Here is a 72,089-nt window from a genome sequence, read left to right as displayed (position 1 = left end):
CCGGAAAATTTAAATAAAATAAATATTGCTCTTATCCCGAAAATTAAAGAACCCAAAATGCCGCAGGTTCTGTCCCATAAGCCTTTGTAATGTCTTATACAAGCTCGTCTCAAAATGTCTAGTGATCCGCATAAAAAATACATTAAATGAAATGATTTCTGAGAATCAAAGTGATTTTATGCCGGGAAGATTAATTACAGATAATGCTTTGATTGCTTTGGAATTGTTTCACACGATGAAGAAAAGGAGTAGGGGTCGCAAGGGTCATATAGTCTTGAAATTAGACATGAGCAAAGCCTATGACAGAGTAGAGTGGGGCAATCTGAGACAGTTACTTTTGAAAATGGGGTTCGATGGCAGATGGGTAAATTTGGTGATAACGCTTGCTTGTCTCTTTCGATGGCAGATGGGTAAATTTTGGGTTAAGGGTTGGTTTCGGTGGACGGCGTGGTGGTGATGGGTAGAGGTTTTTAGGGTAGGTGGGTGGTGGTAGGTAGAGGTTTTTTAGGGTGAAAGGGCGGTGGGGCATAGAGGTGGGTTTCTAGTGGGAAATGGTAGTGGGGCAGGGCTGGGCGGTATAGGAATGAGGTGCATTCGTTCTGTTTTTTTTTTTCTTCTTTAAAACCTTTAGCGACCGCTTTAGGCCGTCATAATTTATCATATTTGCGACCGCTCCTAATGCAGTCGCAATTATTAAATTTTACGACCATTTTACAACCGGTCGTTGAAAATAAATAAAACGGTCGCAATAAACTCTGCGACTGTCATTCAGTCGTAATTATGTTTTTTTTGCGACCATGTATTTACGACCACCATGTTACGAACGTCGATGGTCGCAAATATTTTCAGTGATCGTTTTTGCTATTTTCAGCAACCGTTTGTGGCGATCGCAAAAACTTTTATTTTTAGTTGTGGTTGTCTCTACCGTTAAATACTCTTTTGTCATTAATAGTGATGTTAGTGGTGCGGTTGTTCCCTCTAGAGGTTTACGTCAAGGTGAGCCGCTATCTCTTTATTTATTTATTATTGTGGCTTATGCTTTCTTTCACATGCTACAGAGTAAGGTTGATACGGGAGATATTCATGGTGCAAAGGCAAGCTGAAAGGGTCCACCAATCTCTCATCTTCTTTTTGCAGATGACAGTCTCCTCTTTACTAGAGCGAACTGAAAGGAATGCTCCAACATTGTTGATATTCTCAACCAGTACGAAGCAGCACCGGGACAGAAAATTAACTATGAAAAATCGGAAGTATCTTTTAGTAGAGCGGTTCGAACTGAGCAAAAGGATGATATTTTGGATATTCTCAAAATGAAGCAGGTGGAACGACATGAAAAATACCTTGACATCCCGAAAATTTTGGGAGATCAAAACGGGGGGTATATGAGGCTCTACTTGACAGAATTTGGAAAAAATTGCAAGGTTGGAAGAAAAAACTTCTATCCCAAGCCGAAAAAGAAATTCTTCTAAAATCTGTGATTCAAGCTATTCCAACCTATCTCATGGGAGTTTACAAATTTCCTAGTGAGGTAATTCGGAAAATTCACTCGGGCATGGCAAACTTTTGGTGGGGTCGGAATGAGGAGAGGAAGCGCATTCATTGGCAAAGCTGGAACTCTCAAGTGTTTAGGGGGAATGGGCTTCCGTGACTTAGCGGTTTTCAATGAGGTTCTTCTTGGTAGGCAGGCGTGGAGACTTATTAGAAATACAAACTCGCTACTTAGTCGGGTGATGAAGGCAAACTATTACCCAAAGTCATATTTTATGGGGTCTTTTCTTGGTTATGGTGGGATTTTCTCGTGGCGGGGTATTTAGGGCTCGAAGGCTTTGGTGAAAGAGGGTGTCTTATGGAGAGTGGGCAACGGGGAAAGCATCAATATTTGGACGGATCCGTGGCTCAGTGATGAGGAAGGGACGGTTTGTCACAAGTACTCCATCTTCTGATTTTTCGAAGGTAAGTGATTTGATCTTTTTCGATAAATGGAATGGGATTACGAAACTTTACAAGAGCTTTTCAATGAACGTGATCTGAGAAGTATACTCTCAATTCCTCTGAGCTCGAGAGTCCCAAGTGACGAATTAACTTGGGCTTTCTCAAATATCTGGAGAGTATACTGTGAAAACAGCCTATATGATTGGTAAAGGCTATAATCTAGACGGCTTACATGGCGCTTGGGTGGACGTATGGAAGCTTAATGTAATCACAAAAGCCCGGAATTTTCTTTGGCGTTTCTGCACAGAGACGCTTCCTGTTCGTGGGCTGCTGAAATACCGTCATCTTACTGAGAATGACCTCTGTCCATGGTGTGAGAGCGAGCCCGAGTCTTGGCAGCATACTTTTTTTGAATGTGTGAGAGTGAAGGACCTCTGATATAAATTGGACTGTGATGATTTAAAGCAGAACGTGAGTGCAGCTTCAGCTTGTGATCTGATTGAAAGCTGGAGAGAGGTGGGGACTGAGGCAAGAATCCGTGGCATTTATCTTATGGAGGGAGCCCCATTTCCTCATTATGAGAAACAAAATTGTTTCTCATAATGGCATTTTGGAAAATAATGTGATGTTTTTCACTGGTGGGGACCGCGTATGTGTCATGAGTGGAAGTCCCAAATCTTGACATATACCCCATAATCACAATGAGAAACAGAGAATTACCCTATCTTATGTGGGGAATCTGGCAAGACAGAAATCTGAAGGTTTTCCAAGAGAAGGACTCACCAATTGATGCTTTGGTTGCTCGTGTTCTGCGGTGGGTTGATGAAACCACAAGAATGGTAATAGTTACCTAACGTTTTAATGCTGCCCCCCCCCCCCCCCGGTCAGAGTCCGGAACAGTGGATCCCTCCCCCAAATGGAACCATCAAAAGTAACAGTGATGCTTCGCTTTCAGACGAAGGCTGGGTAGGCTTGGGTATTGTTGCTCAAGATTCGAATGGTGAAGTTCTGTTTGCTGCTACAAGAAAGGTCCGAGCGTGGTGGCTAGCTGAAGTTGCAGAGGCAAAAGCAACTTAGTGGGCAATCAGATTGGGGTGTAGATTTAATTGTGAGAATGTCATAATTGAAACAGATTGCCAGGTAGCTGTAAACAGACTCTCGAAGGGTGCCTCTTACCTTACTAATTTAGATGCTGTATTATATGATGCTATTGCGCAGGGAGCTCGATTTACTAGTCTGCAATGGAGTCATGTGAGGCCAAAAGGAAATGAAGTGGCACACAACCTTGCTTGTTTTATTCCTTTTAATGTTGAGCAAATTTGGGATCATTGTGTTCCTGGTAATGTAGTCCCTTATGTACTTATGGATGCTATTGCTATTAATACATAAGTTTGCTCCCCTTCAAAAAAAAAAAAACAAAAAAAGCTAAGTTGTTACTTCAGGATTAATGTAAATATAAGATTGATTGCATTGTATAAAACTGATTAGAAACGAGATAAGGCTTGAAATTAAGATAAAAACGGAGGATTTAATAAGATAAACTGTTAGGAATATAGGAAAATATACTATTGTGATATATTTTCCATATTGATCTTATGATGTTATTTAGGATAATAACATGTCTTAGTGATATTCTAAGATAGATTTATGGTAATTTGATATTGTCTATGATTAGGAAAGTTTACACATAGTAGAGTTTTATATTGTTTAAGTTATCTTTTGTAGGCTATTAATACTGGTCAATGCAAGATCATCAATACAATTCAAGCATTTATCTCATAAATAATTTAATTTGGTATCAAGAGCAGGTTAAATCTTGAGAGCCGAGTGATTCTAGATTTTTAAAAAAATAGTTTGGTAAGTGAATAGCATTTGAGGATCATTTGTTATTGTTTGCATGCATGGCTTTTGTCACTATTGGATTAAAATTAAGTTGCTAGTGTGTCATGGTGTGTTTTTGATTCACAAAGATGAAGATAAGGGACGTCATACACCGTCAAGACCTTAAATTTTTGTTTTTTAAAAGAAAAATAGATTGTGGCTCTCTAGTGTCGTGAGACATGACATATTGGTTAACTTGATATTGTGAAATAGGGTTTGTTGGTTCTCCTTGTGTCGTGAGACAGGGTTTTTGATATGATTCGAGCATCACTTTTTCTCATTTAGATATGAGTTTGATTTTGCTCTAAAATAAAACCAATAAGAGATTTGAGCTTGATTTTTACTTCGAAAAACTAATATTTTGCTAGGTTTCGCTCAGGAAAACCAAAAGATGATGAGTTTGAGAAGAAGAAATGTTCTTATTGTAATGATATATTTGCAGGTTCGAAAAGAATGAAGAAACTACTTGATTGATGATTGATGAGTTCGAAGAAGATGAATGTTCTCATCACTAATAATATATATATATAAATAAAAAATAAATAAAAAAAAGGAGAGAATTTGACATCACAAGAGTAGTGCTTGTTCTTTTTGTTTGTTATGTTTATTTTAAATACATACAAAGTATATAGATTTGCTAAAACTCAAGTTATTTGTCGGAGTTTGAATTACTTGAACTATACTTGAAATTAAAAGTTTTTAGTTAAAAATCCTAACATATTTGTCTTACTATAAAATTACTAACTGAAATGATCTATTTTATTTAAGAAAGTGGAACAGAATTGATGGCAATAAACATGAATATGATCAAAGTCAAATTTGACTTGAGCTAAATGCGTTTTGGGGTTTTCTGAGATGTCTTGCAAGAGAGTTATGTCACCAAGACTGGATCCTCGACGCCTGTACCTGCAAACAAACAGAAGCTCCGATTGTTTGAAGTTCCGCCTCCAACGCTCAAGTTAGTATCGGGTGGAGTGTAATAAATGCGGAAAAGTAAATAAAGAAGTTCTTCTCGGATCCCGAGATCTGGTGAATCACTGTAGAGAGTGAATGTTGTAAGAAAAAAGGAGTGAAGTAAGAATTGAATGTCCCTCCCAAGGTAATATATTTCCCAATTTATAGGGCATGGGAGTTAGTGCCCTTATCCTTGGTTATCTAACCTAAATAATTGGGCTACGCCGTTTTTACAGTGCCTCGGGATTTGGGCCCTTGAAGGACGCCATTTCCCTTATGATGGGGGATACCACGTGTCAGCCGTTGATTGGTCCCATTGGGACAACTCTTGGGGTGGCACGTGTCACCTTATAATTTGACCACATAACTAGGGTATTTTTACCCTAATCATTTGCTCCTTGCCTGTGACACTTGTCACTCTTACATTGGTGACGGTTTTTTAACTGTTCACCTTCTGGGGAAATTACAAGGATACCATGAATTTACCCCTTTACAAATAGAAGTTCCCCCCCCCCCTCTCATTTTTGACATTTTCATCAAATATCTAGAGAGAGAGAACTTCTGATCACCGTCTGGCATCGCCATTTGATACAGCTGGTCAACGCTTTTCACAAATCTTTCAAAAATTTCTTTGAGGTAACCATCTCTCATTCTACTCTTTATCTTGTCCCTTTTTTACCATATGTGCTTGCTTTCTTAAATAAATGGCTTCACCAACACACACGGCACAGTCTAGGATAGTTGTCAGCCGGTCACCTGGTACGGCTAAGTCTAGGACTGCGGGTGCCGTCTTTAGGTGCTTGAACTTCCCCTATTCTTCCCCGAATCCGACCGTCTCTATGTCTGTGTAGGACACTATGGCTCACACAAAACAGACGGCTACCGACACAAATTATAGGGAAGACGACACGTTAGAGGTGTTGGCTGATGAGGTCTTTGACCATTCCCCAGGTCCAACGAGTACTCCAGGGGACTCAATATTAGAGGAGTCTGAGGAGAGAGCCGGCAAAGAGTCTAGCTTTGATTCGAACAGTGAAGAAGCTAGCATCTCACCTCAGGCGGCTGCCGAGAGTAAGGAGGATGATGAGGCAACCTCCTACCCTGAACAGACGGACCCGTTTAGGAACCATGTGTCTGCTAGAAATAGAGCGACCATGGAGAAAAATTTGGCCTCCTATATTAGAAAACGTCCCCTACGTGGGGATTACCTCATCCGGGTGCCTCTTGAGAACGGCACTGTTGTATGGGATAAGGATCAGCCAAATGTCGACTGCTTTTTTGGCTGTTATGAGGCGGCGATCAATGCCGGTTTGCGCTTCCCCCTCCACGATGTCGTGAAGGCTATTTTGAGGGGATACAGCTTGGGTGTATGGCAACTCACCCCCAATTTCTGGGTAAACATCCTAGGATACATTGCTGCTTACAAAATGCAGGATATAAAGCCCGGCTGGGAGGCATTTGCAAGAGTACATTATTTAAACCATGCCCCAGGCGGCTGGCGGGCGTGGTATACTCTGATAACTTATCCGGAGTACTTGATGACGCTTGATAAAAGCTCCAAGTGGACTAATTGGCGGAATAAGTTTTATCTCATCTCTTCCCCCAACCAGTAAGATAACCATGACTTTGGCTGGTGGAATAAGAAACTGAACTTTTGGGTAAGCAGTGTGCTCTGCCGCATGTCCTAGAAGAGGGCTGGGACCAGATATTGGAGCCGGAATTTTTCGAACTCATCACTATGCCATTGTCAAACGGCTAGCAAATAATAGTGCCTAAGAATTGGGTGCCCAAACATGAGTCGTTGAAAGACGAGTGCTTCCTGTCCGCCTGTGGTCTTAGTACCATGTTTGACAGAAGTGCGTAGTATAGCCATCCGACATTGTTTTACACCGTGTCTGTTGTTTACTTGTTTCATGTTTCTTGTTTTATCTATTTTTGTCTAACAGACGGTCTTTTAGCTGAAACGACCAAGAAAATGCTTTCTCCGAACAAGGCGCCTGCAAAATCTGCTGCCCAAATCCGCAAGGAGAATTTAGAGAAAAAGAAGGCACAACACGCGGCATCTCAAAAAGTGCATTTAAGCATAGTGTTTTTTTTTTTGTTTTTTTTGGAGACGGCAAGTGCCGACTGTAATTGACATGGTGTCTTTCTTTCAGAATGGGAACAAGGGGCCTCCCAGATCTCTTCAAAAGAAGATCAAGCGGAAGCCGAGGATGAGGCCAAGGGCTCTTCCAAGTCAAGGAAGGTGTCCTCTTCTCAAACGGTCCCTAATCTTCCTTCTGGCAAAAAGGACTGTCCCTCCACGGCGGAAAGGGTCTAAAGAGCTTTGGCCTTGGGATTGACCTTTCCAACAAAGAGCCGAGCCCTAATTTGCGGTAAAGAGTGGCAAACCACTAGATGTTTCATCCGATTCTGCAGTGGCTGGTGGCGATCTGAGCCATTAGCAAAGAGCCCAAGGTACAGCCGCCTCACTTAACCTACCTTGGCCCATGCGGGTCAAGTCTCAGTCTTATCCACAGTCAAAAGATTCTTCAGGCAGCATCCGGCAATCTATTGGAGCCACTTATGCTTCCTTATGCTGCAAATCTCTCCCCCAAATGGCCGGATGTCCAGCAGTTCTCCAAGAGGATGTTGAAGTCAATCACCAAGTCTAAGAAATAGGCCATCCCTAGGGTGCACTCGGCCAATTTCGAACTTATCACCGCCTAGCTAAGGTAACTTAGCTTAATTCAGACTTAAGCTTATCTTACATTTGAGAACCGGCTGAGTGCTTAACTTGCCGTTTATGTTATGCAGGTAATGCTAAGGGTTGACAGGCTCAAAGCATCGTTTGCCAAAAAGTCAGAGGAGGTAAGGGATGCGAAAGTCCGGGCGGCTGAGGCTCTAAATACTCCTCAATTTCAACTAATGACTCATGAAATTGAAACTAAGGCAGGGTCAATTTCTCAGGCGGATACCATCAAGAAGCTGACGGAGGAGCTGGTGAAAGCTACAAAACGGACCTCTGACATGGAACTTGAGCTCAAAAATGCGCAGTCGTATCACAAAGCTCTCCAGGGAGCTGATATTGAGAACACCCAGCTCCGAGAAGACATCAACAAATATAGGAACGAGTTAGCCTAGGGGGTGAGGAAGCAAAAGGAGGCTATTGAGGCAGAGCAAAGCCAACTCATTGAGGCAAATGAGAAGGATTGCGAAACATGCATGAAAATTGCGTGGGAACTCTGCCACCCGGAGTCCAACTTGGGGTTCTTTATCTTGTAGTATAAGTATGCTGACCTGATATTCAATGCCCAAACTCTAGGGGAAGATGCGGGCCGCCTCCGTTTGATGAATGGGCTAACTAGGAGGATCCGTCTAAGGGAGAGCATGAGGAAGATGGGGACGAGGAAAAAGAAGAGGAGCACCGGGTTGAGGATACACCGGTTGACTCAACTTTACCCCTGCCTGGCAGGACTCAACTATGCTCCTTCCTGGGCAAGACTCGTCTATGCCTCCACCCCAGCAAAGTTAAAGCTTTTGTTGTTGTACTCGGCTTTGTGCCGCTTGTCTTTCCGGCCTGTGTACCGAGTATTTATGATGTATTTTTATAACAATCTTGTTTATGTCGGTTGTTTAACCGGTATAGCAGTTTCTATTTTGCCGGCCATGGGGCCGGTTTCTAATTTATGAAATCACCGACTGTATCAGTTTTGCTCAATTCTTCAATGTTTAAAATTTTCGCATTTTCTAATCACTCGCACAATCAAGCCTGCCTTTTTTCTTCTCTTTACCTTGCTAATCACTCGCACAATCGGACCCGGTTTTTTCTTAGCCCAGTTTCTCTTCTCTTTTTCTTTTTCCCGATTGGGCCCGGTCTTTTTCTTAGCCGAGTTTCGCTTCTCTTTTTCTTTGGGATTCAATAACTCTTGGCCCAAACTCTTCTTCCTCTTGCTTGGTCCATTACTTGGACCAATTCCACGAACCAAGCCCTTAGTCACCGAAATCCTCGGTCTTGGGCTACGAAAGACGGTCATGAATGTGAGCATAGACTCCGATATCTCGTAGTGGCCAAAAAACCATAGTAATCACCAAAAATTGGGAAATTCCTACAAAATAAATGCCAACTCTATAAAACACTCAAAACCACACATTAGTACTAAAAATAGCCTCGAAGAGCTCAAATATGAATAAAAATGACAGTGGGACGGAGAATAAAATAGCATATAAATACACATATCAATAGCAGTCCTTGTTAAACTCGTACTTTGGAACGTACGGCTTAACCTCTTTCTTCTTCTTTTTGGACGGCTAACTGGAGTCGTCGACCGCCCATACATCTTTTCTCTTTTTGCGCTCTTCATTTTTCTAAGCCGGCTGATCTTGTCGACTCCCCTTCTGTTTGTCATACCTCTTTGAGTCCGACTGCTTGCTTGAGGAGCAGAGTTTAGCCGCCTATATGTAGGGTTCTGCCTCCCTGAACGCCACTGGAAGAGTGAAGATCCTCTTCCGGACGAGCTTAAATTTAAAAGATGACCCATCCTTCAGACCCTTGAAGAAGTCTGTGAAAGCTACTTCATCAGGCAACCCTTGGATCTGGATTCTCTCCAGATTGAATAGCCTGACATAAGAGCGGAGTCCCTCACGGTCTCCCTGAACAACCGCCCCCAAATCAATGCTTGTCTTTTTGGCCGGTATGTTCATTGAGAAGTTTGAGGCGAATAGGAATCCAAGCATCCTGAAATTGTTGATGCACCCAGACGACGGATTGCTGAACCACTACTAGGCAATGCCCTTTAGTGTAGCTGGGAAGCATCTGCACCATGTGGCGTCATCCAACCCCTATAGCTACATAAGGTTGGTGTATGCCATTGGGTGGTCTTCTAGGTTGGTGGTGCTATCATAGGCACCAACCAAAACATTTTTAACCTTGGCCGGCTGTGCCGCCTCGATTATCTCTTTGGAGAACACAGAGGGTTGTTCTCCAAGTTTGAGCAGACGGAGCTGCCAGTCCAAGGGTTGGACTTGATATGCCGCTTAACCCCTAAAAAGGGCAGGTTGCTGGTGAAGTTGGGCAAACGGCCCGTATGTTTAGTGGGGAAAATTCAACGCCGAGCCTATCATTTGAGGACCTGTTCGGACGAAATGACCACCTGACAAGTGCTCCTGCTCCGAATGGGAATACCTCATCGAGGTATTCCTGAAGCTGTCTAGCATTGTTGGCGTTGATGGCCTGTTAGACAGCTGATTCCTCCTATGCTCGATGATCTTTCGAGCATTAGTGTAGGTCTTGTTGCTGCCATCCGGCTCTATGTGCCGGATGGGCTTCCTCTTCGATGTCTTTAGGAGACGAAATTTTGTCCAGTGAATCAAGGCCTGGTCCCCCTCCTTCTGCTTGGGGTGTGGAGTAGCTGCCTGTCCTTAACCTCTTGGTCCTCCTAGAAGGAGAAGGCTTCTTGGCTTGCTGCTCTTTACTTAGACCAACCGCCTGACTTTTGATTAGGTCTTTCATCTCGCCCTTGACGTTTTTCATAAACTTCAAGAACTCTGAACGGGTGATGTGAGTAGTCGGCCCTTCAGCCTGGGGCTTACTTGGTCCCACCAGCCTGGTTAGCATCTCGCTCCTTGTTATCTTTGGAACGGATGCGCCTTGTGATGAGGGAACCATCTTCGGCCGTATGTACTTCAACCTCTGATCCCGAGTTAGTATTATGGTCTGAATGGACCTCTGTTTCTGGACGTTTGTCCTCAGGAGGCGGTATAGGTTGCTGAGAAACCATCTTAGAGGCATTCTCCCCACAGACGGCGCCAAATGTTTTGGGGTTTTCTGAGATGTCCTGCGGGAGAGTTACGTCACCAAGACTGGATCCTCAACGCCTATACTTGTAAGCAAATGGAAGCTCCGGTTGTTCAAAGTTCCGCCTCTAACGCTTAAGTTAGTACCGGGTGGAGTGTAATAAATGCGGAAAAGTAAATATAGAAGATCTTCTCAGATCCCGAGATATGGTGAATCACTGTAGAGAGTGAGTGCTGTAAGAAAAAGGAGTGAAGTAAGAATTGAATGTCCCTCCCAAGGTAATATATTTCCCTATTTATAGGGCATGGGAGTTAGTGCCCTTACCCTAGGCTATTTAACTTAGGTAATTGGGTTGCGCCGTTTTTACGCCGTCTCGGGATTTGGGCCCTTGAAGGCCGTCATTTCCCTAATGATGGGGGGGATGCCACGTGTCAGTCGCTAATTGGTCCCATTGAGACAACTCTTGGGGTGACACGTGTCACTTTTTGATTTGACCACGTGACTAGAGTATTTTTATCCTAATCAAAATGGAATAGCTATAAAATATGTAGTAAACTTCATTTATTGATTAAGTTTTATAGGAAATATGGTAAGGGTCGTCTATAAGCATTAATGACTCCCAATATACTCTTATAATTGAAAATTTGTCAAAAAAAACCCTTTTAAAAGCACCATTTAGTGAAAAAAAAAAAACCTTTTTAAAAGCTAGCTTTTTGACAAAAGAAAACTTGATTGTAATTTTATTTTTTTTCTTGAAGACATCAATTTATAAGAGTAAGAAGAATTGATGTTCATTTTTATAAAACTGAATAAATTAATTAATATGAAGTAACCAATCAACAAAAATATAAATATTTGTCAAAAATCGTCATAATCATGATTTTATTAGTGAAATATATTGGGTCAAAATTGATTATTCAAGGGAACCTTTCGTAGATAATTTGAGTGGAGCTAGAGTGTCTTTTATAAAGTGGTACCTTATTTTAATCTAGAAATATTCTTCAAAGTCAAAAAAAATATTGACAGCCATTGACTCACATGAATGACAATGTCAACATTTGCGTTGAAAATTCAAAGAGGGTATGCTTGGCTTCTTCAATTCCACAAGTCCAAAGTTGACCGCTCTCAAAAGCCCATGAAGACTTTCTTTTGAATCTGTTGGATGATCCACCTAAATGAGAAGAAATCATTCATATGATTATTTTTGTTTTTTCATTGATGAAAAGCGAGGGACAATGTTTTCAATTGTTGGATTTTTACATTGTAGATAAAAAAATTTATACCAATATGACAATAAAATTTTACAGCAATGTTGCTAACTAGTCGAATGATTAGTTTGCTAGCTAATTAATTAAAGATAAGTCAAAGAATCACAACAAACCACATTTTAAGCGATTGTACACATTGTACTTTCCATTATAGGTTTTAAGGAACCTACAAGTTACTTAATAGGCTTTAATTTAAATAAGAAGACAGAAATTTATAGAAGTATGTTCTACTTATAATTGATTACTAGATTTGGAAATGATTTGTGGAAGATCGATGAGAGATTAAAAAAAAATTGATGATGCGTTTGACATTAGAGTGGATTGAATGAAAAATTTGATGCATATATTAGTTACGTACATATTGTGAAAAACTGAAAGTAATGTGTATTAATATAATTGTGGGGTTTCAATCATTGGCTTAACTTCTAGATTGATCAGTTAGTCCTCTAACGTAATTTCATATCAAGTGTGACAGAAGATTACGAGTTTAAATCTTATTCACACTTTTTTTTTTTTTTTTTGGTGAACACGAGGAACAAGCCCTAAAGCAAAAGGCGAAAGCTAATACAAACTAAAAAAAAGAAACAAAAGGAAACGAAAACAAAACACACCAAACCAACAGAAAACTATGCTTGGAGCATAACTAATGTCAATAGTTAAAGTAGTCTAACTCTTCATAAAAAGGTGGCTCATGTAGTCATGTTATGTCACGACTAGAGTGAATTTATTTACCAAATTTATGTGAATAACTATGCTTAGAGCATAAATAATGTCAACAATTGTAATAATCTTGCAATTTATTACGTCATCCCTTATCTCTTTTTATTTTATTTTACTTTTTTTTTTGTTTACATATATAACTATCCAATTGCATATGAATATTGACTATAGGAGAATGCGTAGTATATGTCTTCATGATCCAGAAGTTAGATTGCCACTATTACGTACCACGTAGTAATTAGTCTAGAAGATGATGACTTTTTTTTTTTTTTCCTACCTTTCTACATCATTGAAGACATCAACCTGCAACAACAGATACCATCTTAAATTGATTTTATTAATTTATTTTGGGAACCTTATACATATGTATCAGTATGTGGGCAGTGTGGCTATCTCGGTCTCCTATAATAACATAGCATATCATGCATAAACAATTGGTTAACATTGCCTCAAATAAAAAAAAAAACAATTGGTTAACACAAAAACTGATTAATTAAGATGCTTTACAGAAAATTAATTTGATTTATCTTATTCTCAAGATTGCTGGATAGAAATCAAGAAAAGTAGAAATAATTATGTAAATCTCTAGGGCTTTGGGCCGGGATCTTGGGGACATACTAGCTTGGTGGATTAAGGTTGATTTTTAGCATACCACGACTCATGTTTAAAAATCGCTACATGTAAGAGACTATCCTCTCTATTGCCTCATATGCGTTGAACTAATTTCAGACTCGTGCAATGCATAATAATAACTAGAAAGTACTACGTATTAATTAATAGTAACTAGTATAGCAACCAAGTGATGTGCGTTTCACAAAGTTTAAAATAAATAATATTGCGCGAAACCTAAAATATATCTATTGAGTAATAGTTGATTATTCCTTAATAACAAATCAATCGTCAATTATTTAAAATATATATCTGTTAGAATTCTGGAAAACTCCTCAATTTGGAGTGTGTATCATTGATCAATATATATAGAGTTTACAATACTAGTCCTCATCACGTTTGGAAACCTAGTACGATAAGGATACAAATATGGAAGGCCTTTTGTGAAAATGTCTGCAAACTGATATCTGGAAGGAACATGTAGAACCCGTACTTGACCCAATGTAATCTTTTCTCGAACAAAATGAATATCCATCTCCACATGCTTGGTGCGTTGGTGTTGTATCGGGTTGCTAGAAAGGTATAATTATGGAATTGGGGTATGATCGCACGTCCTTCTTAATAATCTCGCCATTGTTTTAGTGGTGGGGAAGGAGAGGAGAGTGGTTGTTGATGGTAGGAGAGGGAAGTGGGAAGGTTTTGGTGGTGGGGGAGAGATGGGGAAGAGTTTAATTTTTGTGGTGGGGGGAGGAAGGGGGTAGGGGAAGGGAAGCGGCTTGGTCGGTGGTGGGGGTTGTTGTGAGGAGGGTGGCCAACGGTGGTGATTGAAGGGGGGTGGTTGTGGGGAGGCGGTGGGTGGTTGAGGAAAAGTTTTAATCAATTTATTTTTGTACTATTGGGTGTTGATATGAGCGTGTCCGGACAATTTGTTGTAACAGGTTGGTGATCTGTTGGGTCTAATAAAAGATAATACCTTTAAACTCGGATTATTAAGAAATAACTCAAGAATTAATTAAAAGTAATTCAGTAAAATTGAGATTAATAAAGATAAAATTGTCTTTGATAATGGCACTCCCGGGGCATCAGATAAGAAAACTAAAACTGGAAATATTAAAGTACGTATAATAAACATTAATTATATTGATCGACGCGTGATTTTAACATGTATTCCAAACTTAATACCTTTTAAGTTATACTCATATTAATCAGTTATCCAACATTCCGAAACGCTCTAGCATAATCCATTATAAAATACTTTAAACTGATATTATTGAATGAAGAATAATCCTATGTTGTAATTGAGTAATAAGCCGTCAAATTTTGCCTTGTAAATTGTAATTGAGGAATTTTTTGTATTTTTTATGTTCATATACTAACATTTTCCAAACACATCATCATCAAAAATTGTGTTAGATCTGTCCTTATTAGAAGTTGTAATTGGATGACTAAAAACAGACGAACTCATAATGTTTGTTTTATCAACTTGTTTTTATTGTTCTTAATATAATAATAATCCAAATTCCAATATATGTTCTAGATAACAGGAAAATTCATTCATACTCATTGAGATAAGGAACTTCTATAGACTTTCAAAAACTAGAATGGTCTATATTTAGTCTCAATATTCCTTCAAGTTATACTTCGTGTAATGTGCATATACAGTCATACAGATGACACTGATTAGGGACAATCTGAGCCACAACATAGTCTAACATGAAAAAAATATGACATGAACGCTATGTAAGCACGACACAACATTGTGGGTGTCTGCCTGTCGGGCCATAGCCCGAAGTGAGGTGGCCCATATTTGTGAGAAGCACAACAAAGCATGGCACATATAGTAGCTTATGAAATCGCATAGGTTTGACACAAGTCACAAGACATGCCTCATCCCATCTCAGACACTCATATAAGATGAACTAGGTAAAAATGTAAATCTGACTTGACTTGACAATATCAAATATAACTACCTTGAACTTACCTCCAACTTCAATTTAATCAACTTAACTTGAATGCAAGTCAAATAATTCATCACCTAAATATTTTTTAATTTTTTTTTTTTTTTTTTTTTTTGTGTTTTTACCCGATTCACACTTTGGGCTAATTCGAATACGGGGCTCAATTCTGGGTGATTAGGTTTCAATCCCCTCCCAATTGTTATTGTGAGAGATCGAACACGTGACCCTCTCTACCAAATGCAGTCTCAATCACCACTGCACCAAAAAAGACAACAACCAATTGGTTTTTCATCACGTAAACATGACTTGAATTAAAGTGGGGGGATGATTAGTCCCTCCATCTTCCCCCGATGTGACCGGGGTTCGATCCTCAACCCCAACACCTCTCCTGCAATAGGAGGGGGACCCCATATCTTACCATAAAAATAAAAAAAATTCATGTCATATTTTAAGATACACCACACATAGGATCTACTCCACTTGGCATCCAAAATTGTCACCACGTGTATGGACTTTAATGGCCAACCAGGTAACACAAGGCCCCAATTTAAAATTTTGTGACGCGTAGAAAACAAAAGACAAGGCAGCAGAAAAGAAAAATAAAAACAAACAAATAAATCTCCCGGCTTAACACACACTTCTTTCAGGTCAGATAACTACCAAAGCACACACGTCACTGTTCAAGAAGAGAAAAAAATCAAGGTTGAAACTTTTATTTCATGAGAAGCAAATTTAGTTTTATTCATTTTTAAGTAATTACTAGGTCAAATCCCGTGCAATGCACAGTTGTTAAATATTTTTGATAAAAATAATATTATAAAATATAAAGTATATAAAAGATATTTAGAAATATTTCATTTAAGTATATATGGAATATGATTGTCAAATTGGAAAGAAAATATCATAAGTCATAAATAGTTTACTTAAAGATTTTGCAAAAAAAAAAAAAAAACGAAAAAGGCGGGGAAAACTTTTTACAAGGTAATGACAAGTGTCATGAAAGAATTTGCTTTTAGTATAGGTTAATTAATAGATTTGTTGAAATACTCGTAGAAAATAAATTCTATGGCAACTCTACAACCATTCAAACAAAATAAAGTTTATATACAAATTAAATACATTCAAACAAAATACAATAATTAAATGTTTTCTTAGATAACTTATAAGTTTGACAAAATAATACTTCCTCCGTTTTAATAATATTGCAATAATTAGACTTTACACAATTCATCAACCTTGTTTGATCACATATTATGATTTATACGTAAAGTAAAATATAATCAGGTGCGGTCTTGTTAGATTCGTCTCGTAAAATACTTTTATAATATCAACTTTTTATAATTTTTACCCTTATAAAATATAGATATTTAGCATATAAAATGTGTTTTGAGATGCATAATGTGTTGCAATATTTGTGGAACATAAGAAGTATACATTATGTATAGTTCTATAATATTTACTCCCTCCGTTCCTATTTGATTTGTCCATTTGTACTGTACAAGTTTGCCAATACAACACTCTGACCAAAATATCGTTAGTTGCTTATTAGTGAAAAATACAACAATAATTGAGTATTAATAATATATTCATTGAGACGAATCAAATAAGACTCAACATGACTATGTTATATCTTATATATTAAGAGAAATTTAGAAAATTTTCTCACTTTATGAATAGTGTCAAAATTACAAATGGGAAAAATCAAATGTGGACGGAGAGAGTATGCAAATATGAATGTTTAATATAAAGTCTAAAAATATCACTCTGTACTTGTATTTGAGGAGTAAAGCTAAAATATGGTGTGCTCCCAATCAAATCCCAAAACCCCCACCCGAAACCACCCAAACCCCAACGAGAAAGCAACCTTAATAGGGTTTGGGTGATTTCGGGTGGGGGTTTTGGGATTGGGGGCGGATTTTGGGAGGGGGAAAGGGAAAGGGAAGGAGTTTGATTCACGGGAAAAGGAGGGGTAGTGTAGCTGGAGGTGCGTCGCTTGCGGGAGGAGGAAACGTCGGCGAGGAAGCATGAGCTGGGGCCGATGGGGAGGTGGTTGGCAGTGAATGGGGTAGTTTTTTTTAAAAAAATAATTATTTATTAAAATAATTTAATACTTAAAAAAAACTTAATTATAATTAAACATTTAATAAAAATAATTATCATTAATGTTATAAGTAACTTATTATAATAAGTCATGACTATTAAAGATAATAATTTTTTTTATTAGTTCACCAAGAAAAATAAAAAATTGGGTGTTATCACAAAGAAATTTCTCTTTTATAAAATAAGAAAATGAATTTTAATTATTGTTTACATTTAAAAATAAATCAAAATAAATTGATTGCATGCAATATTATTATTATTATTATTATTATTATTATTATTATTATTATTATACAATTTTCAGTTGAATATGATATAATTTTTAAAAAATTCTCAATTAATTTCTTGCCTAATTAATCTTTAATATCAAATTATCAACATTGGTCTAGTCATCATAGCATTCATTAAAATTTGGCAAGGTCCCTAAACTTTGGTCCAGTCATCACCTAAAGTCCTTAAACTTTGGTCCAGTTAGCCACTCAAGTTCCTAAACTTTGATGAGTCACTTTACTAACCACCAAAAATGGTGGTTGATGGATTAAATTCAGCCACTTGAAAGTTTAGCGACCAAATCCAAACTTTTGGCAAAGTTTAGGGACCGTATTTTAGCTTTACTATGTATTTGAGGGATAAATCAAGTACCAGTAGAGAATAGCACAATATTTGAGGAGTAGAAGTAACAATAATCTAAGACAAGGCTAAAAGACTATCAATGCTAAGAACAAGACACTTACCAAATGCGGCCATGTTTTAATGAGTGTTACACTTGTTTCGGGGTTTTTTATGTGTCCTACGAGAGAGTTACAATTCCGAGACTGAGCTTGCTGACTGGCTGTACCTGCAAAACAACGAAACTCCGGTTGGGTGGAGTTCCGCCTCCAACGATCTCAAGTTAAAACGTGTGAAAGGAGTTTGTACAGAAGTAAAAGTGTTTCTCTCTGATTCAGAGAGGGAATCTGCAATTTAATGCTCTAGTGTTTGTGTTTTCTGTGTTTAGAAATTTGTGCATACCCCATAAATGAGGATTTTTCCTCTATTTATAGGGCAAGGGGATCAATTCTCCTGCCAAATATTAACGTGCCACGTGTCAGCCCGGGATTGGATCCCACTGGACCTTTCAGGGGCTGACACGTGTCAGCTTCTGATTGGGCCACGTGGCTAAGGTGATTTCACCCTAAACATTTGCCCCTCACAGATGACACGTGGCTTGCCACGTGTTATCTGTGACATGGCATGCCACGTCACCTTATGTGACGGTTGTCACGATCTGGGAAGGAGGACGGTTGGTCTCCTTCCCTCCATTTTTTTTTTTGAATTCAAATTTTTGAATTTGAGCCAAGGGGTATGACGGTTCGTCTACCCAGGCTCCTTTATAAAAGGAGCCCTTCCCCAATCATTTGAAACATTTTGCAAACTTCAAACTTTTCTGAGAGAAAGAGCTCTGACCCCGGCTGCTTTTTTAAACAACCGTCTCTTTCCTTTTCACTCATCCGGTTTTCCGCCTGATTAGTCTTTGATCACCTTCTTTCACCAACGTCTGAGTCAACCGGCATTTTTACACAACACTGACATCCGGTCTTCGCCGTTTGAGGTAAAAATGTGCTCACCCATCTTGAGACTTCACTTGTTTGTTTTTTTTTAAAACACACCCATCCGGTAGTCCACCGCCTGGGGTGTTTCTGAACTGTTTTCCTGAAAACCACCTGATTAACCGGTTTTTGCCTTTAGCTTTCAAACATCCCCCATCCGGTTTAAACCCCTTGGGGTACCTTTGGACAACCTGATTTGATTTTTTCCAAAGCTTTCAATAGACCCCCATCCGGACATCACCGTCTGGGGTGCCTTTGGGCAATTTTTCTGTTTTTACCAAAGCTCTCAATAGACCCTCATCCGGGCATCACTGTCTGGGGGGTCTTTGGGCAATTTTCTGATTTTTCCAAAAGAATACAATAGAACCCCATCCGGAAATAACCGTCTGGGGTGCTTTTGGGCAATTTTCTGATTTTTCCCAAAGCATTCAATAGAACCCCATTCCGAAATATCCGTCTGGGGTGCTTTTGGGCAATTTTCTGATTTTTCCCAAAGCATTCAATGAACCCCATTCGGAAATATTCGTCTGGGGTGCTTTTGGGTAATTTTTAAATTTTTTGGGTGTTCATTTGCAGGGATATCATCCGGCGACCGTTTGTGCTATCTTCAAGCAACTCAGGCTTCTCAAATCTTCAAGTACAAAGGTACCGCGTCTGCCCCTTTTAAATCGTTTGTCATTTTCCCGGTTGCATAGGTTGCTAGTGATAAATGGATTCACCCAGCACACACGCGGCACAGCCTAGGACAGATGTCAACCGGTCACCAAGTACGGCTGAGTCTAGGACTGGGGATGCTGCCTGGGAGTGTGTGGTCCACTCTTATTCTAAGAATCCGCCCGTCTTTGTTCATGTGCAGGATAGAATGGCCCGGACTAGATGGACGGCTGTTGATCCCGATTATCAGTCCGAAGGCTCAGCCGGACCTCTAGTTGAAGATGCCCCTTTTGACCAACCGGGTGCCCCTAGCACACCCAGTGATAACATTCTTGAAGAGTCCGAATCAGGCGGTGAAGAGATCGTCCAAAGATCTGGGCCCTCCTCCTCTGGTGAATCATCCGGGGAGCCGGATGCCCCTGAAGAGGACAAAGAGGCCTACAAATGGCCTGCCATGAACAACCCTACCGAGGCGTCTATGAGCGCCCGGGACATAGTGACCCTCAACGCGACGCTGCCGACATTCTTGGCAAAAAAGACGGTTGGGGACGGTTGGGAAATTGTGGTGTTGCCTGGGGAGACAACCGTCATCTGGGATGACGATCGGGACCACGCGGATGACTATTTCGGCTGCTATGAGGCGGCCTTCAAAGCCAGGCTCCGGTTTCCTCTCCACAGAGCCATCAGGGCCATACTAAGGGGGTATGACCTTGGCATTTGGCAGCTAACACCCAATTCGTGGGTGAACATCCTTGGCTACATTGCCGCCTGCGAAATGCAGGACGTGACGCCTAGCTGGGAGGCGTTCGCACACATGCACTACTTGAGCCGTGCCCCAGGCGGCTGGAACGCGTGGTACACCCTTACCACCCATCCGGAATTTATGATGACCCTAGACAAGCCGTCTAAGTGGTCAAGTTGGAAGAGTAAATTCTATATGGTTTCATCTCCTTATCTCCAACTAAAACGCCGGCTGCGTCTCTACAACAAACAGCCGGCTCTGCTAGGCAAGAAGTGTGCCCTTCCCAAGATACCGGATGTGGCTTGGGATTAGATCATGGAGCCGGGTCTGTTCAAGAAGACGACCATGCCGCTTGATGATGGGACACTGGTCATTGTCCCTAAGTATTGGGTCCCTCATCCGAAGTGGCTGAAAGACGAGGCGTTCCTTTCCGCCTGCGGTCTGAGCACTATGTTCACCAAATGTATGTTAGAGTCATCCGGCATTTCAAACCGCCTGTGCTATGCTTGAATAATATCTGATCATTTCTTCTGTTTGTTTTGCAGAGAAAGGACGAGAGATGGTTTTGCTGAGATCTGCAAAGAACAGCTCGAAAAGAAGCGGGCCCAAGTTGCGGCCAGAAACAAAGGGGTAAGTGCCGGATGCTTCTGTTTACACCAGTTGATTAATAAGAATTTTGTTTTAGTTATTACCGGATGTATGAGTTGTGACTCATACTCATGAAAGCTGGATGTATGAGTTGTAACTCAACTCTTGAAAGCCGGATGTATGGGTTGTAACTCATACTCTTGAAAGCCGGATGTATGGGTTGTGACTCATACTTTTGAAAAGCGGATGTATGAGTTGTAACTCACACTCTTGAAAGCCGGATGTATGAGTTGTGACTCATACTCTTGAAAGCCGGATGTATGAGTTGTGACTCATACTCTTGAAATTCGGATGTCCTGTAATTTTTTGATACTGACCATTTTACTCGTTTCTTTTGCAGTCGGAGAGCAGGAATGTTCCTCGCTCCCTTCGCCAAATGCTCAAGAGGCCCGGCGAAGAGACTTCTCAGCCAGCCTCTACAAGGCAAAGAACATCAGCTCCTCCTCCTCCCGCCTCTGCCACAAGGCCACCGGCTCCTCCTGCGAGGCTAACACCAGCTGGCAAAAGCCTTCGAGGCTTGGTTCCGGAGTTAGAGACGGCTGAGACTGGAGACGGGGAGAGCCCTGCTCCTACTGGCCAGGTGCTTGCTGTTGCACCCGGAGTAGGTGCGGCTGGGGGTGGTTCAACCCCTCAGCCACAAACTCAAGGTACGGCTCTTGCCTTTGAACACCCCTGGCCGCTTGGACCTGTTAGAGTCAAGTCCCAGGCTACTCAGTCGGGATATTCTTCAGCCAGCCGACAAAATATAGGCGGTGCTTATGCCTGATACTTAACTGGTAAATCTGTTGATGTAGAAACTACTTCTCTTTGGTCGGACCTACAGAAATACGCCAAGAGAATAATCTGGACCCTAACCCGGTCCGAGAAGGAGGCGGTGCCAGGTATGGGTCAGGTCAACATTGACCGAATCAACTCACTGCTTGCTGAGGTAAGTTTCGGTTGTGGTGCTTTCTTGCCAGTTTAGACTTTGCCGGTTGTTTTCTAACCATTATCTTTTGACCGGCTGCGTTGTAGTTGATGTTGAGAGTAGACGGGCTGAAGGCCCCTCTAAGGAAGAAGCACGAGGGGTAAGGGATGCCCAACGAAGGGCAGCCGATCTTATAGACGTTCATCAATATAACTCCTTAATGTTTGAAATACAAGCTAAAAGCCGGGAGATGAAACAGGAGGAGCTTCTCAAAGAGGCTACGGCTGCTGCTGACGCTGCTACCCAGAAAGCAGCAGATTTTGAGCAACAAATGAAGGGACTCCAGGCAGACGTCGAGAGATTGACGGGTGCTGATAAGGAGAATGTTGCGCTCAAAGAAGAGGTTGCCCGGATGAAGAACGAGCTTGCTCAGGCTCATGCTGAGTTCAAGGAGAAAATGGCGGCTGAGAAGGGCCAGCTAGTCACCGAGAATGAGCGCGATTGTGAGGCGCGCATGAAAATGGCCTGGTCTTTGGTCCACCCGGACACTGACTACGCCTGCTTCGACCTGCGGTACAGGTACGCTACTGAAGTGTACGATGCCCAGGTTCTCGGGTTGGACATGCCGGCTCCTTTTGAAGAGTGGGCAACGGCGGAGTATGAGCAGATGGAAGAGGAAGAAGCGCCGGCTGAGGGTACTGAAGCCCAAGGCCAGGCAGACCAAGAAGCTCCCCCAGCCGGTGAAAGCCAGCCGCCTCCGGAGCAGCCACAACAGCAGCAACAGCAAGCACCTCAGCAGTAGCTTCTCTTGTTTTTTATCTTCCCTATCCGGCCTGCGTGCCGTGTATTTTTGTATCTCTTCCCCGGAAAAGGGTCCGATTAACAATTACTCTAATCAGCAATGTTAATATATTTACCGGTTGTGCCGATTTACTTTTGATATCTTTGTTTTACTTTTTGCAATTTTCAATATTATTGCCGGTTTGCAATTTTTTTTACATTGAATCAAATTTTTGCACAAGTATGGTGCCGGATGGATTGGGTCCATCTACCCCTGGGCGGTTGCTTGCTTCAAGTTAATCCAACTTAAAGCAGGCAACCGTCCATATTACCATCCGGTTAACATACAGCTGGTTATTAGCCACATTAGAATAAAGGTGACGCGCAGACGGCCAGGAGCTAGACAAACGCGTCACTTGCTGGAGCCGGATGCTATAGCATTTGGGTATATAGTAAAATACCGTCTGTATGGCCTTTATGTGAAGACCGGCTACATAGGTTTTTAGATTAGGGCACCGGTGTGTTGCCTTGGACAATAACCAGACGTCTTTAGACGCCGCCTATATGGTCTTTATGTAAACACGGCTAATTAAGCTACAAGATTGGAGCACTGTTTATGTTTCCTTTGGGCATACACCGGGTGTCCAATGCGCCGCCTATAGGGCTTTTTTGTAAAAAGCCGGCTACGGGGGCTCTAAGATGTAGACGCCGCCTGTATTATCTTTGGGTAATGGGCGTTTGTATCTTGAATTCGAAGGATCATTCAACGTCTGTGGTTGAGTTATGATCGCTAGAACAATGTGCCACCCGGAAGGGAGATGTTCTCTTCGACAATTTCAGCCAAATGAAAGTCGCCGGATGTCTACCTTGTTTGAAGCAGACTGTTAATTTTTACAAAATCTAAGTGTTACTTAGACGGGCGCCCGAATACGTATTACGCATGAGACTTGATTTACAAATTTAATGAAGGGATGAAAATCCGGTTGTGCTTTGCACAATTTAAAAAGGTAGTCCGAATGTATGATTCATACATGGACCTTAAGTGCAATATATGTATAAAGCAAGTAAAATATGTCGGTTCATTTTGAGAGAAGCCGACAACCCGGATGTGCATTGCGCAACTGGGACTTGATACAAAATAATTACAATAAAGTATCTTTATTAATATACTCTATTACAAAGCCTTAGAAGTAGTACTTTTTCAAGTTATCTACATTCCAGGTTCTGGCTAGTTGCCTACTGTCTGGGGTTTCCAGCCGGTAAAGGCCACCTCTAACTTCCTCTGTTATCCGGTAGGGTCCTTCCCAATTTGGGGTCAGTTTCCCTTGTTCATTTGCCCTACCGGTTGCCTCCATCTTCCTTAGCACAAAATCCCCTACTTTCAGAGGCCGCTTGTGCACTCGTTTGTTGTAGGCTCTCGTCATTCTCAGACCGTATATCTCATGAAGCAAGGCAGCATTGACCCTGCGCTCCGGGAGTGAGTCTAATGTTAGCCGCATGGCCTCCCAGTTTGCTTCTTCGTCATAAAGCATGACTCGAAGTGTTAGCTCGTAGAGCTCAATTGGCAGGACGGCTTCAGTGTCGTATGTCATGAGGAACGGGGTTTCTCCGGTTGCCCCATTTTCAATTGTTCTGATAGACCATAGGACATGCGACAATTCGTCTTCTCATAGACCATCAGCCCTTTCTATTTTCTTTTTTATGCCGTCTGAGATGAGTTTGTTGAAGGCTTCAACTTGGCCGTTTGCTTGGGGACGACCAACGGATGAAAAACAATGCGAGATCCCTTGATCCCCCAACCAATTCTTGAGTGTAGGCGTTTCGAACTGAGGACCGTTATCAAAGTCCATGGACATAGGCACCCCAAACCGGGTGGTAACATTTCTCCAGATGAAGGAGATGACGTCCTTTGTCTTAATGCCCTTGACCGCCTCTGCCTCTACCCACTTGGTGAAGTACTCTACAGCCACTAGAATGTATCTCCAATCGCCTGTGGCAGGCGTCTATGGACCCAGGATGTCCATGCTCCATTTTGCAAATGGGACCGGGCTGTAGATAGCCGTGAGATCAATTGTCGGACGGTGTATGAGCGAGCCAAATTTTTGGCACTTGTCACACCTCTTCACCATTTCCAGGGCGTCTGCCTCAAGAGTTGGCCAAAAGTACCCTTGCCGCCTGGCTTTTTTGGCTAGAGACCTGCCGCCTATGTGCGACGCACAAAATCCTGAGTGCAGATCCTCCAAGACCCCTTTTCCCTTTTCAGGAGTTACACGTTTTAGCAGCGGTTGCAGGTAACCCTTCCGGAAGAGTTCCCCTTGATACATTTCAAAACTTGCGGGCCGCTTTTTCAACACAGCCGCCTCAGTAGGGGCATCCGGCAGAGTGTCGTTTGTCAAGTATTCCCGGATGGCATCCATCTAGGTAGAGCTTCGGTCCAGAATTTCAATGGGATCATGCTCAATACTTCTCTTTTCCATGACTTCCCAGAAGACTGACCTAGGCGTATCACAGGTGGCGGAGGATGCCAGTTTGGACAACGCATCCGCCTGATTGTTCTCTGACCTGGGCACTTGAGTTAGTTTGAATTCCTCGAGTGTCCCGGCATCTTCTTTGACCGCCTGCAGGTATTTGAACATTACCGGATGGGTGGCCTCATAGTCACCATGGTATTGGCTAACGATCAACTGAGAATCTGAGCAGGCATCTACTTTCCTTGCCCCTGCCGCCTTACACATGCGGATACCAGCTAGCAGGACCTCGTATTCCGCCTCGTTATTCGAGGCTTGGAATTTGAACCGTAGTGCATATTCATAACTATCCCCTTCCAGAGATTTGAAGATTATGCCTGCACCACACCCGTTCATCGTAGAGCTCCCGTCTACATACACCTTCCAGACCTGATCTAGGTTGCCTGGCTGAGCCGGCCTTGTCATTTCCACAATGAAGTCGGCAAGCGCCTGACCCTTCACTGCCTTTCTAGGTTCGAAGGTGAATTCTAAGCTTTGAATGGCAATATCCCATTTCAGAAGCCTGCCGGATGAGTCCAAGATTGTCATTGGCCGCTTGAGGGGTTGGTCGGTATAGACCACCACCGGATGTTCCAAGAAGTATGGTTTTAACTTCTTGACAGCCATGAATAGTGCGAGACCAAATTTCTCAACCATGGGGTACCGGAGCTCTGCATTCCGGAGGACATTACTTATGAAGTATACCGAAAGCTGCGTGCCGTCTCGCTCGGCTAGGAGGACGGCACTGAGGGCATGATCGGAGGCGGCTAAGTACATGTAGAGCACTTCCCCGGATAACGGGCTCACCAGCCGCGGCAGTGAGTGAAAGTGTTCTTTTAATTTTGGAACGCCGCCTCAGCGTTCTCCCCCCATTCAAATCTAGTCTTCTTCTTGATTGCTTGGAAGAAGTAAAGGAATTTGTCACCTAACCGGCTGAGGAACCTACCCAAGGCGGCCAGGCAACCGGTAAGCTTTTGGACCTCTTTGACAGTACGGGGAGACTTCATGTCAATTACCGCCTGTACTTTGTCCGGATTAGCCTCTATACCACGTTGATCAATCAAGAAGCCGAGGAACTTTCAAGAATCAACACCAAAGACGCATTTTTTGGGATTTAGCATGACTTTATGCCGTCTGAGGGTTGAGAAAGTCTCTTGGAGGTCAGCGAGGTGATCCGCCTACTGCTTGGATTTGACTATCATGTCATCAATATATGCCTCTACGTTCCTCCCAATCTGATTAACGAAGACCGTATTAATCATCCGTTGGAAGGTAGCAGGCGCATTCTTCAGCCCAAACGGCATCACCGTATAACAATACAACCCTTGATCAGTGACGAAAGCCGTCTTTTCTTGATCTTTTTTCCACAAGGGAATCTGATGGAAGCCGAAGTAGGCATCCATGAAACTCATCAAGGCATGCCCGGATGTAGAGTCGACGAGGCTGTCTATCTTTGGGAGTGGATAGCTATCCTTCGGACATGCCTTATTGAGATCTGTGTAATCAACACACATCCGCCAGGTACCATTCGACTTTTTAACAAGGACAAGGTTTGCTACCCGATCCGGGTAGTAGCATTGCCGAATGAACCCGGCGTCTAGGAGCTTCTTGACCTCGGCGGCTCCGCCTGAGACCTTTCTTCACCGTGGCTCCTCTTCTTTTGCCTAACCGACTTTTTCTTAGGATCCACGGCAAGTTTGTGAACAGCAAGATCCGGAAGTATACCCGGCATCTCGTCCACTTCAAAGGCAAAGATGTCTTTGAACTCTTTCAGAAGTTGGTGCAGTTCCACACCCAACTTCTTGAAGGCAACCGTCCCCACTTTGACGGTCCTCTCTGGACGGCTGTCATCCAGAATAAGATCAGTATTTTCACCAGCTGGTTGAGGACGAAAATCCTCTGACCGCTCCCCAGTCAGTGATTGCTATTTTTTGCCTTTCTTGGCGGCCACCGGGTGATCCGCCTTTCTTTTCTTGCCGGCTGCTGAAGGAGCAGGCACGACTTCCCTATTTTCTTCAACGAGGGTGGGTTCCTCGCTGTGGCCGGCTGTGCCTACAGTCGGCTTGACGTCTGAGAGGTAGCACTCATAGCCGTCTTTTGATCCCCATTCAGGGAACCCACCGTCCCATCATCCCTCTTGAATTTTATCAGCATGAGAGAGGGGATGATGACTGCTTTAGACTCGTTGAGGGTCGGACGGCCCAAGATGAGGTTGTAGGCGGTCAGTTCCTCAACAACAAGGAACTTGACAACCATATGCCGCCCTTCCCCCTTCTCGCCAAGCCGGATGGGTAGGTCAATCCTCCCAATCGGATGGTCAACTCCTCCCCCAAAGCCCACCAGAGGGTGAGGAGCCGGTTGCATGCTATTGGGCTTGTACTTCAGCTTAGCCAAGCACTGGTAGCTTATAAGGTTAGACGAGTTCCCGGTATCTATAAGGATCCGACCCACTCGCTGATTTGCGACTTTGCACTCGATGACTATGGGGTCGTTATGAGGCCGCCTGACCTTGCCTCGATCCTTCTCGGAAACGAGGACTTCGGGGAAGGTGTCTCTCGACGCCTGGCCCTCATCCACTGAGTTGACCAGACGCCGGATGTTATCCTTTTCCCCCCGGATGGTTGGACCCCCTCCGGCGAAGCCGCCTGCTATGGTGAAGATGTGCTCTTCATCCGTATTAGAGCTGACAGCCGGTTTCTTGGACGGTTGTCCTTTGTTCTGCTTAGAAACGCCCTTGGGCTTTACAAAGTAGGACCTTATTGCCCCTTCATCAGCCAGACGGTCCAGCAACCGCCTGAGTCCAAAGCAGTCACTGGTGTCGTGACCGATGTCCTCATGGTATTTGCAATATTTGCTCTTGTCCTGGCTGTGGACGGGACTTTTCATAAGAGCCGGTTTTTCAATAGTCATCCGGTTCTTAATATCCATGAGGATGGAGGTTGGGTCCTTGTTGAACTCGTACTTTGGGACGCACGGTTTCAACTCCCTGACTTTCTTCTGGGACGGCTGACCAGGATGGTCGGCTGCCCAGACTTCCTTTCTCTTCTTGCCCTCTACTTTGGCAGCCGGCTGGGCAGGCCGACTGACCCTCCTGTCGGACCTCTTGGAGTCCGACGGATGCCTGATGGCACACAACTCCGTCGCCTGTATATAGGCTTCGGCCTTCATCAGGGCTTCTTGAAAGGTGGCAACCCTCTTACGGACGAGGTCGAACTTGAAGACCGACCCGTCTTTTAGACCCTTAAAGAAGTCTGTGTAAGCAACCTCATCCGTCAGGCCGGTTATCTGAATTCTCATCAGATTAAACCGCCTGGCGTAGGACCGGAGTCCCTCCTTGTCTCCCTGCTGTATGGCCCCTAGGTCGAGGCTTGTCTTTTTGGCAGGGATGTTCACGGAGAAGTTGGACGTAAAGAGGTACGCCAACGTCTTGAAGTTGTTGATGCACCCGGCAGGGTGGTTGCCAAACCATCTCTGGGCTATGCCCTTAAGGGTAGCCGGGAAGCATTTGCACCACACGGCGTCATCCAACCCCTGTAGGTACATGAGGTTGGTGTAGACCATGAGGTGGTCTTCCGGGTTGGTGGTACCGTCGAAGGTACCGACCAACACGTTCTTAACCTTGGTCGGCTGGGCCGCCTTGGTTATTTCCCTAGAGAACGCCGACGGCTGTTCACCAAGGTTGAGCAGCCGGAGCTACCAATCGACAGGCTGGACGGGTGCCGCCTGACCTCCGAATAGAGCCGGCTGCATGTATGGGGGTCCATAGGGCAGGTATGGCTGTTGAGGCACATACGGTGCCGGCTGGATAATCTGAGGGCTAGTTCGTGTGGACATGCCATGTGACTGACTCTCTCTCTTTGTTTCCGAATGCTTCATGGAAGTATTGCGGAAACTGTCTGGGAAAGTCGACGTGGAAGCCGACTCAGACATCTGTTGACTTCTCCTCTCCTGGATTAGAATCCGGGCGTCGGAGTAAGTCTTTTTGGACCCATCCGGCTGTACTTGCCGGATGGCTTTCCGTTGCCCTGATTCAGGGAAATGGAGCCTTGAGAGATCGATAAGGGGCCCATCCGTCCCCTTTGGCTTTGGGTGTGGAGTGGGCACCCGATCTTTCACTTGCTTCTTCCCGGAGGGAGAAACCTTCTTTGCCGCCTGCCCCTTCATTGAAGGGGAAGGCTTCTTGGCCGACTGACCCCTGTTGGGGCCAGTAGACTTCTTGATGATGTCCGTGATTTCCCCCTTGAAACTAGTCATGAATTTCATGAGTTCGTCTCTGGTGACGGGGGCTGAGCCCTCCGCCGCCTGGGGTACCCTAGCCGGCTGGGGGTTTAGGGACTGCATCTTCACCTTGTTCCCTTACTTCTCGGGAACGGGTGCGTCGTGATCTGAATTACCCGTCTGGGGCCACATAGGTGTCGATTTCATTATCGTCACCACTGCCAGGGTCCGTGTGGACCTCGGCCTCGACCATAGGCCGTTTGCCTTCGGCATGCGATACATAGTCAGAAGTCATCTTGGAAGTACTCTCCCCACAGACTGCGCCAAATGTTTCGGGGTTTTTTATTTGTCCTACGGGAGAGTTACAATTCCGAGACTGAGCTTGCTGACCGGCTGTACCTGCAAAATAACGAAACTCCGGTTGGGTGGAGTTCCACCTCCAACGATAAAGTTAGAACGTGTGAAAGGAGTTTGTACGGAAGTAAAAGTGTTTCTTTCTGATTCAGAAAGGGAATCTGAAATTTAATGCTCTGGTGTTTGTGTTTTCTGTGTTTGGAAATTTGTGCATACCCCATAAATGAGGATTTTTCCTCTATTTATAGGGCAAGGGGATCAGTTTCCCTGCCAAATAGTAACGTGCCACGTGTCAACCTGGGATTGGATCCCACTGGACCTTTCAGGGGGCTGACACGTGTCAGCTTCTGATTGGGACACGTGGCTAAGGTGATTTCACCCTAAACAACACTTACCAAATGCGGTCGTGTTTTAATAAGTGTTACACTTTTTTTTTTGGCAAAAAACTATATTTTAATATTATAAATTTTTTTTCTCTCATGGTCCCCATCTAAACCCACTATTACCATTTTTTTACTATTATTTATTTCCTCTCACATTCATTACTTTTTTATAAACTATTAACACCACTATATCTCTTCTACAATTTTTAAATACACCAACTATCCCACTTACCTCTTATTTTATTTAAGTCAATTAAATTGCTTAAATCTATGTGCCGATCAAAGTATAACACTATTAAAACATAGATGGGGTGTGATTGCATTAAAGTTCACTTCATCCGTTTTCAAATTAATGCCCTAATTTGACATGTTTGCAACTTTGCACTATTTATGTTTTGGGTAAAAATACCCAAGCCATATGGCCCAATCAGAGGGTAACACGTGTCACCTTATGAGAGGTTCAATAGGAACCAATCCCCAGCTGACACGTGGCACTCCCAATCAGCAGGGAAAAAGACAGCCTTCAAGGCCCAATTTCCGAGAAAGCCGCAAAAACGGCGCAGCCCACCAAACCTAGGTCATTCTGACCTAGTTAAGGGCGTATTTACTAACGACCCTATAAATAGGGATATTTCCCCATTTTGGGACACATTCATTTTATTACACACAATCAATTCTTTCGAAAATAGAGAAAATACCTAATCTCGGAATCCGAGAAGATCTCATTTAACTTTCCGCACTTTTACATCACTCCGAACACTTTCTAACTTGATCGTCAGAGGCGAAACTCCGAACACCCGGAACTTCCGTTGTTTTGCAGGTATAGCCGGCGGGAAATCAGTCTTGGTGACGTAACTCTTTCGAGGGACAAAAAACCCCGAAACAATTTACATACATCACATTAATCTTTGATGTTGCTTTAACCAAAGTGAGACATTTATTTTAAAACAAATGGAATGATGTAATTAGACAAACTTCCTCCGTTTTTATTTACTTGCAACACAGCCTTCTGACACGTGCTTTGAGGTCGAGATTATATAATGTAAAAATGGGCAACATTGATACTTAACCCTACTCTAATTCTCGTATTAAAATTATTTTAATAAAATCGCTCACTTACCTTCACTTCTAATCTCCTAAAATTACGTACATAAAAGGTGCGTTGCAAGTTAAAAATATAGAGGAAATATTTGATTAATTAAATCACATGAATTAATTTGAATTTATATATATATATATATATATATATATATAATATATATATATATATATATATATATATATATATATATATACTCTCTTTCTCCCTCTATCTCTCTCTTTCTTCAAGTAAACGATTCCTTTTCTTATTAAACTCTCTGAATTATAAACCCTAGAAAGTTTCCCTTTTTCTAACTGAGTTAATTTATCTTGGTTTCTGGAATTCTAAGTCTTGATCTGCTCTGAACTCACCTGGGTTATTCAAACTTTTTTGGGGTTAGAGATTTTGCGTAAATTTATTTTGGTTTTCGCTGAGGCAAAACATCGAACACCTTGTATGCATTTTTCTTATTGGTAAGCTCTTTTCTTTTACCTTTCTATGTTACCAATTTTCTAAATATTTTCATTGGCTTCAGTTTGAAGGTTCTGCTGTACATCAGTTTTGCTTTTTAACGACTTTTTTTTTAAAAAAAAAAAAAATTTCCTTACTTTATCCTCAATTTTTGCTTTCATGAATGGTAGATTAACTTGTATTATTTTTTTGTCTTGTTTTATGCAGAAATTGCTGGAAGTGGATTCTGTTTGATTGGAGATTGGTGTGATTTAGTATCCAATCTTACACAAAATTATTCTTTTAGATTGTAGTCTTTCTGCTTGGAATATTGTCAGAGAATTTGTTCTAATTCGATTTTAGCTGATGGGTTTAATTTGGGTATTGATTTGAAACTATGGTGCTCATTTTTGACTCATGAACATCAAGTTTTGGATTTCGGATTCTGGGTATTGATATTTTTTTGGGGTTAATGTGAATGAGATTGAGCATTTTGATCATTAGGGTATGATTGGTATTGTGGGATATTGGTTATTGTGGTTGAATTGTGGGTTCTTATGATCAGTGTTCATTTGGTGATTTTCGCGGTACAGGAGGTTTGGTCTGTGTTTGTTTATAATGATGATGGATGAAATTCAAGGTGGTTCAAATGCTTTGCCTCCTTTCCTTACAAAGACTTATGAAATGGTGGATGATCCCACCACTGACTCCATTGTTTCGTGGAGTTCGACTAATAAGAGCTTTATTGTGTTGAATCCCCCTGAGTTTTCCAGGGTTTTGTTACCTAGGTTCTTCAAACACAACAATTTCTCAAGCTTCATTAGGCAGTTGAACACTTATGTAAGTCATATTCAATATTCAGTTTGTAAAACTTGTTAGTTTTCGCGTTGTTTTGATGATGTAGTGCAGATTTAGCCTTTTAGGAGTATTTCCTTATGATTGTGTTTATTCTGTTCATGAAACAGGGTTTCAGGAAGGTGGATCCTGAGCAATGGGAGTTTGCCAATGACGATTTTATAAGAGGGCAATCACATCTTCTGAAAAATATACACAGACGCAAGCCGGTTCACAGTCACTCGTTGACTAATCTTCATGGACAGGTGAACTCGAATCCATTAACTGATTCCGAGAGGCAGAAATACAAAGATGATATTGAGCGACTGAAACATGAGCGGGAATATCTCCTGGCGGAGTCCCAAAGGCAAAGGCAGGAGGAGCAGGTTTTAGAGTCTCAAGTGCAGCTTGTGAAAGAGCGCATGGAGTATATGGAAAAGCGGCAGCATAAGTTTGTTTCATTCTTTGCTCAGAAATTGAAGAAACCCGAGCTTGCTTTTGCTGTGCCTCAAGTAGATAACCATGATAGAAAGAGAAGGGTGTCTTCTAGGCCCGACTACTTACATGATGAAACAATCAACGAGGATAGCATGGGTGCTTTGAGAATATCAAGGAGAGGAAGTCCTGATGATTCTTCTGGTTTAGACCTCGACACTGATCTGTTGGAGAGGATGGAATCATCTTTGACGTTTTGGGAAAATGTGGCTGAGGATATCGAGGTTCTATGTGCGCAGAGAAATTCATCCATTGAGCTTGCTGAGTCCACTACTTGTGTAGAGAGTCCAGCAATATCTTATACACAACTGAATCTTGATCTTCCGTCTAGTTCATCAAGAATTGACGTGAATTCTGAACCTCCTGTCACAGCTAGCATAGTTGCTCCTGATCCACCCCAACCACGGAAGGAGCAAGAAGCTGGAAATGCTCCTGCAGCGCCACAGGGTGTAAATGATATGTTCTGGGAACAATTTTTGACTGAAAATCCGGGTTCATCTGATGTACAGGAAGTTCAGTCTGAAAGAAAGGAATCCGGATTGAAAGAGAAAGACAGCAGATTGATAGATCATGGGAGATATTGGTTACACAATCTTCCGGAACACATTGAGCAGCTTACTTCAGCAGGCAGGAGCTAATACCTTCTGATCATTTTTGACTTTGATGATTTAGGGTTGAATGTAAATATAGGTAAGCTTGTTCCTGATACTTTTGTATTAATAGAAGTCAATATGCTATTGTAAAATTATAATGCTGGAGATTGCCCATTTTACACTAACACTCTATAGACGTATAAGATTTTCTCGGCATGATTACCTTTGAAACGATTATTATCCATTTTCTTTGGAGTATCACTATTGGTATTTTCCTTGTTATGCTTATCTGCGGAAGAAGCTCTTGTTATATTGCAGGTCATCGCTTGTTACTTGTTTAGCATGCATTTTTGGGCAAGTTAGATATGAAGCATGTATCTAGGTATCTATGTAAGCTATTAGGTTATCGACCTCTGAAGCCTTTGCTTCAGTCTAATGTATAAAAGGACCCTGTACATGCTTGGCTATTATTAGAACCTGTTTTTATCACAGCTCACAGCTTTGTATGTTATAACTCATTATATTCAATACTTCCTATGTAGTATCTTTTACATATCATTCACCTTTGTGAAAGTTTGTTTTTTTAAGGGCACAATTGTTGTCATAAACAAAAGACATTTTTTTGTGGTTTTGGCTCTGATTTACATACAATATTGGAACTTCTCTTAAGGAGCAAATGTTAGCTCATGTATTGGATTGTTTGGGAGCATAGAGGCATAATCTCCTCCTTCTGTAGCAGTGACCTTGGCACAATTCTGTCTTCCCCTTGGAGGTTGTATACTTACCTCCTCTTTCTCTGGACAATGCTCTGTGCAGCTGTGCTGCATTTTTAGAGTAATTATGTTAGTATATGTAGTAGCTCAAGCGACTATCTTTATTATGTGTGCAAAGTAAAAAGTTGCCTCCTTGCTTCTCTGTTCCTATTAAAAAGGGTATTTCCTGAGAGTCTTCAGAATAAGTCTCTCTGCTTGTTTACACAGGCTCGGTAGATATAAGACTGCATAGATTTGGTACGCCACAGACCACGCCTACTGCAGAGTCACACTGAGGTTGATTATTCTAGCTCATTGAGGTACATGATTTCACTGTTAATTTATGATTTGTGGCATAACTTCTGTCAAAGTCCTATGTTTAATTTTGGTAGGTGCTTACTATCATCCAGCTTTTGACTGTTGCTTGGACTCGTGTACTTGTGTCGGACATAAGCTTGTCAAAGCGTCGAACTCTTCTATTTGTCGAATTTTTTTCATGTTTATGGTCCAAAATGAAGTGTAGAGTGTTGAGGAATCCAACACAAACACTTGAGGTAATATGAAGAGTCCAAGCAACAAAAAGAATGAGAGTACACAGTGCGTGTCAATTAACGATATTGTTTCCTAAAAAGCATTGTCACCAATACAGTGACAATTCCATTTTTGATCAAACGTTAATGATGCTGGTACAGAGATAAACCAGTAAGAGGTTTGTTGGGGTTAGAGGGGGTGGCTTCAAGTCTTTCTATGATAAGTTGACATTCCTCCAAACTTTAAAAGGAGAAAGGCTTCAAGTGCACATCATTAGTTTGTTGGCAAATGTGTACTTATCTATCATACTATACACCTATCTATTTTGTTATGATTTAACCAACCAAATTTCCCTTTTAGCCCTATCTGTATTAGTGCTCCCCTTAACTTAATTGGTAGCCTGCTTCTTAACTTTGCTGTGATTATGTGGCACCTATATTAACCAAGAAGATTAACCTTATTTTATTTATTTATTTTTTTGTGGTGATTTTGTGGTTCATATATTGGATACTTTTGACTTTTGTAATTGGTAACCATTTGCTGGAATTAGGGAAGCAATACATCATTACATCCTCTTTAAGTGCCTTCATTTAGGGTAGGATTTGCATCTTGAATAAAATTGTTTCAAACTGACTTGCATGGAGCGCTAATTTATCTAGTTGTATAGAGATATGACACCAATTTCTTGCATTTTGAGTTTTCCTTATTCTCTGCCTTCTATGTATGTCATGTCCTATTTGTTAGACAATAATACATGTCAACTCTCCTATTGGATTTTTTTTTTTGTTTGTGTGTGTGTAGGGATTTGTTGTGTAGTTCGGGGTTTGTTTGAGATTGTTACCTCTATATTATGGTTATTGTAGAGTCGAGCATTAAGGTCTGTCCAATTTGAGTGTACCCTCTTCTTTCTCATTTCGTGCATGAAACAAATTTCTATTACTTTATTTTATTTCAAAATTGTTATCTTAATGTCATGCATAACAGCATAAGTTTATAGAAGGGGTTATATATAACATTTTAGTAGCCATAACGGGTAAGTAATACTTATAACCGTTAATCAGTGCAATTTTTTTTAATCAATAAAACTCTATGAATATTTTTTTTTTTTTTTAATTAGTTACAAATTGAAATTAAGTTGCCTCTTATTCAAACTTATTGGCTCATGTCTAATTCCCATTACTATAATCTGAACTTAATTTTCCATAACCTTCAACTTTTAAGATGAACTTAACATAGCCGAAATGAGATCAAGTTCTCATTGTAAGGAATGCCAGAATGGATACAGTAGTATCCTACACAGTACGAGGATATGACTAAGGTGGGGATACGTGTGTAATAAAGCATAAGATCTTCCAAGCTGTTAAATTGAAAACCCAATTCGTTCACATACGAAAAAATTCTCATAAAGAGTTTGAGAACCTCCCTGCTTTCAAAAGTCAACGCATATTTGGTGGTATAATTTGGTAGTGCTGTTTCCCAAAAGTACTCATGTTAGCTTTCAGGTTGTTGGAGACTTTCAGGCCATTTCTATATATATGTATATATTTTTTTTTTTTAACTCCCAACTTGCAAGAAAAATGACTTTTTTTTGTTTTACCCTTTTCTCTTGCTCCGATTGGATCTTGTTCGGCATGCCTGCAAACCCGGACTAGGTTGTTCTATAAGAAGTTTTAGCGGTACGGTCTTCTCTTTATCTTAAATAAAAAGTTGTGAACCTCTATATTCCTTTATTCTCTTTTAGTTACGAAATTTACACTATTTACGTTCGACCATTTAACTACCTTTGTTGGTCTATACGTTGGGCAAAATGTATTTATGTGAAATTTTAAATCTTGTTAGATACGTCTCATTTTATATTTTCACAATATAAAATTTTTATATTTTTATTGATTTATAATTAGATAGAGAATTGGAATTATGCATTGACAAGCGTAAAAGTCAAAACGTTACAACTAAAAGAGAGTGGATGAAATAGTAGTAAATAAAATGTAATAAAATAATTCTATGTTTGTAGGGACATTGTTATAAGTTTTGTCTAATTGATTGGTGGGCGCTTCATGAAAAGCAATTACATTCAAAGTCATTCACATTTGCAACTTGTGTTGAACAAAGTTGTAAAATTTGACTTGCCTCTTATCTTGTTGTCTTTTTAAAAGTTTGACCATATCCTTAATTCCTGGTGCCATATTGGATTTTTTATTTAGTTTTACGCAAAAGATTATCAATAATTGTAAACTACTAATCTTGATACGTGATTAGTTGACCATTGTGTACAATTGTACAAAGATGAAGCAATCTAGGATATAAGTAGTGTTGTAAGTTTCTAATCTGAATCGTTAAATTTGACTGTTTTGAACCGATTCGAAAAGAAACTGAATCGTTAAAATTCCATTTTTGAAAATCGAAAACCGATCCGACCCAATTTTTTTCTAACCCGCAACTGAACTGTACTGAATTTGTGCGAACCGTTACTAACCTGACCCGTTATCAAGCCAAACCGTTACAACCCAACCTGACAACAACCCGAATCGATTACGTCTGACCTCGATAGTAACCAGACCCATTTTAAACTGAAAACCGTTTAAACTCGGCAAAAATCCGATAAATCTGAACTGGTCCAACGCGTAACCCGTTGTGACCGAACCATTTATAACCCGTAACCCGTTGAGACCGAACTGTTTACGACCCGTAACCCATTGAGACCGAATCGTTTACAACCGGTTTCCTGTTATGACTGAGTCGTTTACAACCCGTAACCTAATATGTTTATGATTAGATCCTTTTCAACCCACTACTCGATAAACCTAACTTATTTATGACTTAACTTGATTATAACATGACCCGTTCCTACCCATTATCTGACAAACCGATTATGACATGAACCGATAATGACCGGACCCGATTTCATCCGATCTGTTTTGAACCGAAACCCATTTTCAAACCGACCCAGTTTAACCTAAATTGATAATGACCCGAACCGATTACAACCCGACTCGATTAGGACCCGAATTGTTTTGAACCGAAACCCACTTTAAACTGGCTAAACCTATTTTCAAACCGACCTGGTTCAACCCAAACTGATTAAGACCCGGATCAACTACAACTCGACCCGATTAGGACCCGACCCGAATAAAAACCGCAATAAAAAAAACCAAATCGAACTTACCCGATGATTTTAAAAACCGACCCGCTAATCATTTCAACCCGTTATAGCCCGAAACTGATAAACCCAACCCAAACCCGAACTGTTTACCCAAATTAACACCCATAGATATAAGTTAATATTGTACAAACCAAGGTTACACAATCTTACACAATCTTGTAAGGGAGGAAAGGGCATGTTCTTGGAATCTTGGTTGTGTAGTTTGTTGAAATTTTAACTATTTGCAACTTCTTGTAAGTGTAAGATAGACAATTGATAGTTTTATTAATTGTTATTTACGAACACATTTGTTTTTGTATTATTATTGGTTACAGTGAGTAATTTGACAACGAAGCAAACTAGATTTGTACAACACATACATCTTTTTGTTTGTGTATAGTGCAAGTTCATGCATGATCTTATCTTAACTCATTTTATCAACAATTACTATTTAATTGACCATTTTTGTAAACAACTATCTTTTAATTTTCTTAAAACTACCACAAAAACACATTTACATTTACATAGTCCCCCAAAACGGAGATTCTTGCCAGAAAAACTAAATATGATAGTACTACGTACTTAAAGCTTTTGTGTTTTTGTGGTAGTTTTTTCAAAAATAAATAAATTTAAAGGTAGTTGTTTTCAATTGTGGTCGTTAAAATGATAATTGTTGACAAATCTCCTCAAATTAATTTTGTTTGTAGAGGTTTAGAGCATCTTGTTGGAATTAGGATTAATATTCTGTGGAAAAGACCTTGACCTAAATACAAGTTTTTCTACAAGCCCATCATTGTTAGAGACATAGTTAGAGGTTGATTTGATAAAGCCTTTCCTTTTGAACCAATTAATGCAACTCAAGGAGAAAATCTGATTTTTTTGACGTAGACATAGAGACAAACTTGGTCATTTTTATACCCTCCTTTAAGAAGGTATTCACATAAAATTTGAAACCGCATCCTTGAAAATTGTTGTGAATAATAAATGAATTTCTTAGCTTTATGGAATGTAAATTATGAGATTTAGACCTCAAAGCTATAGCTAATTCAGGTCCGTTAAGCACTCTCCATCTAGATGTCGGTATCAAATGGTCCATAGAGGTATGTAGTCATAACATCCTTAAGATACATTTTCAGTCCTTTGTAAGCTGATAAGCTAATGAGGAATCCCGTGTATCTACCACTAGTGAATATGTTATCGTATCAAAGCTCAAAGAATAACCTTGACCTATAAGTCTAGCCTTGTACCTTATGATTTTGTCATTTTCTTATTCCAATTTCATACAAACACCCATTTGTACCCAACATGTTATACTCCTTGGAGGTTGCATTGGGCTACAAGACTTAAAATTTCTCGTCTGTTGAGAGATTTAAACTTGAATGACTTTTTATCGTTTCCTTCGTTGACATTGATCTTGTATGTGAAAGCATATGATACTTAATTAGCATTGATTTGTAGATGTATTGTTGTTTACATTTCTTGTTCACATATAATTGATCTTGGGTCATGAACTCATGATACAATATGTTATTAGCATTTCATGATATTTCTATCCAATATGGGCTTTCTTCAAAAGTTAGTATGTCTCCATGAAATGACAATAGGAGAATCGAGCGTGAACAATTACAACTGGTGCAATTCCTTTGCTGCATTTTACCTGGCCTTTTTTCTACTAGTAATAGGAGTAATTTACTAATTTGTAGCTGGAAACAATTTCTTATACTGTATCACTCTAAATTCTAATCAATATTATTAACTTAATTATTTTATAATTAACGACGGATCGAAATCTAGCTCATTAGATATAAGATGCATCTTATATAAGTTTTACGGTTGTACCACTTTTTGGGGATATAAGATGCATAATTTCATAATTTATCTTAACTAAAGATTAATAAACATTATTTTTGACATTCGAATAAATAAATAACTGTAATTCAAACTGTTTAGGGTAATATTACCCAAGCCACGTGGCCCAATCAGAGGCTGACACGTGTCAGTCCCAGAAAGGGTCAATGGGAGCCAATCCCAAGCTGACACGTGGCTAATCCTCATTTGGCAGGGACACTGTTCCCCAACCCTATAAATAGAGGGAAATACCTCATTTATTGGGCATTCAGAAAATTAAACACAAAAAAACACAAAAAGCAAACAAGCATTTATTCTCTCTGAATCAGAGAGAAAACCATTTAATTCCCGCACTATTCACTTCGAACGAATTCTAATTTGATCGTCGGAGGCGGAACTCCACCCAACCGGAGTTTCGTTGTTTTGCAGGTACAGCCGGTCAGCAAGCCAGTCTCGGAATTGTAACTCTCCCGCAGGACACAGAAAAAACCCCGAAACATTTGGTGCCGTCTGTGGGGAGAGTACTTCCAAGATGACTTCCGATTATGTACCGCCTGCTGATGGCAAACGGCCTATGGTCGAAGCCGAGGTCCACACGGACCCAAGCAGTGGTGACGATAATGATGTCGACACCTATATGGCCCCAGACGGGTCATTCAGGTCGCGAAACACCCATTCTCGAGAAATAAGGGAACGGGGATTGGATGCAGCCCATGACCCCCCAGCCGGCCAGCCTGCTGGGGTACCCCAGGCGGCGGAGGGCTCAGCCCCCGTCACCCGAGACGAGCTCATGAAATTCATGACTAGTTTCAAGGGGGAGATCACGGACATCATCAAAAAGTCTACTGGCTCCAACAGGGGTCAGGCGGCTAAGAAGCCTTCTCCCTCAAAGAGGGGGCAGGCGGCAAAGAAAGCTTCTCCCTCCGGGAAGAAGCAAGTAAAAGACCGGGTGCCTACTCCGCACCCTAAGCCGAAGGGGGCGGATGGGCCCCAAATCGATCTTTCAAGGCTCCGTTTCCCTGAATCAGGGCAGCGGAAGGCCATCCGGCAAGTACAGCCGGATGGGTCCAAGAAGACTTACTCCGACGCCCGGATTTTAATCCAGGAAAGGCGAAGTCAGCAGCTTCTCTGGGTCGGCTTCCACGTCGACCTTCCCTGACAGCTTCCGTAATACTTCAATGAAGCATTCGGAGACAAATCGAGGAAGTCAGTCGCTCGGAGTTTCCGCACGCACTGGCCCTCAAATGATCCAGCCGACACTGTATGCGCCCCAGCCGCCATACATGCCCTATGGATCCCCATACATGCAGCCGGGTCTCTTTGGAGGTCAGGCGACACCAATCCAGTCAGCCGACTGGCAGCTCCGGCTGCTCAACCTGGGTGAACAGCCGTCAGCCTTTTCCCGAGAAATAGCCGAGGCGGCTCAGCCGGCCAAGGTTAAGAACGTGCTGGTTGGTACCTTCGACGGTACCACCAACCCGGAAGACCACCTCATGGCATACACCAACCTCATGTACTTGCAGGGGTTGGACGATGCCGTCTGGTGCAAGTGCTTCCCGGCTACCCTCAAGGGCATAGCCCAGAGGTGGTTTGGCAACCTCCCAGCCGGATGCATCAACATTTTCAGAATGTTGGCGTATCTCTTTACGTCAAACTTCTCCATGAACATTCCCGCCAAGAAAACCAGCCTCGATCTAGGGGCAGTACAGCAGGGGGAAAAGGAAGGGCTTCAGTCTTACGTCAGGCGGTTCAATCTGACACGAATTCAGATAGTCGGCCTGACGGATGAGGTTTCCTATACAGACTTCTTCAAGGGTCTGAAGGACGGGTCAGTTTTCAAGTTTGACCTCGTCCGGAAGAGGGTTGCTACCCTTCAAGAAGCACTGATGGAGGCTGAAGCCTATATACAGGCGACAGAGCTGTGCTCCATTAGACAGCCGACGGACTCTAAAAGGTTCGACAGAAAAGACAGCTGGCCTGCCCAGCCGGCTGCCAAAGATAAGGGCAAGAGAAAGGAAGTCTGGGCAGCCGACCGTACTGGTCAGCCGTCCCAGAAGAAAGCGAGAGAGTTGAAACCGTACGTCCCAAATTACGAGTTCAACAAAGACCCATCATCCATCCTCGTGGAGGTCAGGAACCGGATGACCATTGAGAAGCTGGCTCCCATGAAAAGTCCCGTCAGCAGTCGGGACAAGAGCAAGTATTGCCAATTCCACGAGGACATTGGCCATGACACCAGTGACTGCTATACCCTCAGGCGGAAACTGGACCGTCTGGCTGATGAGGGGGCCCTGAGGTCCTATGTAGTAAAGCCCAAGGGCGGAGCCAAACAAAGTAAAGGGCATCCGCCCAAGAAACCGGCTGCCAGCTTTGATACGGATGAAGAACAAATTTTTACGATAGCAGGCGGTTTTGCCGGAGGGGGCCAAACCATCCGGGGGGCTAAAGACAATATCCGGCGTCTGGTCAACTCAGTGGATGATAGTCAGGCGTCGCCGGATACCTTCCCTGAAGTCCTCGTTTCTGAGAGGGACTGGGGCAAGGTCAGGCGGCCTCATGACGATCCTTTGGTCGTAGAATGCAAGGTCGCCAATCAGCGAGTGGGCCGCATCCTTATAGATACCGGGAGCTCGTCTGATCTCATCAGCTACCAGTGCCTAGAAAAGCTGAAATACAAGCCTGGTAGCATGTAGTCGGCTCCTCACCCCTTGGTTGGCTTTGGGGGAGGAGTTGTGCATCCGATGGGGAGGATTGACCTACCCATCTGGATGGACGAGAAGGGGGAAGGACGACATATGGTGGTCAAGTTCCTGGTGGTCGAGGAACTGACCGCCTACAACATGATCCTGGGTCATCCAACCCTCAACGAGTCCAAGGCAGTCATCATCCCCTCCCTCATGTTGATCAAATTTGAGAGGGATGATGGGACGGTAGGTTCCATGAGCGGTGATCAGAAGACGGCAAGGGAGTGCTATCTCACAGCCGTCAAGCCGACTATACACACAGCCGACATCAATGAGGAACCCACCCTCGTCAGCCTGGAAGCCAGGCCTGCTCCTATGGCAGCCGGCCAGAAAAGAAAGGCGGACCCTCCTTTGGCCGCCAAAAAAGGCAAGAAATAGCAATCACTGATTGGGGAGCGATCAGATGAATTTCGTCCCCAACCGGCTGGTGAAAACGCTGACCTCATCCTGGATGACAGCCGTCCAGAGAGAACCGTCTAGGTGGGGACGGTTGCCTTAGGGGAGTTGGGCGTAGCGTTGCACCAACTTCTCAAAGAATTCAAAGACATCTTTGCCTTTGAAGTGGACAAGATGCCGGGTATACATCCGAATCTTGCTGTTCACAAGCTCGCCGTGGACCTAAAGAAAAAGCCGGTTAGGCAAAAGAAAAGGAACCACGGCGAGGAAAGATCTCAGGCGGCAGCCGCCGAGGTCAAGAAGCTCCTTGATGCCCGGTTCATTCGGCAATGCTACTACCCGGATTGGGTAGCAAACGTTGTCCTCGTCAAGAAGCCGAATGGTACATGGCGGATGTGTGTAGATTACACAGATCTCAACAAGGCATGTCCGAAGGATAGCTATCCGCTGCCTAAGATTGACAGTCTGGTTGACTCAACAGCCGGTCATGCCTTGATGAGCTTCATGGATGCCTACTCCGGCTTCCATCAGATACCCTTGTGGAAAAAAGATCAAGAAAAGACGGCTTTCGTCACTGATCAAGGGTTGTTCTGTTATACGGTGATGCCGTTTGGGTTGAAGAATGCGCCTGCTACCTTCCAACGGATGATTAATACGGTCTTCATTAATCAAATCGGGAGGAATGTGGAGGCGTACATTGATGACATGATAGTCAAATCCAAGCAACAGGCGGATCACCTTGCTGACCTCCGGGAGACATTCTCAACCCTCAGACGGCATAAAGTGATGTTAAATCCTAAGAAATGCGTCTTTGGTGTTGATTCTGGAAAGTTTCTCGGTTTCTTAATTGATCAAAGGGGAATAGAGGCAAATCCAGACAAGGTACAGGCGGTGATTGACATGAAGTCACCCCGTACCGTCAAAGAAGTCCAGAAACTTACCGGTTGCCTGGCTGCCTTGGGAAGATTTCTGAGCCGGTCGGGTGACAAATGCCTTTACTTCTTCCAAGCTATCAAGAAGAAGACCAGATTTGAATGGGGGGAGAATGCTGAGGCAGCATTTCAGAAATTAAAGGAACACCTTCACTCGTTACCACGGCTAGTTAGCCCCTTAACCGGTGAAGTGCTCTACCTGTACTTAGCCGCCTCGGATCATGCCCTAAGTGTCGTTCTCCTAGCTGAAAGAGAAGGCACACAGCTCCCGGTCTACTTCATAAGCTATGTCCTCTGGAATGCAGAGCTCCGATATCCCATGGTTGAAAAGTTTGGCCTCGCTCTGTTCATGGCAGTCAAGAAGTTAAAACCATACTTCTTGGCACATTCGGTGGTGGTCTATACCGACCAACCCCTCAAGCGGCCAATGACAACCCTGGATTCATCCGGTAGGCTTCTGAAATGGGCAATCGCCATTCAAAGCTTAGAAATCACCTTCGAGCCTAGAAAGGCAGTGAAGGGTCAGGCGTTTGCCGACTTTATCGTTGAAATGACAAGGCCACCCCACCCGGATAAAATAGATCAGGCCTGGAAGGTGCATGTAGACGGGAGCTCTACAATGAACGCCTGTGGTGCAGGCGTAATTTTCAAATCCCCGGAAGGGGATACTTATGAATATGCACTACGGTTCAAATTTCAAGCCTCGAATAACGAGGCAGAATACGAAGCCCTGCTATCCGGTATCCGCATGTGTAAGGCAGCAGGGGAAAGAAAGATTGACGCCTGCTCGGATTCCCAGTTGATCGTCAGCCAATTCAATGGTGACTTTGAAGCCACCCATCCGGCAATGATCAAATACTTGCAGGCGGTCAAAGAAGAGGTTGGGACACTTGAAGAATTTAAACTAAGTCAGGTGCCCCGGTCAGAAAATAATCAGGCGGATGCATTGTCCAAACTGGCATCATCCGCCACATCTGATGTGCCTAGGTCAGTCTTCTGGGAAGTCATGGAAAAAAGAAGTATTGAGCATGATCCTATTGGAGTTTTGGACCGAAGCTCTACCTGGATGGACCCTATCCGGGATTTTTTAGCACACGGCACTCTGCCGGAGGCTCCTGCTGAGGCGGCGTTGTTGAAATAACGGGCCGCCAGTTTTGAAATATTCCAGGGAGAACTCTTCCGGAAAGGTTATCTCCAGCCGCTCTTAAAATGCGTAACTCCTGAAAAGGGAAAAGAAGTCTTGGATGATCTGCACTCAGGCTTTTGTGCATCGCACATAGGCGGCAGATCCCTAGCCAAGAAAGCCAGACGGCAGGGATATTTTTGGCCGACTCTTGAATCAGATGCCATGGATTTGATGAAAAGGTGTGACAAGTGCCAGAAATTTGGCAGGCTCATCCACCGTCCGGCAACAGACCTGACGGCCATCTACAGCCCGGTCCCATTTGCAAAGTGGGGCATAAACATTTTAGGACCATACACGCCAGCCTCAGGCGGGCGTAGGTACATCTTGGTGGTTGTAGATTACTTCACCAAGTGGGTGGAAGCAGAGGCGGTCAAGGGCATTAAGACAAAGGACGTCATCTCCTTCATCTGGAGAAACATCATCACCCGGTTTGGGGTGCCTCTGTCCATGGTCTTTGACAACGGTCCTCGGTTTGAAACTTCTATGCTCAAGAGTTAGCTAGGGGATCAAGGAATCAATCACTGTTTTGCATCAGTAGGTCATCCTCAAGCAAACGACCAAGTTGAAGCCTTCAACAAACTCATCTCAGACGGCATAAAAAAGAAGATAGAAAAGGCTGGTGGTCTATGGGAAGACGAATTGCCGCATGTTCTATGGGCCATCAGAACAACTGAAAAGGGGGCAACTGGTGAAACCCCGTTCCTCATGACATACGACACTGAAGTCGTCCTGCCAATTGAATTGTATGAGCCAACACTTCGAGTCATGCTTTATGACGAAGAGGCTAATTGGGAGGCCATGCGGCTAGCATTGGATTCTCTCCCGGAGCGCAGGGGCAATGCTGCCTTGCGTCATGAGATATACCGTCTGAGAATGACGAGAGCCTACAACAAACGGGTGCACAAGCGGCCTCTTAAAGTGGGTGACTTTGTTTTGAGGAAAATGGAGGCAACCGGTAGGGCAAATGAGCAAGGAAAACTAACCCCGAATTGGGAAGGGCCCTACCGGATTACCGAAGAAGTAAGAAGCGGCACCTACCGCCTGGAAACTCCAGACGGTAGACAGCTACCCAGAACTTGGAACGTAGATAACTTTAAAAAGTACTACTTCTGATGATTTGTAATAAAGTATTAATAAAAAACTTTATTTTCAATTTTTATCATGTCCCAGCTGTGCAATGCACAGCCGGCACTTATTTGTTTAAATACTTGCATATATTCGTTTGTAATTGTGTACAGCACAGCCGAATAACTCATTCATTCATTATGTTCAAAAACCAAGTCCCATGCGTAATACGCATCCGGGCATTTATGAAATTAAACCGTCTGTCCAAAAAGACAGACATCCGGCGACATGAATTTGGCTTCAATCGTCGAAGAGAACATCTCCCATCCGGGTGGTACATTGTTCTAGGATCATAACTCAACGTCCAGTTGAATGATCCCCCGAATTCAAGATACAGGCGTCTATTACCTAAAGGTAATACAGGCAGCGTCTAAAATCCTGAAGCCCCATAAGTAGCCGGCTTTCAAAGAAAGCCCTACAGGGGCATGCGCATAAGTTGCCCAACTACTTTTAAACCGTCTGTCCAAAAAGGCAGGCATCCGGCGACATGAATTTGGCTTCAATCGTCGAAGAGAACATCTCCCATCCGGGTGGTACATTGTTCTAGGATCATAACTCAACGTCCAGTTGAATGATCCTCCGAATTCAAGCCTATTACCTAAAGGTAATACAGGCGGCGTCTAGAATCCTGAAGCCCCATAAGTAGCCAGCTTTCAAAGAAAGCCCTACAGGGGCATGCGCATAAGTTGCCCAACTACTTTTAAACCGTCTGTCCAAAAAGGCATGCATCCGGTTCAGCCAACGCCGGATGGTCTTATGGACGGATGCATAGCTGAAGTTGGATTTACTTCACCCAGGCGCACCCGTCCAGGGGCAGCAGACCCTATACATCCGGCTAACTACTTTACCATACTTGCAATAAGTGGAGCGGTAAAATGCAAAATTAAAAACAAAAATATCACAGAAATCCGGCACATCCGGTAAATATATTAACCATCAATTAAACTTGACAAATGTCAAGAATTGTTAAATTGTTAACCGGACCCTTGTCCGGGAAAAGATACAATAGCTACACGGCACACAGGCCGGTTGTTCAAAGAGAGGAGAAAACTATGATTAATGTTGCTGCTGCTGCTGCTGTTGCTGGGCTGGAGCCGGTTGAGAGGCATCCGGTTGAGCTGGTACGGTTGGGGGAGACACTTGTTCCTCAAGGACTTGGACTTCAGCCTCGTCCGTTGTCAGGTCTTCTACCTGATCATCCCCCAAACCGGCCCACTCCTCGAAAGGAGCCGGCTTCTCCAAGCCATGAGCTTGAGCATCGAAGAGTTCTGAGGCATACTTGTACCTCAGATCAAAATAAGAAATCTCGAGGTCCGGATGGACCAGCGACCATGCGATCTTCAAGCGCTCTTCGTTGTCATGCTCGTTCTCAGCTATCAGCCGTTCCTGCTCAGCCGTCAGCTGTTGGCTGAACTCTGCCTGGGCTTGAGCCTTGGCTCTAGCCGCCTCTTCCTTCACCCGGTCAACCTCAGCCTTGAGATGATCCCGCTCCTTGGAAGCCTCCTTCAAGTCATTAACGGCTGCTTCCAGCTCAGTTATCTTGAGGGCGGCCTCATCAGCTTTTTTGTTCGCGGCGTCAGCATCAGCCGTCAGTTGGTTCACAATCTCCTCCTGTTTCAACTCCCAGCGTTTAATCTCAAGGTCAAACATAAGTGTATTGTATTGATGGACATCAATAAGGTCGGCTGCCCTCTTCTGGGCATCCCTTACCTCGTCCTGCTTCTTTCGAAGAGGGGTCCGGAGTCCATCAACCCTGAGTAGGACCTGCAATGCACCCGGCAAAAATGCTAGACTATTTGCATAATCAAATCAAACAGAAGCAACAATTGCAAGAAAATACCCCATCCGGTATTTACCTCAGCAACCAGGGCATTGATCCTGTCAATGTTGACCTGATTTATACCCGGTACCGCCTCCTTCTCGGATCGGGTAATGGTCCTCACCATCCGTTTGGCGTAACCTTGTAGATCCAGCCAACGGGAGACATCTGCATTAAGAGACTATGTATGGGTTAAGTACTGAGCATAAGCGCCTCCTACGTTCTGCCGGCTGGCAGGAGAGTCCCCGGACTGGGTAGCTTGGGACTTGACTCTAGCAGGTCCAAGCGGCCAGGGGGGTTCAAAGGCAAAATCCATACCTTGATTTTCAGGTGGAGGGGCTGAAACCCCCCAGCCGCACCAGAACCGGATGTTACAGCAATCATCCGACCAGAAGACCCAGTGTTTGAACCGGGAGTGGCAGACAGGGATTTGCCACCAGTTGTTTGCCTCCCAGGAGCCGGAGTTCTCCCGACTGAGGTTTGGGCAGGGGTCTCGACCCGTCTGTTTTTTGGAGGCGGTGGGATTGAGACCTCAGCCGACCTTTTCATCAGAGCCCTTAGAGAGCGGGGAACAGTCTGACTCCCCGACTGCAAAAACAAAGTGTACAGTTAGTATTAAGCGAGCAAAAGATGAAATTGCAACTGCTAAAAGGATATACATCCGGCATTTGCTAAAAGGATATACATCCGGCATTTGCTAAAAGGATATACATCTGGCATTTGCTAAAAGGATATACATCCGGCATTTGCCAAAAGGATATACATCCGGCATTTGCTAAAAGGATATACATCCGGCATTTGCTTAAAGGATATACATCCAGTATTTGCTAAATATGCAAGCAGACGGAAATACTTAGCCGGTGCTTACCCCATCATTTTTGGCCTCCACCTCGGCCTTCTTTTTCTCAAGGAATTCCTTGCGGACTTCCCATGCTGGTTTAGCCGGTGTTTTTTCCGGAGGCACCATGTCTAGAACTTTCTCTGCAAAAAGAAGAAAACAAGTTAATATGCAGAAGTGATACAGACGGTTAAAAAGAGGCCTGTAAATAAACCTACGTCTGCTGAACATGGTACTCAGGCCGCAGGCGGAAAAGAAGGCGTCATCCTTCAGCCAGTTCGGATGCGGTACCCATCGGTTGGGTACAATGGCTTCGGTCCCATCAGCCAGGGGCACCGTTGTCTTCTTAAAAAGACCTGGCTCCATTATTTGGTCCCAGGCGTCTGCCGGGACCCTTGGTAAGGCGCACTTCTTCCCTAGAAGTGCCGGATTCTTATTGTAGAACCTCAGCCGGCGATTCATTGGAAGAGAGGGAGATGAGACCAAGTAGAATTTGCTCTTCCAATTGCTCCATTTTGACGGCTTGTCAAGCGTCATTAGGAACTCCGGATGCGTGGTGAGAGTGTACCACGCATTCCATCCACCAGGAGCCCGGCTGAGATAGTGCATGTGGGCAAACGCCTCCCAGCTAGGCGTAACCTCCTGCATCTCGCAGGCGGCGATGTACCCAAGAATGTTGACCCAGGAGTTGGGCGTTAACTGCCATACTCCCAGGTCATATCCCCTCAAGATAGCCCGGATGGCCCGGTGTAAGGGAAACCGGAGGCCTTCTTTCAATGTTGCCTCGTAGCAGCCGAAGTAGTTGTCCGCATGAGGGATCGAGTCGTCCCAAACGACGGTTGCGTTTGCTGGCGGTACAATCACTTCCCATCCGTCCCCCACCGGATGCTTCGCCAAGAATGCCGGGAAGGTAGCGTTTAGGGTGACCAGGTCCCAGGCGCTGACGGACGCCTCTTGGGGGTTATTTATTGCTGGCCACTTGTAGGCCTCTTCGTCCTTAATGGGGGCATCCGGTACCCCGGCTGATTCTGATGACCCTGATGACTGGGCAGGTCCTTCTGCCCCAGAGCTCTCTGGCTCCTCTAATATGTTGTCCCCGGGTGTACTAGGGGTACCCGGTCGGTCGTATGGCATATCCTCAACCGGAGCATCGGCTGAGTCCCCAAACTGGTATTCTGGGTCAATGGCCGTCCATCTAGTCCGAGCCATCCGGTCCTGCACATTAACAGAGACGGTTGGAATCTCAGAATATCTAGGGTGGTCCAACGACCCCCAGACGGCGCCCCCAGTCCTAGACTCTGCCGTGTCCGGCGACCGGTTGGCTTCGGCCCTAGGCTGTGCCGTGTGTGTGCTTGGTGAGTCCATTCACTACCCAAAGACTATGCAACCGGAAAAAGAAGAAAGAATGTACAAGGGGTAGGGGCGGTACCTTTTGTTTAAATTAAGGAAAATCTTTCAAGGGTGCTGCTTAAAGATGGTCCAGACGGTTGCCCGGATGATCTCCCTGCACATAAGCACCCGAAATGAATGAGATTTGCCCAAAAGTACCCCAGACGGATACGTCCGGATGGGGGTCTATTGAATAGCAAGCGGAAAAATAAAAATTTGCCCAAAAGCACCCCAGAGGGATACGTCCGGATGGGGGTCTATTGAATAGCAAGCGGCGAAATAAAAATTTTCCCAAAAGCACCCCAGACGGATACGTCCGGATGGGGGTCTATTGAATAGCAAGCGGCAAATTAAAAATTTGCCCAAAAGCACCCCAGACGGATACGTCCGGATGGGGTTCTATTGAAAAGGACGCGGCAAATTAAAAATTTTGCCCAAAAGCACCCCAGACGGATAAGCTCGGATGGGGGTCGATTGAGAGCTTTTGAGAAAAATTGGAAGATTAACCAAAGATACCCCAACCGGTTTATATCGGATGGGGGTCGTTTGAAAGCAAAGAAAGAAAACCGGTTGATCAGGCAATTTTGTGAAAAATGGAACACAAGTACCCCAGGCGGTTACTAACCGGATGGGGGTGGTTCAAAAGCAAAAGCCCAAAAACCGGGTGAGTAGGCCAAAATAAGAATAAACAGCTAAGTGACGTCTAAGTACCTCAAGCGGCGAAGAGCGGTTGTTCTGTACTTTGACGGTTGACTCAGGCGTTTGTAGAGAAGCTTGAATCAAATGTACCCCAGGCGTAATACCGGTTGATCAGAAAGAAGGTTGATGGTTGTGTATAAAATCAGCCGGTATTAGAGCTCTTTTTTCTCAAGGGTTTTTGGAATTTGCAAATGAGGCAAATGATGGGGGGGAGGACTTCTTTTATAGAAGTAAGGGTAGACGAAGCATCACTTCCCCTGTCTCGAATTCAAAAAATTGGAGGGAAAAGACGAACCGTCACCCCCTTCTATTCAAAAAAAAAAAAAAGAGGGAAGGAGACCAACCGTCCCCTTCCCAGATCGTGACAACAGTCACTATTAGGCTACGTGGCATGCCATGTCACAGATGCCACGTGGCACACCACGTGTCATATGTGAGGGGCAAATGTTTAGGGTAATATTACCCAAGCCACGTGGCCCAATCAGAGGCTGACACGTGTCAGTCCCAGAAAGGGTCAATGGGAGTCAATCCCAAGCTGACACGTGGCTAATCCTCATTTGGCAGGGACACTGTTCCCCAGCCCTATAAATAGAGGGAAATACCTCATTTATTGGGCATTCAGAAAATTAAACACAAAAAACACAAAAAGCAAACAAGCATTTATTCTCTTTGAATCAGAGAGAAAACCATTTAATTCCCGCACTATTCACTTCGAAAGAATTCTAATTTGATCGTCGGAGGCGGAACTCCACCCAACCGGAGTTTCGTTATTTTGCAGGTACAACCGGTCAGCAAGCCAGTCTCGAAATTGTAACTCTCCCGCAGGACACAGAAAAAACCCCGAAACACAAACCTTTTTATTTTTAGAAATACGTAGTAAAAACTAGAGTGTTGCAACATGTATGTAAAAATAACATTCGGTCAGAGCAACCTCTGTCGCATCATAACCCATCATGAAAAGAATATGGCACGACACAAGCATGGATAAGCAAGGTACGACACACTAATGGGCATGCTGAGCCATGGGCCCATGCTTTTTTTGTGGCCGGAGAATGGGAGAAGCATAAGATAAGACATGACCCAATAATTTCAATAATTAAAGTTAAGTTGGCTTAGACATGTAAGTCTAACATGACACAACACCAAGGCAGGTGGACAAGGGTCGCGCTTGAGCCGCGCTTTTGTAATATTTGGAGTGACATGACATGACACATCACATCAAAAATGCTCATTGTTGATCGTCAAGGCATGTAAGCGCGCATATGTGTCACGGCCTACTATGGTCAAAAACTATAATTACATACCTGATTTATCTTTTCCGTTATTTTGTACCTCTGCCTAAATCACATAGGTTACTTAGGCTAAATTATTATGTATTCGACATTACAATTAAAAAAAAAAAAAAAAAAAAAAAAAAAAAAAAAAAAAAAAAAAAAAAAAAAAAAACGAGAAAGTATAATTGTATCATTCATTCTAATCCTACTTGAAAGAAAGGACCATTTAAAAGAACAATCCCAAACATCCCAATAGGCAACCATGAACATTGTAAAGCCATAAACACAACACACAAATGGCAATACCCCCATCTCATATCCCAACCATTATATCCTTCACAGAGAAAGCAAAAACACTCACTCAGCTTCAACAAGCTCATGCTCAACTCCTCAAAACTGGCCTCATCAACGACCCTTACCCGGCTAGCCGCCTTATCGCTTTCGCCTACGCTAGCCCAACCCATCAAACCATAACATATGCACACTCCATATTCTCCGACCTCAACAATCCCAACTCATTTACATGGAACTCCATGATCAGAGCTTATGCCAATAGCTCAACCCCACAAAATGCACTTACTATTTTCTCCCAAATGTTAGGTAGTTCAACTGACCCTGATAAATATACTTACCCTTTTGTTATTAAGGCATGTTCAGCCTTTAGTGGGTTGAATGAGGGTCAACAGATTCATGGTCATGTTGAAAAATGTGAGGAAATGAGAAAGAATTTGTATGTTCAGAATACTTTGATTAGCATGTATGCGATTTGTGGGTGTTTTGAAGATGCACGTAAACTGCTCGATAAAATGCCGCAAAGAGATGTTATTTCGTGGAACGCGTTGTTAAGTGCGTATGTTGAGAGAGGTATGATGGATTCTGCTTGTCTTGTTTTTGATGAGATGGAGGAGAGGAATGTGGAGTCTTGGAATTTTATGGTGTCAGGGTTCACGAAGATGGGATTCGTTGAGGAAGCGAGGAGGGTGTTTGATGAGATTCCTGTTAAGGATGTTGTTTCTTGGAATGCTGTTATTTCAGGGTATGCTGATGTGGGTGATTTCAGTGAAGTGTTGGTCCTGTTTCAGGCTATGTTACGCGAGAAAATCAGGCCGGATAGTTACACTCTTGTGAATGTTTTATCTGCTTGCGCGAATCTTGGAGCTTTGAGTCAGGGGGAATGGATTTATTTGTACATTGATAAGAATGGAATTAGTATCGAAGGTTTTCTAGCTACTGCACTTGTGGATATGTACTCAAAGTGTGGGGAGATTGCAAAGGCTTTGAAAGTTTTTGGTGATACGTTGAGGAAAGATGTGAGTACATGGAATTCGATGATTGGAGGTTTAAGCATCAATGGATTTGGCCAGGAGGCAGTAGGGATTTTCCGTAAGATGCTAGAGGATGAATGTAAGCCAAATGAGATTACCTTTGTAAATGTGTTATCTGCTTGCAGTCATGCGGGTTTATTGATTGCCGGTCTTGAAATTTTTAACATGATGATGCATGACTTTGGAATTGAACCAACGATTGAGCACTGTGGTTGCGTGATTGATCTACTTGGTCGAGTTGGATTACTAGAAGAGGCGAAGGAAATCCTGAAAGGGAAGACTCTTGGAAATGATTCCCCCGTTTTATGGCAGTCTCTTTTGTCTTCCTGTATAAATTATGGTAATCTGGAACTAGCACGGGATGTTGCTGAGAAGCTCTTGAAGCTGGATCCCCAAGACAATGCTGGTTATGTGCAACTGTCGAATGTCTATGCATCCGAAGGAAAATGGGAAAGTGTTGTAAAGGTGAGAAGGAATATGAAGTCCAAAGGAGTAAGAAAGGAGGCTGGCTGTAGCATGATTGAAATCGATGGGGTTGTTCATGAGTTTTTAGCAGGTGAAGGTTTTGTTTCCTAAACAGACTTGATATCTTGTTCTGCTGTTGCAGGTAAATTAGTAGGTGGTGTGTCAATGCAAATATGCAATGCCTTCTATCATACTAATGCTGCTACTTATCTGATAGATTGACTAATAGAAACAATTGACAAACCACCCGGAAAATGTCATTGTTAGTAATCTAATAACTACTAGCTATACAATGGGCCACCATTTCTTCTGTAGAATCAAGCAGTTTGCAGGCAAGTTTATACAGCCCTTAAGCAGAGTCTGGATCCCCTCCAGCTCTCTCCCCTTCCCAAAAATCTTTTATAGATGATGGTAGGAAATATATGGTAGCCTGACTAAGAATAATGGGAGGATGGGATCAGTTTAATTTTCCTCAAATCTCAGTTCGCTAGCTTATGTGTTATATCTCAAGATGGGAACTGAAGACTGAAAACCCCTGCACCTGAGCTGACTTTAGTAAAAACGTTTATAGAACTTATTGCATTGTCGTAGCTTTACAAGAAAATATAACTGTCCAACCTAGAAAGTAGATCAAGTCTTAGGAGAGAGGAGGTTTAGGGACAGGGTTCAAGTCCTTATTGTTTCTTGTCTCTTTTTATGAATATGCCAAACCTGATAGAAATAACAAACAAATTAGTATTAACTAAGGAGTAAATGTATACTTACAGCCGAAATAACTAGTTTATTAAATTAACAAGAGTACAAGATAGCTGAGGATCCATGAAATTAATGTACAAGATTGCCATGGAGCAAGGAAGTGCAATTCAAAAGCATTAACTCAACCAACAATAATAAAAAAGCATTACAAGCTAAGGAAAGTAAACTGAAGGTAAGCTTTGCTCCGCTTCAGGCAAAATTTTAGAACACAAAAAAAAAGAAGAGTAATAAGATTCAACCTAAGAAGCTTAACATGCTTAAGTTGAATGTATTGATGTCAATGAAGATTATGTCATTCACAAAAGAGAACCCCTAGGAACTGTACATCAGCTCTTCATTTTGGATCAAATAAGAGAATCTCTGAACTAAGAATTCTACTTATTTAGTAGTATCTGAACCTATTGCTGTCTTTGGATGTTAAAGAATGTATGGATATGGAGTAAGCTTTCTAAATGAGATACGGCGTTAAAATGTTCTGATGTCATTACCAAATCAGTCTGACAAGAAATTATTCTGAAATGCTAGTCATAAACTCGTAACCACACCAAAGACAAATCTGGATCCCTGTAAAACAGCAGAAGAAATGCTAAATTATTGATGCAGGTGCTCTGCTCTATTGGATCATAAATTTCCCAGAGAATCCATCTTGTTGCTGATGAGGTAATCTGGTGATGTATTGATGATAATGGGTCTACTGTATCATACTAGTAGATTACATGGTATAATATAAAACACATAGATCATACGAGTTCATATGCTTTAGAAAATTACGCAATTTTCATCTACAAGTTAATCTGAGGAAACATCCTGACTACAATTAAAGGTTAAAGCATAGATACAGAAAACTATTCACATACTGTTAGGATTAAGAATAGCTGCCTTTTCTTTTAGAGACAAAAAACAGTTAAACATCAAACTAATGTTTCTTTGGTAATTTCTGGTTAGACTAGGCTTCTTCCAGCTCACGCCATACTTGTCGAAAGACCTTAATGATGAGATCATGGTACTCATCTGCGTTCAAAGTCAGATAACAAGCCAACAACTCTTCAAGCTCCTCTGCCCTTCTGATTCTTTTCTCCATGATCATCTCAAGCATTGAATCTCTGAAATCCTGTTGTGGATTGCGCGAAGTTTTGACTACAGCAAAACTTCCTAATTCTGCTGCTTTATTATCCAGTTGCAATTCCTTCATCTTCTTTTTCGTTTTGGCTTTTTTCATGTCTTCCAGTGCTTTGATCTTGCAAGATTCCATCTTGGAAGGTGTCTTGGGAGAGCTAACTCTGATCTTATTGCTTCCCCTGCCTACATGAAAAGACTTCCTCTGTTTCTCACCTTTCAACAGCACCTCTTTTATTTTGGCATCTTTCAGTTTTTGCCACTCTGATCTCTGAACATTTCCATCAGTTGTTTTATGATGATAGCAACCATAGTCTCTGAAAGCTGCACTCGGGTTTTTCTCCGAATCAGCGTTAAGTAGCCTTTCATCAGCCCTTCCCATCATCTGCATTGCAGGTAAAAGTTCAAACTCTGACAATTCCTTTTCGACAGACTTTCGATACCCATTTACTTCATCCAATTCCCTATGTAATTCCTCTGTTACTTCCATAATTCTCCGATATGTCCTTTGCAGACTTTCATTCTTCTCAGCTTCCATACTTACAGTATCCTTTCCTGGCAAATTCTCAGCCTTCACAGCTTTAGACTTCTGGATCCTCTTCTTTTCTGTACCTTCTTTAACATTTGATTTACAGTTGCCAAAATAATTCTGCGGAGCCACAAAATCGTCTCTGCCTCCCTTACTCCCCTCATTAATTGAAAGTCTCCAAAAGCCATCATTATCCTGAGTATAGAACCTACTATCCAAGCAATAACTAGGATGCTTTGGTGTTGCTCTTGATGAACTCTTAACCCTTTGTAAACTTTGTTGCTGCTGCTTCTCTTTTTGGCTAGCTTTATGTATCCTAGAACCGGGGCTATCGCCTCGCTTGAATTTCGAAAGCCATGAAATAGGAAACACATGGGATATCAAATGAGATTGAGATGACGATGACGACGACGAAGCTGAAGAAGGTTTCTTCCTTCCCCAGTTCATCATTTACAAACTTTTTACCTTAATTTCCTGTGAATGTGAAGGTGGAAAGAGGGGAAATGATGAGAAAATAGGAATAATGAAAAGGAGGAAAGAGCAGTTGAGAACGGTTGCTTTAAGTTTTACTGATTGTAGCTGTGAGTTTGGGGTTTAAAAGAAAGACCCGCCTTATTTCTTGTGAGCATTTCCCCCACTTTTTCCACTTTTGTATAAAAGATGGGCCCACTTGTTCTCCATGTAAAGTGGAAAATGGAAGACTCACTATGCGTGCCCTCATTTGGCACACAAGTCACTACCTCCTCTATAACTATAACTCTATATAATGCAAAAAAAAATTTAAAAAAACATAAATAAAAATAAAAATAAAAATGAAAAAGCATTTTAACAAAAAAATTGGTTAATTTTTGTAAGAGAGAAATAAAACGTTAGGTTCAAAACTTCAAACTATATACAAGTATTACATTTACACTATATTAATCCAATGAGTGTAGAATCATAGCGATTTTAGGTGACAATGTTGTGGTGCTTTCCTTTGACTCAATCATTCTTGGCATAAATTTAGGATAATATGGTTAGTTAAAGAGCATAAAATATGTAATTTAGAGCCATGTTTAATGAGTTTGAGAAGATGATTCATACGGTAATTGAATTGGGCGAGTGAGAAATTGATTCAAGATTTCAGTAGCTTAAATTTAAATAATGCATTATAAATTATAAATTAATGCATTATAAATTAATTTAAATAATGTATAATAAGTTAATTTAGGCCTGGGGTGCAAAAGTGGAGGTTATTTAGCAGAAAACCTAACACATGAGTTATATTTTGTTTTTATTTTATTTTGGTGTTTAAAGAGTCACACGGGCCAGTGATGAGAATCGATTCTAGAATCACCTAGAATCGAGAAAGAAACTTTAATCACTTGAGTTATCTCTTTCTCTTCCAAACATGGAGTTATATGATATGGAGTATATGTTCCATATTCTTTGATTTCTATTTTGAAAGAGAAATATAAAAAATGCTCCTTGGGGAATCCTAAACTCAAAAAACTGAAGAAGCTATTTTGAAGTCTAAATTTTTGTTCTTAATAAGAATACTTTGTCATAACTTTTTTCTTTGCAAAATTTGGATAACAAATTATAAATCATATGCTATAACGTACTGAGTACAATCAGTAATTTATAATACTAAAACAGACATTAGGAATGACATGTGTCAATAAATTTTGTGTAAGGCGGGTGAACGTTAATTTTATTGTAAGACGATCAATTTCAGGGTAACTTTAACTATTTTTATGGTAACTTTAACCCTTAAAGGGTGACATTTAATTTGTCATTGATTTGAATTTTATTTTAATGTGTAATTTCTTATAGATTCATAATTATATACTATAAACACTAATATGATTAATCTAATACATTATAAGTTTTTATGTAAAATAAAATTTATTATTAAAAAGATAATAACTTTTGTAGTATAAAGAGTAACTTTAAATACTTTTAAGATAACTTTAATCCGTCTCACAATAAATTAACGTACACCCGTCTTTTTGAAGAATTAGTGCAATTCTTAGTGCAAAATTTTTCCTCTGATGTCCTTTTTTCCTTTTTTTTTCCTTTACAAGATTTGGAATAATTGACTTTTTTTTTCTTTCTAAATTTCAATAAATTTGGTCGATAATATATTGGTAATCTTATTTTTTTCTAATCGTTTTCCTAGTTACTTCTTTTTTTTTTAACACACAAGGGGTTAATCCCTAGCATTTTCCTAGCTATTGCCTACTTTTAATGCAATTGTAATTTTTTTTATTTAATTGCAACAATTTAACCGACAAAGCGTTTTATGCAATTGAATTGAATTTATTAAAATATTACTCCCTCCGTCCGATGATACTTGACACAGTTACTATTTTCGTCCGTCCCAAAATACTTGACACGTTACTAAATATGGGATGGACCACTAATAAAAAAATTATTTTCCTATACTCTCTTTGGGACCACAAACCCCAAAACCCAATTAAATCCTACATGCACTCATATATGAACATATAGTAATTCAAAATGAACATACGTTTTTTTTCCCCTTCTTTATATCTTAATTCTCTCTCTTCTTCTTTCTCCTCTGTTTTCTTCTCAATCTGAAATATTTTCTCTCCTCTTTTTTTCCCCTCCCCCTTTTTTTTTATAAGTTAATTTTCTTTCTTACCTCACTTTCCTTTAATCTTTAGACTTCTTTGTCCTTCTAATTTGGATATTCTCCAATTCGTCATCGTTGTAGCATTTTCCATCATCATCATCTTCGTCGATCACGATCGTGACACTTAAGGTGATTTTGAGTGTGGTTTTTTTTTTATATAATTACAAATATGTGAATGTTGTAAAATTGTTGATTTTTATCAATTTTGCATTTGTGATTCCTAATCTATTATGTTATAGATCGATAATTATTGTTTCTATAATGAACTAAGATTAGATTTAAGATGGACATTCAAATTTTGAAAGTTAAAATAATTACAATCAAATTTGTGTTATGTAAATAAAAAAAAATATGAACATACAGTACTTTAAAATTGAACATTTTGTACAAAATGAACATTTAGTACACTAAAAATAATTTAAAGATATATTTTATCTTTATTTTTTGTTAATTATTATATACAATGAATTTGAATTGAAAATCATGTTCATTTTTAATATACTAAACGTTCATAATTTTTTTAAATGTGTTTATTTGTTTACGTGTTTATTTTTTTTTTGTACTAAATGTTCACTTTATATAGTGTATTCGCATATTTTTTTAATGAAAAGTTCATTTTATTAGGTATGGTTCAACTATTCTATGATTGTATGATAAATGTTCATTTTTACTATACTAAATGTTCATATTTTTTTTTTTTTTGACATGTTCATTTTTATTACTTAATAATCATTTTTTTATTACTAAATGATCATTTTATTTTTACGTGTTCAATTTCTATTTTTTTTTTTTACTAAATGTTTATTTTAAGGTCGTGGTCCATCAATTTTATGATCATATGAGAATCATGTTCACTTTTAGTATAGTAAATAATCAATTTTTTAACATGTTCAGTTTTTAATACTAAATGTTAATTCTTTTTTACGTGTTCATTTTTTTATTACTGAATGTTCATTTTTTTTACGTGTTCATATTTTTTTACCAAATGTTCATATTATAGGGCGTGGTGCAGCTATCCTAGTTGCACCAGAGTGCATGTAAGACTTATTGCCCCTACCTCCCTTACCTTTTGTTTTCTTATAATATAAAAATATAAAAAAGAATCCTTTATATAATAAACAAATGTTTTAAATGGATCAACTTGTAGTTTTTTTAAACTACGTGTCTACCCCAACGTCCCCAGTATTATGGGACGGAGGGAGTATGTAAGTGGTGAGAAATTAAAAAATTACATAGAAAGAAAAGGTGATAGTTTGTGAATAGTTTATGTAAAAGTAACGGATGTGAAAGAACAGAGTAGGAAAACATTAAAAAGTGCAAGGAGAGACCATGTGAAGAAAGATACAAAGAATATACTCCCTCTATAGCAGAATAACTGACACAATCAAACTTTGCACATATATCAATGCATTAGTTTGACCTTACTTTTACATAAGTAAATATTAATGAAAACTATAAATATATATATATATATATATATATATATATATATATATATATACTTATTTGACAACATATTTTATGATATAATATGTTGATATTATGTTAATAAAAAAACTATAGTCATTGTTAATAAATAAATAGTGAAAAAAGTTGAACATGTCAATTATTCAGAAATACGGGAAGTAATAAAATATTAAGTAGTATTTCCATTTAAAAATTGTTGGAATTAAAATTAAAAAAAAAAAAAAAAAAAAAAAAAAAACCGACGGTTTTAAGAAAGTGTTAGCAATAAAAACAAGAGGGGAGTATCAAATAAAAAATGATCAAAGAGTCCTTTCACTAGAAAATTTAAGAGATTCTGCCATTAATTTTCAAATCATGCAAAGGGCTAAAATATAGGTACTATATTCAGTAATAGGGAAAGACAATTATGAGGATCAATATATGGTGTTACTTTGGTTAGTTATGCTTTTGCCTTTTGGCTTTATTAGTTCTGCAATATTTTGTCTTTTTCTTTGTGTTTTTGATCACTTAACTTCAGGATTCCTTTGTTACCGACCGTAGAGAATCCAAGATTGTACTAACTTTAGCTAAATTTCAAGCTTTAGATTACAAGTGGGATATCAAAGTTTTAGGTGGGAAGTCCTTCAAATGCCAAAAATCATATGCTCATACGAGTATTAAAGTTGGCGCACACAATAATGACACAATATATCATGCTAAAATCAAATAAGATTAGACCAAATTAGAATAATTAAGCTTTCAAAAAAAAAAAAATAGAAAATTTTAGAGTAAAGTAGACCATATAAGTTTTAATTTCGTTAACTTATTGTCATCTATTTGTAATTTCATACAAGTATTCTTGAGAAATAAATATTAAGACAGAATTAATAAAATCTCACTTGATAATGATATCAAATGACATGATAATAACTAGCCCGGTCTAGCCCAAAATTTACTCGGCTTTGAGAAAAATTTTGGGCCCGATCCAGCATGATTTTTTCCTCTTAGTTTGGATTTTAGGCAAACTTAAAAATAAATACTTTCTTCATTTTTTTAGTTGCATCACTTCTAAAAAAGAAATTTTAAATTAATTGTATCACTTTTCTATTTAACTAATAAATTATCTATATCTCTCTTATTACATGGGCCCTATTTATTTTTCTCTTTACTTCCATCTACTCCAAAAATATCCTAGGAGTCTGTAAAAGCAAAAGTGATTCAATTAAAAAAAACGGAGAAAGTAGTTATAGTTTTACGAGTAATTTGATTAGAAAATGACCCAAAATAGTATAGATTTGGACATATACTGTATTTTTCAGACCAAACTTGGGCCCAGCCCAGCCCAAAGATTTGGCCCAAATTGAGTGAATTTTTTTTGGCTCACCTCTAATTAAATCTCTTATTATCATATTTATAGACTTTTTTATGCTCAAAAGTAATTCACATCATTATAGTTTTTTGTCTTTTTAAATTCAATGAATATATATAGTTATACTTATTTAGTTTCGGTAAAATTACACTCGTTGACACTCACTTTATAGTATGTTGTAAATATTGACAAAAACTTGTATCACTCGTTGCATTGACACTAACTTGTATTAATTTTAATAATTTTTATTGCGGAGTATTACGAAACAAAATATAATAGGCCCCATTCACTTCACCTTATTCTTGCCGAACTGAAATTATTTTTACTGAATTGAAATTATTTTTGCTGAACTTAAATTATTTTTACTGAACTGAAATTAATTTTACTGAACTGAAATTATTTTTGCTAAACTGAAATTATTTTTGCTAAACTGAAATTATTTTTACTGATTTTCTATTATATTTCTTCAATAAAGATACTGAATTTTACTGACTGAACTTATTGTTACTAAACTGTACTTATTTTTACGGAACTGGAATTATTTTTACTTAATATTATTTATTTAAGGTGAAGTGAAATGGGCCTTAGTCAAATTTGTATATTGAAGATTGTATAAAACGAAAATGGGATATTTTTTTAGGAAAAGAGGGAATAAAAGTTCGTAGTAGTATAATTGTAAGAGATTTATTTTGGATTAAGTATAGATACTGGAAGTAGTATTTCATAAATTTCTTTCTTTTTTAAAATTTTTTTTTTTATTTTTTTATTTTTATATAGAAGAAAGGTATTTGCAAAGCAACACATCTTAACTGGCGACTTGGCGTGACACATAAATATTAAGATACTACAAAAGTACCAATGCCTAAATGACTTTACATAATGGAGTTAATGACAATTGGGGTTGTTATTGATACAGCAATGATTCAATGGGATTGCTAATTATGCTTAATGTTTTAATGGAGTTGTTCATAATGTCGCAAGCTCATACTCCGTATACAAGTATATCACATCTAACAAATGAGCATACGACGTGTAAATTACAAATTGCTTTTTGAGATTTTTGTTTTTTTTTTTTTTTTTTTTTTTTTGGGCATATGAAGAGCTACAAAACTACAAAAGGCCTACGTAAAATTATAAATTCAATCTAAAAGCCAAAGGTATGGTGATATGTGAAGAAAAAAATATAATTGTGTGAAGAACTGAAGACTGTGAACCACCATTATCATCAGAATGTTCATTTTTCTTATAAATTCATTCACATTACCATTGCTTACTATCGCTCACCAGACCGACCATTAGAACCGATAATAGTCACTATCTCTACATCCTAGTTGATATATAATTATATACAATTACCTAAAGCAACGTATGTAGTAGATTTTCAATCAGGCAAGTTAGTTTGTTTTTCCGTATGACATAAACCTTAGAGGTAACTTAATACGCAATAATGGGAGAGTTTGTTAAGACTAGCTTATAAAAGTACATACGAAATGATCTGTTTTTCTCCATACATAACTCCTTCCTTCTTCCTTTTGCTTTATCCCTTTCTTTTCTATCAATCCTGCTAAGTTAGAGCATTTCATTCAGTATACCATCCCTCAATACTCTTTACCAGCTAAGTTAACTGACATTCGCGTTTTAATTTCTTTCATGAATACAAATGTAAATGTTGTAGTCAAAATATACCATCAACATAACACTAAAAGTAGGTACAGTTTAGCATACTTGCAATTGCACCATTCATATATATGTAGCTAGTATTATACCCCACATTAATGTTTATACCATAGGCAAGATTCTTAATCAATTTGGTCAAATTAAATTTTCTTCCTCTGCAATTTTTTAATAAATTGTTAGCTAAATTCTTCCAAGATGTTAGGAGTTCTTATAGTGATATCCAGCTAATTAATTCTATAATTAGCATGTTGATTGTGTAATTAATACCCCTAGCAGATAGCTAGGATAGTATCATTTCATCATTTCATGCGTGTAAAATATTAGAAATTAAGACCAAATAAAAAGTTAGCTTACAATTTAGATTTTTTTATAGGTCTATATACCATAATATAGATTTTTTTTTTTATTTTTGCATTTTACATAGCAAAAATGGGAAAATGTTTCATAGATGGTTTCTTACTCTTCATTGTAATGGTTTTGGGATGTTGTAAGGGAAGCTTTTCTCAGAAAGATGGAACAAATACGTACGAATCAGCCGTAGGCGATCCAGGGATGCGACGAGATGGGTTAAGGGTGGCCATTGAATCATGGAACCAGTGCAATGAAGTTGGTGAAGAAACTCCAAACTTTGGGAGTCCAAGAGCTGCTGATTGTTTTGAACTTATTGGTAAGTCTAATATCTTAGCTTCTAGTGTTTCATTTCTATTTCTTTTGTTTCAAAATTACATTAACTTATTTTGAAGCAAGACCATCAATGAAATTGTTACGCAATTACATAAGTACTCACAAGCGCGTTTAACATAAGTACTCACAAGCGAGTTATTAGATTAATGTCACTCGTGTGTAGGACTATATGTCTTATGATAATAAAAATGTGAAGTCTTTGATATTGTAGGATTACATATAAATTTATAAAATGCATAAGAATAAAAATTCTATGGTAATCGTCCTTAAAGTGACTATCATTATACTAATTTTTTATTGACAGATTTTTTATTTATTTTTTTTCATCAAAATATTTATAAATGTTTTTTCTTATTTATAAAATTTATTTTTTATTTTTTTTATATTTTCTAATTAATTTATGAATTATTTTTTAATTTCACTAATAATAAAAACTAAATTTTGTAAATTAATTATGAAAATTATTAAAAAAAATATTAAAAATTATTTCAAAATTAATAAATGAATTTTAAAAATTACAAAAATAATTTATAATTAATTTTGATATTAAAAAATAAATTAAAATCAGCCAATATAAATTTAATATAATGGTAGTCATTTTAGAATCATCCGTGTAAGAAAGATGAATTTTTTTTTTTTTTCTTGAGTTAATGTGTTTTTTGTTACACTTTTATCAGCAAGCTATGTATATATATGGTTCTCAAATTTTCTGTAAATTAATGCTGTCAGTTTATTACTACAGAAGATGCAGGGAAGAAAGATTGTTACTCAATACAACACAAAGTCACTGAGCAGGACAACGTATTAGGAGTAGGGAATCCGATCCCAGGAGGAAAGTCGAAATTCTTCAACAATGTAGACCTGTATGCAGCAGAAAAAGAAGTGTATTTAGGCACAAAATGTAAAGTGGAAGACAAGCCAAACCCATGGCACTTCTGGATGATCATGTTGAAAAATGGGAACTTGGATACTTACGCCGCCATATGCCCTAAGGATGGCGTAAAAGTTGGCCCTTATGGACCTGATACTCGGTTTGATTGTTTTGGAAAAGGGTGTATGAGCCACCCTACAATGTATCATAACTACACAACATTAGTAGGAACTACCCTAAGAGGGCGATTTTTCGGGACGTGGGATGTGGATATTGATTCGAGCAAGATAGGAAGCATTGATCAAGCAAAGAATATTTCTTTCTACTCTGTTACCTGGGAAAAAGAAATTGGGAAAGGGAGTTGGGTTTTTCGACATGTTCTTAAGACCTCGACGAGGTATCCTTGGTTGATGCTTTACTTGAGATCAGATGCTATCCAAGGGTTTTCAGGTGGTTACCATTATGATACTAGAGGAATGATAAAAACTGTAAGTTGTCCTACATCTTTTCTTACTCTTCCTTGCTTTACTTTTACCACCTTGATGACTGATAGGACTTGCAGTTACAGAATTAGCTCTTTTCGTGTACAACAGAGTACAAAATTTCATTGTTACTTGCAATTGCAAATTTTCAGTAATTAACTGTGTGTTCTAAGGCCAAATTGATGTCAATGCAAAGCACTAACAATGACTAAATCTTGAATTGTACAGAAATATCTAGAATCTCCAAACTTCAAAGTAAGATTCACGTTGAATGTAACTAAAGGAGGGGGTTCAGAGACCCAATTCTACCTAATGGATATGGGAAGCTGTTGGAAGAACAATGGGCAGCCGTGTGATGGAGACGTTACATCAGATGTCACGCGATACAGTGAGATGATCATCAACCCTGAGACAGAGTCGTGGTGCAAGCCTGATAGGCTGGAGCTTTGCCCACCCTATCACACCTTCCCTAATGGTACCCGTGTTCATCGTAATGACACTAAAAACTACCCTTATGACGCTTACCACATGTACTGTTCTCCAGGGAATGGGAAACATTTAGAAGAGCCTAATAGCAAGTGTGATCCTTTTAGTAACCCACAACCTCAAGAAATATTGCAGATTTTGCCTAATCCTGTGTGGGGTGAATATGGTTATCCTACAAAGAAAGGGGAAGGTTGGATTGGTAACCCCAAGAGTTGGCTGCTTGATGTGGGGAGAATGTCACAAAATTTATACTTTTACCAGGTATGTTGTTTATTTTTCATTTTCCTTCCAAAAATAAACTTTACATATTTGTATACAAAAGTTTTTAACTGTACTCGAAGAAATGACTGGTATTACCTCTCAGCTAATAGCTAGTTAGCAGTAACTACACCCAGACGACATGTTCTGTCTTGCACGCTGCAGGTGTACCTTTAGGCACATCATGGGCGAGTGTACAGACTTAAAAGAGTGTTTTCACGAAAGTTAATTATGTTGAAATTATGTGCAGGATCCAGGAACACAACCAATCAAGCGGCGATGGACTTCCATAGATTTGGGAGTGGAAGTATACAGAGACCCTGATCAAGTTGCAGAATGGACTGTGAGTGACTTTGACATCCTAGTACCAAGTGGCAGTTCTTCAAATCTAAATGACTAAGAAGTCTACGGTTTAGCTGAGACGAGGGATTGGGATTACAGATACATTACTCTGTATAAAACAATAATCTTATATCGGGGCACATTGGCTTCAAAGGGGTTCTTCTATGGATATTCTGGAAGTAAGGGGACGTTTTTTGGGATATCTGAAGGCGATAATTGAAAACTCTGATAACTGTTATGTATTTGTATTTTCTCGTCACAGACAAAGTAGATCCGTGATTTTGGTAATTGTACCATTCTAACTTGCAAGAGGTGCTGTATGACGGAATACACAACAGAAAATAGTTTATAACAATAATTGTCGTTCCGGAATTCCTGGGGATGTGACTTTGAGAACAATGCAATGATACTTCAATTTATTTCCCTTTACGACAGTTAGTATTCAACCAAAAGACCTGATGAATAGGCCTTCCTTTAATTACTATCCCTTTCGAAAATGTCATTTCAGACTTCAGGTCCATACACCAAATGACCCAACAAATAGGTCATTAATGGAATCACAAATAGCTGAATCAAATATATATAATCGTCAACATCGAAAAAAATTGATGGATGCAATAAGAGATACGTTAGTAGAAGTAAATCACAAGTTAATCACACTTGTTACAGATGTAACAGGAAAAAGAATTATCTTTTGTAAGATTGTAAGACGGTGACGTTAGAACAAATTTGTACATATAAAAGGAAGTTTCAACTATTAGCTAGTACTAGATAATCTAAAACAACGTATACGGATGATAAATGTTATGTTATGAGATCACACACAAAGTAGGTGTAGTATTGCTAAATTTCATTACTATTGCCTCATATTTGAATGAAAGAATGTTTCGAGTTTCCAACCAAAATTTGGACATACAAAGATATACATTTACAAACTTAAAACAAGGGGTGCAGTGAGCATTTACCCTTGCACAACAGGTACTGATATTGACATGGGTACAGATACATCACCAACGAAGCTTGTATCTCTATTCGTGGTCGAGTTCCCAGCTATCGGATATCCAACTCCAACACCACCAGAATGCAAAGCTGCATTCTCTCTCCTCTGGAAAACCCTGGCAAGGGAGGCTGCCTTCCTCCTTGCCCGTTTTGTCCCGGTAAACAATAAAGTTTGAAGCAAACCTGCCAATGTTGGTGCCTTGAGCACCTTTTCGGTGGCAACAGCACCACCACTCCGACAAAGCTCCAGCAATGCAGCAACTGCATTCTCCTTTCCCCGTGGGGTTCCACACCTCATCAACCCAAGCAAACCAGCCACCGCCTTTTCCTCTCTGCCAACAGCCTCAGCCCCAGCAGGATGCCTCACTATCAAGGCCAATGCCCCTGCTGCCTCCTCTGACACCCCCTCAACCCCTATAGCTCCCACAACTGCTGACACTGCCCCTGCTTCTATCATCCTTACGCAATTCTCAGTATGCGTGGAAAGATTAAACAGAGCAGTCACAGCATCTTTCTTGCCTCGGGGAGTCCCGTCCCTTAATAGATAAGCAAGAGCTTCAACAGCCCCACTTTCATCAGCAATTCTCTTCTTATAGTTATGAACTGCTGATAGGCTAAACAAGGTAGCAGCAGCATTTTCCCTCGCCTCCGTAGTCTGCCCAAACCTTAAAACATCAACAATGGAATTCAAACACCCTTCTTCGTCCATGATCCTGCCCTTATTCTTGTCATGGATTGATAGATTAAGCATTGCGGTGACAGAATTCTCTTGAGCAATTGCATTAGCAGATAGCAATAGCCGTTTGAGATGAGGAACAGCACCAGCTTCTGCAATAAAAGCACGGTTCTCCTTCCCTGTTTTTGACAACAACCGGATCTCACGGGCAGCAATGGTTTGTGCATCCTCTGACCCAGAAGCAAGTTGTTGGATAAGGAGATACGCTGTAGCCTGGTTTGCTGTAACTGCAGCCTTTGATGATGAAGCTGCAGCAAGCTCTGAAGAGAATTCTGCACCTTCTGGTTGCTCATAAGGAATTCCATGAGCTACAGACCATTGGGTAATCAGATTCCTAAGAGCTCTATTGGGAATCAGCCGTTTATTGGCAAGCATTTGACCTGTCTTCGGACAAGTGTAATGTCCTTCATCCAACCATCTTGATATTGAAGACCGATCATAGGTCTGCCCGGTGGACACAATCACCGGATCTTGCATCAAATCCAACGATATGGGGCAACAAAAATCCTTTGGAATTGTAAGGAAAGTATCCGCGATTTCCTGAGTCATCATTCCCTTCCTCAGTTTTTTGTGTCTCTCAGCTCCCACCTCCATCTCCTCCTCAAACCCAAATAATAAGAACCTGCAATAACGAGTGAGTGCTACAAACCCATTGAGCACTGCAGCCGTGGGTTCCACATCTCCCTCGTGGTTAACAATCTGCTCCTCTAAGAACTCAATTTCAGCTCTGCAACTCTTGGGATCGCGAATCCCCAACTTGTCCACGAAGAAAAACCAAAGCTCATTCGAATCAGGAATCTGCCCCTTCTCAATTTCGTACAAGAAAGAATATAGCCGATGCCTCAACATCTCATCATTCTTATCCATAAAGCACTTAGCTCTCCTCAACTGCCTTTGCAACAACTCAACCTGCTCCCTAACATCCTCACTCAAACTAAGCTCTTTGATCGGGAGAACATCCAAAAGGGTCGACATCTCTTGATTAAGATCATGAAAATGCCCCGAAATCGATTGGTTTTGCAGGAGCATCCACAATTTACTAGACTGTGAACAATAATCCAACAATATTTTACACCTATAGAACAGCAAGTAAAGCTCTTTAAAGCACATAATCGCTGTGTACGAAAACCTCGAAAACGACCGGAAATCCTTCAAAAAATCCAAAACAACAACAAACACCTCAAGCTTCCTAACCAAAGAATTAAAATTCTGCCTCTGAAATGGCAACTTTTTCCCAGAATGCAAATCAACCAATTCATTAGCAACAGATAACACCGTTCTGATAATTCCTCCGTCAGTCAAGTCCACCGGAGCAAGAAACGCCTCCAATGGAGGCGACCTCCGTCGTCGCAGCGACGAAAATGCAGCTGAAGTTGCCATTTTTAACCCAAAATTTAGGGTTTCAAAGATTACCCAGCTCTAAAATATACCCAAATCAAAAAAATCAAATTTCCCTTAATCTCAGCAAAATGAGCAAAACCCTAAAAACCCAGAAGAAAAAAAATTTCCAAAAAAATTACAGAAACTTTATCAATCAAACAAAAAAAAAAATACCCAAATCAAAATAACTCCCAAATTTCCCCAAATCTGACCCAAAGAGCAAACCCCAAAAAACCCAGATCAAAATAACTCCCAAAAAATTACAACAACTTTATCAATCAATCAATCTAAAAATTCTGTTAAAATACAGAACAAAAGAAACATACCCTGTCCAAATAAATTTTGGTTGATGATGTTTGTTGGGTAGTTATGATGTATGAAGCTTCAACAGTTAGAATAAAAAATGAACCATCTTCCTTTTAATACAAGAGATTTACAGGTGGGAAAATTAGAAAACTCAAGTTGCTAATTACGCGTCAAAGCAAAGAAAATTATAGGAAGTTTAACATTTCTTCCAAAGTTTTTTTGTGTGGTTTAAGATTTTAGTGGGGGAAAGAAGAAGAGTTTCTTCAACGCTTCCTTTATTTTTTCCTACTTTTCTTATCTTTCTTTGTGTGTGAGTAAGAATTTTGGTGCAGGCTTTTTGAGTGTGACTTTTGTTGGGTTTTTCTAAAAAAAATTTCTTTAAATTAAACAAGTGTTGACGAAACTCTAAAAGATGGAGAGAGAAAATGCTTCGTACGGAGTACCGAGTATATTATACTTTACTGTTTTTTGCCATAATTAAATTTTATGCAACTCAACGCATGACTTAATTACTCATTTGAGTCATTTCATCGTATTACATTAATATCTTTTAGTATCAATATTTCTTGAGGTTGTGGGTTACTAAAAGGATTTTTCTTACACTTTCAATTTGCTTACAACTTTCATAAAAAAGAGAAGAATCATGAGTATGGAGTAAGAGAATTTAAGTTTTCTTTATTTAAAAAAAAAAAAAAAAAAGAGAGAAAGATTGATATGAGTTAAACAAAATTTTACATTTAAACAATTTTTTTTTATACTAATAGTGCATAGGGTAGAAACTTGATCATTGTAATAAATAAAGAATGATAAAATTACCCTTGAGTATAAATTTATAAAATTAATATGCACTACAAATGAAAATTTTAGAGAAAAGACATTGGCTTTGTTCGGCAAATGACTGTTGGCGGTTAACGGTTGGCAGTTGGCTGGTTCACTTGGCTTGTTTGACTGGCTGAAATATTTGGTTATTTATAATGGCTTTTGAAATTGGTTGTTTAAGCTAGTTGTTTATAAAAGTGTGTGGTAAATTTAGTTGTTAGCTGTTGGATGTTGGCTGTTTATTAGATAATTTATGGGCCAACAAGCCAACAAGCCAAAAAAAAAAAAGCTACTCAAAACAGCTTTTTCATTTTAGCTTAAAAGCCAACTTTTTTGCTGAATGAAAAGTCAATTACCAAACACTTTTTTTTACTGTTTGACCACATAAAAAAGCCAAAAACTAACCAAAAAGTCATTTACCAAACACGGTCATTGTCAAAATATTTCCTTTGTTTTAAGTTTTTCTATAATAACACTTGTTACTTTATTACTCCGTATTATGTATGTTAACAACAAAGAAATGTTTGATAAATAAAAATAAAACTGAGTCAATTTTGATCCAATAATACACTGTTTAATCTTTTTTTTCCAGCACATTTTACATAAGTCAGTCATTCGTATTAATAATGTCAAAATTTACATAAGTTAGTCATTTATATAGATAATCTCAAAGTTATAAGGTGAGTTTCCCACCATCTACACCAAAACGTTAAAACATTTTCTTTTTGTGCAATTAGTTTTATTATATACGTAGTAGTTTTTTCCTCAATATATATTTGTTGATGGAGGGTTGACGAAACCCATAAAGAATGAGAGAGAAAAATAGACAAGTAATAAAAAAACAAGGAAGAAAGGATAGGGAGAGGAGGTCAAGAATACTGTCCATTCATTATGGCCTTTACCCTCAGCCACCTTCCATCCTACATTTTACTTTAAAAAAATTCCACACGCAAATCTCAAATAATGTTGCTTACTGTTACTAGATACCAAAGGACAATGCATTGACTCTCCTTTTCTCTTACCTTTTTTTCTTTCTTTCTTTTTTAACAACAAATCTTTTTATTTTAATTGATTATAAAGATAAAGACGATTTGGGAACATTTGATTAAGATACATCAAATCTTTGTCCTAATTACAATGATGATGCTGATTTTTTCATTGGGTATATTCATTCTCACGGTGGTGGAATCCCAAGTCATGAGTTTATGTTTGTCCCCGACGGTTATTTGATTATGTATTACCTCTATTTCATATTATTTGCAATGATTAAATACTTTCTACTCATATATTATGCCAA

The 72,089-nt window shown here is 40.5% G+C and overlaps 5 protein-coding genes across 5 annotated transcripts; 3 read left to right on the top strand and 2 right to left on the bottom strand.

Annotated features, from left to right (window-relative positions):
• Window positions 1–31,291: 31,291 nt before the first annotated feature.
• Window positions 31,292–33,691, top strand: LOC110736449 (heat stress transcription factor A-4c-like). The gene is made up of 3 exons (XM_021916668.1): window positions 31,292–31,534; window positions 31,740–32,351; window positions 32,477–33,691. The coding sequence occupies exons 2-3, from the start codon at window positions 32,130–32,132 to the stop codon at window positions 33,476–33,478; spliced, it is 1,224 nt and encodes a 407-aa protein (XP_021772360.1). The 5' UTR covers window positions 31,292–31,534; window positions 31,740–32,129; the 3' UTR covers window positions 33,479–33,691.
• A 17,956-nt stretch (window positions 33,692–51,647) lies between these two features.
• On the top strand, window positions 51,648–54,215 carry LOC110736430 (pentatricopeptide repeat-containing protein At4g18840). Its single transcript, XM_021916652.1, has one exon. It carries the CDS (start codon window positions 52,405–52,407, stop codon window positions 54,007–54,009), a length of 1,605 nt encoding a protein of 534 aa, XP_021772344.1. The 5' UTR covers window positions 51,648–52,404; the 3' UTR covers window positions 54,010–54,215.
• Window positions 54,216–54,310: 95 nt separating this feature from the next.
• LOC110736439 (transcription repressor OFP5-like) lies at window positions 54,311–58,076 on the bottom strand. Its single transcript, XM_021916660.1, has one exon. The coding sequence runs from the start codon at window positions 56,747–56,749 to the stop codon at window positions 55,601–55,603; it is 1,149 nt and encodes a 382-aa protein (XP_021772352.1). The 5' UTR covers window positions 56,750–58,076; the 3' UTR covers window positions 54,311–55,600.
• A 4,170-nt stretch (window positions 58,077–62,246) lies between these two features.
• Window positions 62,247–66,947, top strand: LOC110736419. Its single transcript, XM_021916640.1, has 4 exons — window positions 62,247–64,096; window positions 64,856–65,472; window positions 65,695–66,213; window positions 66,461–66,947. Exons 1-4 carry the CDS (start codon window positions 63,859–63,861, stop codon window positions 66,608–66,610), a joined length of 1,524 nt encoding a protein of 507 aa, XP_021772332.1. The 5' UTR covers window positions 62,247–63,858; the 3' UTR covers window positions 66,611–66,947.
• Window positions 66,948–67,288: 341 nt separating this feature from the next.
• LOC110736410 (U-box domain-containing protein 17-like) lies at window positions 67,289–70,395 on the bottom strand. The gene has a single exon (XM_021916631.1). It carries the CDS (start codon window positions 69,665–69,667, stop codon window positions 67,514–67,516), a length of 2,154 nt encoding a protein of 717 aa, XP_021772323.1. The 5' UTR covers window positions 69,668–70,395; the 3' UTR covers window positions 67,289–67,513.
• Between the last annotated feature and the right edge of the window lie 1,694 nt (window positions 70,396–72,089).

Source organism: Chenopodium quinoa, unplaced genomic scaffold (genome assembly GCF_001683475.1).
Source record: "Chenopodium quinoa cultivar QQ74 unplaced genomic scaffold, ASM168347v1, whole genome shotgun sequence".
Lineage (NCBI taxonomy): Eukaryota > Viridiplantae > Streptophyta > Magnoliopsida > Caryophyllales > Amaranthaceae > Chenopodium > Chenopodium quinoa.
This window is presented reverse-complemented; position numbering and strand designations above follow the sequence as displayed.

What these genes read in the sequence shown, in the direction of transcription:
- LOC110736430 (XM_021916652.1), top strand. Translation starts at nt 52,405, where the DNA reads ATGGCAATACCCCCATCTCATATCCCAACCATTATATCCTTCACAGAG.
- LOC110736410 (XM_021916631.1), bottom strand. Translation starts at nt 69,667, where the DNA reads ATGGCAACTTCAGCTGCATTTTCGTCGCTGCGACGACGGAGGTCGCCT.
- LOC110736439 (XM_021916660.1), bottom strand. Translation starts at nt 56,749, where the DNA reads ATGATGAACTGGGGAAGGAAGAAACCTTCTTCAGCTTCGTCGTCGTCA.
- LOC110736449 (XM_021916668.1), top strand. Translation starts at nt 32,130, where the DNA reads ATGATGATGGATGAAATTCAAGGTGGTTCAAATGCTTTGCCTCCTTTC. An exon ending in TTAGGCAGTTGAACACTTAT is followed by an intron (nt 32,352 to 32,476) that starts GTAAGTCATATT and finishes TTCATGAAACAG; the next exon opens with GGTTTCAGGAAGGTGGATCC.
- LOC110736419 (XM_021916640.1), top strand. Translation starts at nt 63,859, where the DNA reads ATGGGAAAATGTTTCATAGATGGTTTCTTACTCTTCATTGTAATGGTT. An exon ending in TGATTGTTTTGAACTTATTG is followed by an intron (nt 64,097 to 64,855) that starts GTAAGTCTAATA and finishes TTATTACTACAG; the next exon opens with AAGATGCAGGGAAGAAAGAT. An exon ending in CTAGAGGAATGATAAAAACT is followed by an intron (nt 65,473 to 65,694) that starts GTAAGTTGTCCT and finishes TGAATTGTACAG; the next exon opens with AAATATCTAGAATCTCCAAA.